The following is a 60948-nucleotide window of genomic DNA, read 5'->3' as shown; positions in this document are numbered from 1 at the left end:
AAACAAATTTTAAATACATATGTAATAAATTTTACACTCAAATGTTCAAGCAAGCTTATCAAAGCATTACTTAACTTAATAGTATCACCATCCTTCCATCAAAATTGATAATTACCTCTTGGTCTGTCTAAGGTTGCTAGCACTTAGACTTTTTGATTCATATAACAGCCACCAGTTAATTGACATGTATATGACTTCAGTGATAAGATGTAATTAAATTAAATAAATGTCTGCAAATGGTGCTTTCTTGTGTTGTTCACAGTGCTGCCTGGATTCCTTCACCAAATAAACGTTCAGCCTCCTTCAGCACCTTTTACTCCTTCAGTCACAGAAAAACCCAGAAGTTTACACATACAGGAGATGGCATTGTCCTTGTTTGTTTTTCACAGTAGGATTGGTGCAAAATCTTGCTTCCTAGTAAATCCATCATCTCTGTGATGAGCTATGAGTATAGAAGTAAGACTTTTCTCATGCTAGAAATCTTTTATAATATTGAACAGTATATAACTTTTTCTGAGTGTTCCTTGTGTGCTTCGCCTTGCTCCTCTACAGCACTCTTCTAACAAAGATTCATCTTTTTCTACTAATACTATCAGAATTTAAACATCTGTGTTTTCCAACACATTTTCTCATCTTTTGTACATGATAATGAGACACTGACCTACTCAGTTACAGAACTTGTCAGCAATTGATGAGGGAATTGAATTCAGAAGGTGAGACAGTAACCTTTTATTATGGGCTGGTAACTTTTTGCTGTTTCTATACTATAAAATGTGCCTCAAAGATGAAAATGGAAAATGCTGTTGGAAACAGCATTGGAATGAAAAGCATATCTCTGAAGACTGTTTCCAGTTAATGGGTGAGTTTGGCCTGAGGAAAGAGTAGCTTGCTTAATATTTCTCAGTACTTTCAAGCTGAGTTTTGCTTTTATTCTGCTTGTCTCTGGATTCCTATACATAGGAGATATAAAAGGGAGTTTAGCAATTCCCAGGGTAAGGGAGAGCTTTCTGAGCAATTTCCTCACCACTCATGTAGCTCTCCCCCGCCCCCTTCCCAAAAAATCAACTGTAAAAGACTTGCTAGTGCTGAAATGTTAAAAGCCTAACTGAATATTTTGGGCAAGGCTTTGCTGAATCCTGTGGGACCATAATTTCTTCTTTGGATTTCTGAAAATGGTATTGTATCATTAGGAAGTCCACCACAGACTTTTCTCAGCTTTGTGCAGAAGAGAGTTTCTGTGATACCCTCATTGTCTCCGACAAGACTAAGCAGCATTGTTCTTTTGGAATAAAGTCATGAAGTCATGTATAGCTTCAGCTGCCAAGTGCTTGCTCATGATGTCACAACAGGAGATTAGCTCACAGCAGTGTGTCGCAGCATGTCATATCATGGTAAGGTAAAATCCAGCTGCAATGATAAATGATTATTTACCTGACTGAGTAAGGTGCCTGATAGCATTCCTTTGCAAACAGTTATCCCCATTAACCATAGATGAATTAATCTCTGCATTAAACTCTGCAGTCTTTTTACTGCTCCTTTTGATTTCACTGATTATCATGTTTGCATGTGGTGTTAATGCATCAAGCTCTCCAGGCTTACTGAGAACCTCAAAACATTACAAACCATACGAAATCAGTTCTATTGGCTGACTTGCATTGAAAGTGAATGTGAAGAGTTGCCCCAGTGCAGAGGTGCAAGGATGATAATGTAGAGAAGGATGACAGCAACCCAGTTTGGCCTGAGCCAGTTAAAAGGTGGTTTTGGACTTTTCTGAAGCTTAGTGGAGGTGGCATTTGTTCTGTAAGCTCTATCAGGGCCATGCCAAGCTGTGTCCTGGCACTCTTCCCCATCATCCCTTGGCTTGCCAGGGACTGGCCCGACACTTACCAGCCTTCTGTTGGAGAACTGGATATCTTCCCAGCCCATTTTTCCTGCACCATGGGAGTAGTCTGCAGAGCACTTTGGCTGTTATCCCATTTGTTCCTCCTCCTCCTAATATATCCAAACTGTCAGACTCTCTTTCCAGTTCAGGGATTTTTTCTTACCCAGCATCAGTTTACTAATAGGTGAAGATACCTAAATACCTTTAGGTTAATTCTTCTGACTAGGATCAGGCAGGCCATTAAAAGTTAGAGGAAATTGGACATTCTGACATGGCAGAAAAGGCAAAACTAGTTTTTGCATGTTTTATAGGTAACACCAATTATGCTTTCTAGTGAGGTGAAGATGTAAACATTTGGTTTTGTATTCAGCTTCTCTGGCTTGTAAGAAGAAAGACAAATGACAGATATCAAAGATGTCATCCAGCTGTTTAGGTCTCAAAACCTTCCAGTTTGCTGTTTCATAACTTTAAACTGTGTGACTGACTTATATAGTTTTAAGATATATTTATGGGTTATACCAAATAGTTACAAACTTATATAAAATAATGACAAATCCATTATTACCAAATAATTACAGGACATTCTACTACCTAACATTACTTTGACATCACTTCTGTTATGATTATATATTGCCCAAAGGTTAGTTTTTGCAAATTATATGAAAAGTATACTCTGACTTCATTCCAGAACTGTGAAAGCATCTGATACTTTATGCTATGTTTACAGTCATGTTTGACATCAATTGTTTTCATAGTTTCAGGCTAGTTGATATTATTCAGAACTGTTCTGTCGAGGATATAGGCTATTATGCATGCATGTCAAATGCCTCCATTTCTTCTTCTCAGACGTGAAGTCTGATGGGGTTTGGTTTGTACATATTAATGAGCACTGCTTTGTAAACTCTAACATAACAAGCAAAAACCTGGAAGTAGACAACACTTTGTGTTTGGGAATTTTAAGCATATAGCTAGACATTCAAGAGGACTATAATGTTTCATATAATAGGTCATTATAGATATAAAATTCTGGAAGCTATTTGGAAGTTGGTTTCTAGGTCTACATTTAAGTGTACTATCTTTGTTTATGAATCAGTGAAAATAGAAGCCAAAAATGTCACTGATGTTCAAAATGATGGTCCTGCATATACTATCTTTGGTTCCTACTTGTAAACATTTCTATCTAATCTTAAGAAACCTCTAGAAGGAATAAATATTTTTCTTTATGAAGTATTTGGCAATAACCCCAACAATATAAGGCAGCATGACAAGCAGGCATCCCTGTATAGAAGGCTTGCATCCCAGTGCAAACCCTCAAGCAGGAGTCTTCAGAAGGGCAGAGGGCTGTCTTGAGTCCTGCAGTGGCACCCTAAAGAAGGGCAGGTAGGAATTGGCTGGTCGTATTACATGAATAAGCCCTCGCAAAATCTCTCACCACTGTTTTCCCGTGGAGAAGGTGGTTTTATGATACTTTGACAGAGGTGAGGTCTGGTGTGTTCACTGGTCTGCTGCAAGAGCAGTTTCTGCTTCTTCACCAGGAGTGATCTGAAGTAAAATGCATGCACATCATAGGACCCTGAGTTTTGTGAGGCTGAATATGGCTGAGACAATTAGTGCTGCTGCATTTTCTGTAAAAATAGTAGCTTCCAAAGCACCACGGCAGCATATAGTAATGTAATGAAGAAATACACAAAATAGTATTGGCTTCCAAACATTTCTAATGAAACATGATAATTGTTTTAATCTTTTAGACAGAATTATTATCTCTGTAAAGATACATTTATAAAGCTGAAAAACCACCCCTTATTTGGATTGCATGGGCTATGTGGTTCCACAGGACAACTGTCTCTGTTGACTCAGGAAAAGATCATAAAGAGCAAATGCCCTCAAATGCAGGCAGGAACATAGCTTGTAGATCGCATCCAATTTCTGACAAAACATTGGATTTTGCTATATCTTCAGGGGAGACCCCCATCCTCCCATGCCAGATAGAGCAGTTCCAAAAAGAAAGTTTATCAGCTACCACCATTCAGGCTGTGTGCTGGAGCTGTCACATCCAAAGAGAACTGGATGAAATGAACAAAGCTGCACAAGGAGTCATGCAGCTTATCAAGGCCATAGGATGTGGAAGGAATTGCCCTTTAAATTTTATGATTGCCTTGGGGATAAAGAGCCTATATTAGAATGGAATAAGAAAGCAGAACCTCTTGTCATAGAGCACTACATGTGTTGAGATAAAGGCTTCTTGACAGCAGGTGTAACCATTGAAAATGAGAGGCTGATGCAGTTAGGCATGAACCAAGTTCCTTTGTCATTCCTGAAGCAGTTGTCCTTAAAACAGATTTTTCTCTCACATCTTGCAAAGTCTTGATTCTTGCTAGTAGTTTGCTTACCCCTAAAATCTTCCAAGCCTTCACATCTAAACAGCAAGTCCAAAATGCTGCAAATAAAATTCGAGCTGGAAGGGGCATTCATGAAATCAGAGATCATCTTGATGAAATGGAAAGAAAAGCTGAGAAAATGGCAGAGCTGAGCCAGACCTTTGTTTACAATTATTAACTCAGAAAAAATGTGTTTGAAAATTATCGCATTCAAAGCTAGGTAGTGTCGCCAAAATGCAGGAAGTGATCACAGTGCCGCAGGACACTCTGAAATGAGACCTCACTGTAAAGTTAGGACTGAAAATAGGAAAACAACGATTCTAATGCAGAAGGCAATGCACCATCTATTAGAAATATTAATATGCATACTGTGCTGAAGAGCCTCTGCACCTTCAAAAGACCCGTGTCCCACTCCCGGTGAAGCACTGGGAGGTTTTTACACAGCAGTGTGGACCAGGCAGTTGCGTGGACTCTGCACTGTCAGAAAGCACAGGGTCTCAGCTCCATCTCAGGTCTGCATTCACATGGATGTGGTATAAATGGGAAGGAGGGCAGGGTAGTAAGGTGCCAAGGAAACCAAGGATTGAAACGACTCTTGTTCTGCAAAACCTTGCCCCTGTACTTGCAGAGCCTGATCACTGCTGAAACAACTACGTGGGTGCAAGTTGAAAGAGTTCAGTTCAGGCAGCCTCCTCAAGGGTTCTTATCAGCCCTTTCTGAGCCTGCTGTGCTGAGTGGCTGCCAGTTCCTTGGCTGACACAAAGACAAAAGCATGAGTCTTCATCCATGAGTTCGGAGCACTTCACGTTAGGCTGGTCTTCCAAACAGAGCTCACGCAGTGTATAACACGCATCATAGCCCAGAGGCGCCCGCCGCAGCAGGCGTATTCATTCCCTCTGAAGGGCTGGAGTCCTGGAACCAGCAGGGCCCTGCGCTGCCCGCGTCCTGCCACGGCGGGGAGCTGGGACAGCGGCCACGGCGCTGCGGAAAGGCACGGAGCGGGGCGAGGCACCACCGGCAGTCGGGAGGGGCGGGCGAAGAAGGAGGAGGAGGTGGTGGAGGAGGAAAGTGGCGACAGTGCTGGGGCACTGCGGTTGAGATGCGGGCAGTGGGATGTGGTGCAGCTCCTGTCGGAAAAGGGTGTGAGGAGGAGGAGGGATGAATTAGAGGGGAAAAGGGCAGTCAGGAAGAGACTGAGGTTTGCTTGGTGGGGCCGGTACGCAAGCCAAGGAACAGGAGGGTGTTTGGGAAGGAAGGAAGCTGGAGGAGAGCAGACAGATGTATGGACATGTGGGTGGTTGGCTCCAGACTGTTCCATCTGGCACATGGAAATGTCTGGTGCTGCAAAAAGTGCTGGTGAGCTGGCTAAAAGCAGCTCTGTTCTTGCCCAGTGAAGATGTGAGGAGAAGTGTCTGCTACTGGCCAGAACTGAGATCAGAAAGGACCTGAGAAGTGTCAGGGCAGAGATGGGATTACAAGAGTTCTGTCCTTTCCCACCCCATTTTTGCTCCAGAAACTGTCCCTCCCTCAACCTCCTAAGAGCAAGTGTTCATCAGCTGGCTTCCTGTGTTATGCCAAATGGTACAAGATGGATTCAATTATCCCATGGGAGCTCCAGGGAGCCTGGCTCCATCACAAGTCCTGGCGCTCTGAGTGGGCCCTCCCTGGATTCTGGCATATCACCTACAGGGACCAGGGAAGCTGAGATGGGTTTTGGAGGAAGAAACAGGTCTACCTGAGAAGTCTCTCTTGTTCCATAGTGCTGTCTTACCTCTTTTTTCTCCTTCCTGGAGCTGATAAACCTAGGGGTGCAACAAACTCTACTTTGGCCCTGGGTTTTGGAAACAAAGCCTCACAAGTTCTGGCTCAGAGATTCTCCCATCTATGTCCTTTCTCTTCACCATTTCTCTCACTTTAGTCCAGTTTTCCCACCCTCTAATTGCCAACCAGCACTGTCACCTTCCCCTAGAATCTGTGTTTTCCATGCTTGACTGCATGGTGCCTTCAGGTAACATGGCTTAGGACCGTCCATCTTAAGCTTGAGTTTTCAGTTGCTGCTAGTATTAACCATGTGGGCTCAAACTGGTGGATTTCTGCCTCTAGATAGATTTCTCTTTTTCTTCTTCTTGGCATTTTTTCTGCCTAGAGGCTGAGGCTCAGCTCCAGTGTTGCTTGTGCCCAGGCAGTACCTGGCTCATTGCAGCCTGGATTTGCAGCCTCCTATTAGTTACAAATTCCATGAAACCTGTGGAAAAGCAGAGACATTTTTTCAACAGAGAATAGTCACTCAAGTACTGCCACAAGCAGAGCTCTGCCCAAGAATTAATTTGCTATCTCAGAGTGGATGCACCTCATGCGTCATGGCCCATCTGGCAAAATGGAGTATTCATGCATACCTTCCTTTCCAAAATGTTGAAGTGCATGGCTGCATGAAGACTTGTGAACAGAAAATAACAGAAAAACAGAATTCCTTTTCTGCAATACACTCCCCCGGCTCTCTGGTAACTCTGGAAGCCAATGACCAGGCAGACCTGGTCCTTACCTCTTGTCACAGTCTAGGCAGTGGGTGGGGACAATGGTAATGCAACAATACTTCGTATTTCCCTCCAAGCAACTATCATGTAGTAGCAAAAAGCCTACTCCTATATGCAGACAATAAATTAACTCCATTGCCACAAGGCAGCATGTTAAAACCCTGTGAAAAACAAGTGTCTCTCATATTGTCTAACAGAGCAATGCCTGAATGCAATCTCAGGTTGTACCTACAATCAGTGGTGTCAATGGGCAAAGGTTGGGGTTTGCAGTCTTGAAGCAAAATGACGGATGATGTCTGAGGGTGCTGAGTCCTGTACAGGACCACAGACATGATGGAATATATAGGGTAATCTGCAGAGAGCATTTTAAAGGGGTAAGCTTGTTGCAGAATAATTTGTATCAGGCAGGATGCTTGTGTTTAGTCACCACTCAATTTTGTGGCAGACTGTGGTGCTGTCTGTCCCATCACTATAGCCAAATGACTGCTGCTGTCTTGAAGACGGCATAAAAAATGGAGCTTTCCTGTGTACCTCAAGAAGTTTGTGCTTGTGCCTGGTGTTGACCTAAAAGGGAAACTGAGAAATTACAGCAGCTGGTGTTGAAAGTACATTTCATTGAAGATGGTCTTTTGGGAGCACTCTTGTTTTTGCATGGCTTTCTGCATCTGAGATGAGGAAAGGTGCAGAAGAAGGCAGCTGCTCCTCTAGTCCTTCTGGGTTACCATGGCAGATCTGAGGAGCTAGGAAGGGCCCTTGCAGATTTCTTCTGTGTGGAACAGTAGTGGAAAAAGCAAACTCACTGAGTTGCTGCTGGTGGCCTGCCTGAGAGCTAGGGATGAGATAGGTTGCAAGGCCACAGAAGCATGAATAAGTTGATAGGACACTACAAGAATGTTACTTGCAGCAGCAATGTGACTTTGAACCACACTTGAATGGCAACTTTTTCATTACAGGAGGCAGAATAATCTGGTAATATTACAGCTGCCAGTTATCAATCCTCTGTGAGGACCATAGATAAGGCAAATCTGAATCACAAAACTTGTGACTGTACCAGAATCTGGGCCACTGCAAGAAGTGTACCTGGTGTTGCTGAAAAAAAACAGGCTTCCCATATAAAAGTCAGCAAGCAACTGACTAGCCAGCAAGAACTAATCAAAGCAGGAGGAGTTTTGGGTCTGGGGACAAGCTAAAAGAATTTTGCATGCCTCTGCCTTGAACTTGAGAAGTTCAGGAGAAAGCCCTCTCTTTGGAGTGATATGCCAAAGGAACTCTCATTTGAGAAGAAAACAGAGAGGATCCTGATATCCTTCAGCAGAGGAGTGTCAAGGGGATGGGAAAAGAGGAACCTCCATCCCTTTTGATTTTCAGCAATTTCTGGTGGTTTCTGAATGGAGCCTTGTATGAGGTGTCACTGGGGAGGACTGTCAGAGGTCTGACTACAGAGGAACTGGCTAAATAATCCTCACTCCCATTGCTAAACACAAGATCTTGGGGCAACATTCTCTGTTAAGCTGTGCCAATGGATAGTACTGTGCAAGCATTTCTGTGCTGCTGCCTGTGATGTTTTGTGTAAGAGACAAATTTAGAAATCAGCATAGTTTTCCCACTTACATCATCTTGCTGTTTTTTCTTTAGTCCCCCCCCCCCCCCCCCCCCCCCCCCATTTTTTAGCTCGAGAACAGCAAGTATAGCATGAAAAATGAATAAGCTAACTTAGGTCTGTGGGGAGTTATTGGGCCAACCAATACAGCTGGAGCAAACAGATAATCTTTAAGGCATCTGATTTATCTTTGGGACTGAATTGCAGTCTGCTTTTTTCCCCAGCTGTAATTAGCAGTATCATAAAAGGTATTTTTTGTCCTTAAAAGACTTTTGCATACTCCTAGACCACAGTGCTTATAGCCACCTAAATATTGCTACAAAGAGATCAGTCAGAGTTTAGGACCCAGAGCCCTGTTTAAGGCTTATGGGATGTGACAGCTGACTGAATCAATGAAGTGTGATTTACCAAGTGTCATAATGAGGGCATGATAAGGCTAGAAAGGTGCTGCCTTGCCTTGCAGACTCAACTCTCTGCTTCGATTTTTAACTGGAGTGTTTTAGTCCCTGACAAAAATGAGACCAATTTGCTTATGAAAACAGAAGATCAGATTTAAAGGAAAAGCCACGGTGGTGCCCATGCTTTGCCTAGTGCTCTTTGCTCTGTGTCTGAGCCACTCAGGTAGGTGTGATTTCTTCTTCTTCTTCTTCTTCCAAGCTGCACTGCAGGTGTTCAAGTTTTATTTTCTGCTGGCTGGTTAGCTGCTGCTTTCTGGGATACAATGAATGCTGGCTAACCTTGGTCATCCTTTAAACACTGTGTGAGTAGCAGAGGGTTATATCAGTTACTGCCTTTGTATTGCACCCAGAGTAATTTTGACTACTAGGTTTTAATAACTGGCAATGGGGAAATTTCTGGCTAGAAATTAACAAAAAATCCTAAGCTCGACTTTTGGCTGCTAAAGGGAATTAAGGGAGAATTTCTTTCAACAACAGAAAAACCGAAATTCTTCACGCAAACTGATTAAAGGCTAAGTGTCTTGTCTGTATGTATTGGAGTGTTTTGCATGTTTGTTTAGCAGTCTTTCTGCCCCAGAACTCCTGTTCTGCACCAGTGGGGAACTGCTACTTGGATAGATCACAGAGAGACACAGGAACCTGGGGAAGGGGGGAGATGGCAGACAGTGCTTGAGTACTTGAATGCATGTTAACCTGCCAGGGAGCTCCCCAGTTTTTGCCTCTCAGTGCATCATATGGTAGATCCAGGGATGTATCTGTCCTATGGCTGCTTTTCTGTCTTTCTCAAAGGCATTGCTACTTTATTCAATGTTTTCTTTATGGCTTTATCTAGCTTAACCACAAAGTGGGGCTTGGTCAAAGGAACTGTTAGGCTATTTCTGCACATGATATTTCTTATTTCTCATTAATAACTTCTGTTTTTAAACTGTCTTTGTACAAGTACTGGGGCTGTCTTGTAGACACAGCAATCCATCTGTCTGACTTTCTTCCTTGTGAGACTCCTCAAGTCTTTTTCACTTTTTTGTGGTTTTCTCAACAGATGAATTTCAACATATCCAGCCCCAAATCCAGCTTTACTACCTGTCTTCTATATCCATTTGAGGCATTAAGTACCTGAACTTTATGTGGGATATGGGCTGTGAAATGGCACCATTCTCTTTTGAGGGAGGTCATACACGCCCATGTACTCAAAGGGTGTGTGGCTGCATGTATCTGTGCAGGATGTCATACGCAAATAAAAACAGAGCAATGTATTCTGGCGTGAAGACAGAGCTGGTTTTAATTCTGCATATTTTGGGGTTATGGGTTTTTCTATTCAATGGGTTTTCTGTTAATTTTCCTGTTTTTAACAACCACACACCCCTATGAATCTCCTAAAGGGAAGGCGAAATGTCTAGGAGATGGAGCCTCTGCAAAGACTCTGAGGTTGTGGGTAGTGAGGGTAGGGAAATGTGCTCTTTCTCTTCCTTTGGCTGCAGAGGCAATACTCGTCTGCCATGTTTGGGCAGCCAATCTAGTTTCCTAGGAGAGACTGCAGACTCTGTGGTGGAGCTAGGGTCAGGTCTGGCCTTAGAATAAACCCTGGAACAAGCAGAAGGGACATTTGTGGCAATAGCAGCCCTCAAGGGCTTGTGACAAAGTGACAAGACAGAATGTAGCCACTGGACTGCTATAAACTATGCTGACAGCTTCATGGGCCATGCCTGGCTGTGGGATGGAGCATGTGGAAATGAGTCTGGCTCCCTCTGACCAGCTGGCCTCTACCTGCCCAGGGCTTGGCAACCCCACCACACCTGTATTACAGCTACAGAGGACGAACATAGCTTGTGCTAGAACATCTGGCAGTAAAGTTGTTATCCTGTGAGTGCAAGCACTAGGTTTCAGAGTTTATAGCTCCTCAAAGAGGAATGGTATCTTGCTGTGACTAGAAGTGGGGAATGACACTTGTGCTATCCTGAGATGATCCAGACAGCATTTGAAGAATGATTTTGTCCCATGGAAAGCTCTGTTATGAGAGCAGATTTTTGCTTTGGGCAGTTCTTCAGCTGTGTTGCTTGCTGCTAGGTCTAGTCTTGTCTGCAGCCTCAGACAGACCGTGGCCGAAGTGGAGAAGGCTGCACAGCCTGTTGTGCTCAGCAGATGGGCAGCAGCTGCTCGGGAAGAGGCCACGGGCAGAGATAGTGATCCATGGTCACATCCTTTCCTCCATGTAGAGGTAGAGCACAAGCCTCTGCCTCCAGTTTTCTCTCCGGAGGGGCTGCTGGGTTTGAATGTCTTTTTTCTCCTTGTGGCACAGGGACCCTGCAGGGGGCTGCCTTAACTCTGATTCCTGATGCACATGGTGTGTGAGCATATTGACTGTGCCCTCCAGGGCTCTCCCACTCTCAGGTCCTGGCACCATCCCGGGGCTATGACAGTCTGCCTGCAGACCCCTCCTGCACCTAATGCTTGGCAATCCAGGTACAGGTGTTCTGCTCACCCTGGGGCTGGCAGGGCACAAGCTTGGGTCCTGGTCAGTGTCCTCTGAGGTCCCTTTTGACTGCTGACACAGCAATATTGGCTGTGATCCCTGCTGTGTGGGGCCAGTCTTTTTTCCTCCATGGTGGCTTTGAAGAGAGGTAAAATCCTTCTCACCCTTGTTTGCTGTCTATGTGCACAAGGGAAGAGATGGAGGTCATGTCAGAAGCTCAACATCGTAGGGAGTGAGGCTGAAGTTTGGAAATGGATGGAGGGTCTGAACTGTTCTTACCCCTTCATGGTAGCAAGGGGAAGGAAGAGCATGGTGTCAGTGACTGTGGGAGTCACAAGTCATGCAGGTACAGACCATGATTGCTCTGTGCTTGCCTGGCAGATCTAGCCCTGACTGCATCATCCAGCTCCTACTGCTGTCAGGTGGGCTCTTTTTGCTTTGGCAAAAAGGCCTTAGAAAACATAAACCTAGTACAGAGTCATTACCACTCTGGTCTGATGATTTTTTTTTTTGTATGTGAGTTGGGCTTGGGTTATCTTGCCTTTCCATTCACTTGCTCTGGTTATGCTGAGAGTCTGTGCATCTGAATTCCTGCAGCATTTTCTGTACAAGACAAGACCTGCCCAGAGGTGAATTTTTCTCACATCACTGCTCTGCTTCACGTCATGGCATTCTCCAGGTCTGTTTTCTGGCAATGCCTCCACTCTGTGTTACTCTCTTCTAGATGTGAATGCCTTCAGTTCAGTTGCTGAAAATGAAGATGCGCTCCTCAAGCGCTTATTTGAAGGCTATCAGAAATGGGTCCGCCCTGTGGAAAACTCCAACGACACCATCCAAGTCCATTTTGGGTTAAAGATATCACAGCTTGTGGATGTGGTAAGTGTTGTGTTAGTAAAATACCACTTTTATAGATAGTTGTGCCTCCACCTGGGAGGATTGGTAATGTAATTAACTTTTGCCTCCTGACACAAGAAATGCACAGTGATGGTTGGGCAGCAAAACACTGAGCATGAAATGGTGGTGATATGACCTCCTTTCCATCGCCCCCCCCCCCCCCCTCCAAGCATGGACTGTAGGACTCATTTGTTTGGAAGGAAACCTGAGGGTCCTTTTTTCACTGCTGTTCTCAGGGAATTAAGGCCTAATTTCCATTAGGTTTTAATCAAACAACCCATGCCAGACAGTCCTTGATGTCTACATTGCAATTTAATGACAAGACAGCTACAGGAGAGGACTGACAAAGGGTAAGAGCGGGTTGGACATTTTTCACTCCAAGCAAGCTTGCAGTAAGGCCAAAGGTAGTTGAAGTCTTAACCCAGCTGGTCACTAAGATAAAACTCTGGAGGCAAAATAGATAATCCTGTGTTTTTGTCCATGTGGAAATTTTCCCTTCTCTTTCCACTGCAAGGCACAGTGGAATTTGCACAATGCCCAGAGGTACCTACACAACTGTGTTCTCCTTACACCCCCTAGCCTCTGGCAATGTCCCCTTCCTTGGCTGTGGAAGGAACAGTCTAATTTTGTGCTTTATTTACATATTTAGGACAATGCTTCAGCTTGTATCTTCCCAAACTCACTCCAGGCTCAGCAGTGGGGGGAGATGAGCCACCCTGTGAGCCCACAACCATGTGTGACCTGATACCAGGCTGAGCCCTGCTGCATTCTGAGTCTTTGGCATATGATTCCTGTGAAATGTCAGACCTCAGTTTTCCAACCTCAGGGGCACCCACCAATAGCAGGGATGGCACCTAGAAAGTCAGTCAATTTCCCTCAACAGTGACTGAAGAACCCAAGTCCATGGGGAAACAGGACCACAGGGATCTCCTCATCTTGGCACAGGGTTGGACTCAGGAGACATAGGGTCTGTTTCTCATGGCTGCTTTGGTATTGTAATCTTCTCTCCCTTGTGTCACTCTAGGATGAGAAGAATCAGCTGATGACAACCAACGTGTGGCTGAAACAGGTAAAATAGACCACATCAGACCTCCCTTTTCCCCACGTGGAGCTGCTGAGCTGAGTAGCTATCTCAGTCTGCTGCCCACCATGCCATCTATCCCATTTTATGATACTGAGTTGCCAGCTCCAAGATACCTAATCTGAATTTTTTACTTCACTCTTCTCACTTCAGCAGATGTATAGAGATAGAAAGGCAGGCAGGTAGGGTACCCTCTTCTGACCTGCACCCCAGCTGTGTGCTCAAGCCAGCTGTATTTCAGGGAAAGGACACAGCTGGTACTGCAGTGGCTATCCCTGGGATGTTGTATGTGCCCTGAGGGACTATTCTGTCTCAGCCTTAGAGGTCATACAGGTACTGTTTCCCTTACCTGAGCCAGGAGTGGTGCCTTGGATAGATTTCTTCATTCCTCAGCATAGGTAAAGAGAAAGCAGAGGCCAGTATGTTATACACACACACACCACAGACTGTTTCCCATTAAAAGCTGCAGCAAATTAATCAGATCTCTATATCATAATTGCTTCTGGAACTGACAGTGATTGATACAAATGCGGGAAAGGTGCAAGTTGAACTGTTAGGTCTCCTTTCTTCTTCTTCACTCCTGAAGAACACTGTTTTTTGTTTAGGTTACGTTGCACCAGTTTAATGACCTTGTGACAATTATTTTAAGTCTCTCAGCCTTGTGAGTATCTGTAAAGATGTCAACTGATCCCAGGCAGAGGGCATAAAAAAGCAAACCGTACTTGAAATCATGCCATGGGGAAAGGTTTTTGGGGGTCACTGGGCTGGTGGATGAGAAATGTGATTCAATTTTTGTATCAGTCTGGGTCCTATACTGCTGCAGTGAGTGTGAGATTCTGGCTGGAGCAAGACCCCTAAAACCCACATGGATATTGTGTGTAAAGATAATCACTCCCTTGAAGAAGGGAAAAGCTCAGACTTCCCCTCACTGTGGGGAAGACAGGATTCTCCCCTTTTGCTGAAGAAATTTCTCTCTGATCCAAATACAGCTGCTGGGAGCCTGCCCTGAATTATCTGCAGTATTACAATTTCCCCATCTTCAGCTGGAATTGTAGAGCCCCTTTTGTGCACAAGGCCATATATTGGCTCCCTTACTTTGCGAATCCACTTGGGCAGACAGCAGAGCCATTCTGTAAAAGGCCCTCATCTGCCCTCATCTGTCCTCTCTCTATTGCAACCCTCTCTCATTGCAGGCTGTAGCACCCACCTTCACCTGCAGGTCCAAGTCCTGTGCATTGTAGACACACTGATTTCTCTGCAAGCCTTTGGAATCCTCAGATTTTAACCAGGGCAGCTCCTCAGGGAAACTCAGGACTCTGGTTTCCCAGAGCTGGGCTCTCTGGAGTTGTTATACCGCTTCTCCATCTGATGGGCTGAGAACATCAAGACCCAAGGTAGTGCAAAGAAAATGAGGCACAGGCTGCGATTTTCATATGAATAAGTGCCCTCAGGCTGAGCACTAAATACGTGGGCCTGACTCATGTGTCCTGCTGTGGAAATCATACGCTCATGTAGGCCCAGCTCCCTCAGCTTTTCCTTGTAAGAGAGATGCTCTGGCCCCCTCATCGTGTTTGTTACCCTCTGCTGGACCTGCTCTGGGAGCTCCATGTCTTTTTTTGTCCTGAGGAGCCCAGAACTGCACACAGCACTTCAGATGTGCCTCACCAGGGCTGAGTAGAGGGACAGGATCACCTCCCTTGACCTGCTGGCAATGCTTTTCCTAATGCACCCCATGATCCCACTGGCCTTCTTGGCCCACAGGACATACTGCTGGCTCATGGACAACTTGTTGTCCACCAGGACCCCCGGGTCCTTCTCCACAGAGCTGCTTTCCAGCAGGTCACCTCCAGCCTGTGGTGGTGCCTGGGGTTGTTCCTCCCGAGGTGCAGGAGCCTGCACTGGCCTCTGTTGAATTTCAGTTGTTTCTTCTCCCATCCCTTCAGCCTGTTGAGGTCCTTCTGAAGGGCAGCACATCCCTCTGGGGTATTAGCCACTTCGAACTTTGTGTCATCAGGGAACTTGCTGAGGAGGCATCTGCCTGTTTATCCAAGTCACTAAATAAGTTGAATAAGTTAAAAAACACTGGGCCCAGTGTGGAACCCTGGGAGACACCACCAATGACAGGCTTCCAACCAGACCCTGTGGCACTGATTACAAACTCTTTGGGATCTGCCGTTCTGCCAGGTCTTGATCCACCTCACTGTCCACTCATCCAGTCCAAATGTCCTACGAGGATATTGTGAGAGAGACAGTGTTGAAAGCCTTGCTGTAGTCAAGGTAGACAATATCCAGTGCTCTCCCCTTGTCCATCCAGGGAGTTGTTTCATCATAGAAGGCAATCAGGTTGGTCAAGCATGATTTACTTTTAGTGAATTCATGCTGATTGCTCCTGATCACATCATAATTTCTCAGAAAGAGTCTTACTTTTCTTGGATAAGGAAAGCTTGAACACAAGCATTTACTTTTTTTTGGTAACTTCAAATATCCTGATGCTCAAGATAGTGGGACTTGATACACAAGCAGGCTGACACACAAGGTTCAGAGGAGCCTTTAGTCATTGCTGAGAAGGTGTCTGGATTCAGGCAAGCTGTGGGGTCTACTAGCAAAAGTCAAGAATCTGGGTCCAATGTTTTTTATTCTATTAGCAGTGGGTTAAACTCTTCAGTGGGAGCACAGAAATGGGAATCTGGCAGAACTGGAGGAAGGTGAGAGTGATTTCAATGTCTTGAGCAACTTGGAAGAAAGGGGGAAGAGAGTAAACAGCCTTATGCATCTGCTGCTACAGTTTGTGTCAGCATAGCCCACAGGGAGATTCCTGTTTTAAACTGCTCATCTTTGAAGTCTGCACACAACCTATTTTCTGCTCTAGTAAGAAGACACAACCATTTGCCTTGCAGACACGAAAGAGCACTTTAGCTGGGAGAGAAATCAATGCAGGACTGGGGGAAAGCAAAGAGTATTGCAGATGGAGCAAATAACCCCGCTCCAATTCAACTCCAGAGGGATGATTCTGTCTCCAGGTGGCTCACAGGGTAGTTGCTGCTCTTGTGTTAATGGAAGCTACAAGATGACTCTATTGGTTGCTGCTCAGCCCCGACTGTCCCCTTGCATGGTGTATGTTTCCAGCTTAAGCCCTGCAATTGTACCTACTACAGGAAGTGTCTAGGACTTCGGTGAGACTGTGACCACTTAAAAGCCTAGGCTGCTGGAGACATCTGTTAGATACCCATCCTCAGAGAAAAGTTAATGCTAAAAATGGTGTTCTCTGTCTTGGATGCTGAGGCTATGAGCAGAAATGGCCCCTCTTCTCTTTCCACACCTGAACAATAATAAATGTCTCAACATATAGCTGTGAAAAGCATGTGGAATCAAAGAAACAAAAAGGGAACAACATGGGGAATTAATAGACAATCTTGCTTTTTTTGGTTCATCCTTAAGTCATGGAGGAAATTGCCCAGTGAAGGGTGAAACCTCCACATCCCTGGAGATCTCTTAGTGCTGCAGCTTAATGGAAACTGGTTCATCTTCCACTTCTTGGTATTGACCACAGTCTACAGCTCTTGCATCATGTTGCTGCTATTTCTGTGGACGAATGAATAGCCTCATCAATAATGAACAAGGATCAGAGAGCTGATTTTCCATTGCTTTTCTGTGGAAATCTCCAGGTTGTTGGATACACTTTGTTAGGATCTCCCTATCTGAAAATCTAAAAAAAAGGGAGAAAAATTATTCTACAGTTCAGCATGATGAAAATGGAGAGGGCTCATCCTGCTTTTGTCACCAAATACTTTACAATAGCGTAATATTATTTCTCCTGCAATAGTCTGCAGGTCTTTCTGGTGAAAGACCAATTTCTTTTCTTTTTGCAAGGACGGTGCACAGATATTAGGTGTTGTATTCCAGTCACTGAAAAAAGACAGGTATCCACTGAAAAGTGAATTAAAGCCACCTCTACTCACTTGATTGCTAGTACCTACACCTCCTAGGGTCCATGGGATCTTCCATGGGGTCAATGTCAGCCAAAACCAGCTTGGGCTGCTTCTCAGAGAGAAGAAAAGCTGCTGCACTAAAGAGAAGTGGCTCCTTCCTTCTAGACTACTCTCAGGTGGGCTGGACAAGGTGGTGAGTGAAGTGAGAGTCAAGTGCTCTCCAGGAGTGCTGGCCTTAGGGTTGCCAGCCTAGGGATGGGTTGTTGGGTCTCACCTGTGTCTGGAGGGGCAGTGCTTGTGGGGATTAACACCTCCCAGCCATTCCTGTCTGGCACCCTCTCTGCAGCTGAGCAGCCTTATACTAGGCTCTGCCTGCTGTGCAGTGCATGCAGTTGTTGAGGCACATGCAGGGGTGAGGAAAGATGCTACTGCATATGAGTGGACAGAGGACTCTGCTGTTCTGTTACAGGAATGGATCGACCACAAGCTCTCCTGGAATCCAGATGAATATGGTGGCATCACAGCTATCCGAGTCCCCTCTGAGTCTCTGTGGCTTCCCGACATTGTTTTGTTCAAAAAGTGAGTAGCATGGCTCCTTGCTCTGGGCTTAGGCCAGAGCTTGGGCAAGGCATGTCAGCTGCCGGGAGGCTTGTGTGTGCTGTCAGAAGGCTGCTTCTTTAGGCAGTGTGAATGTTTTGCACCTTGTGCTCCAGGTGAGGGATACAGAAGGCAGAACTGATATGGGGTAGGACTGGGGCAAACATAGTCCTGACCTTGGTACTGTTTCTTCCTGTCCAACTCCCAGTGCTGACGGACGTTTTGAGGGATCCCTGATGACCAAAGCCATAGTGAAGTACAATGGAGTGGTGACCTGGACACCACCAGCCAGTTATAAGAGCTCCTGCACAATGGATGTGACCTTCTTCCCCTTCGACAGGCAGAACTGCTCCATGAAGTTTGGGTCGTGGACATATGATGGCAATATGGTGGACTTGATTTTAGTGGATGAAAATGTAGATAGGAAAGACTTCTTTGATAACGGGGAGTGGGAGATCTTGAATGCCAAAGGTATGAAAGGCAACAGGAAGGATGGGCTGTACTCTTACCCATTTGTCACTTACTCCTTTGTGTTGAGGCGCCTTCCATTGTTTTACACTCTTTTCTTAATAATTCCTTGCCTGGGATTGTCTTTTCTAACTGTCCTGGTATTTTACCTACCTTCAGATGAAGGAGAAAAGCTTTCATTGTCGACGTCAGTTCTAGTCTCCCTCACTGTTTTTCTTTTAGTGATTGAGGAAATAATCCCTTCTTCTTCCAAAGTCATCCCTCTTATTGGTGAGTATCTGCTCTTCATCATGATTTTTGTGACCCTCTCTATCATCGTGACTGTGTTTGTTATCAATGTCCACCACCGATCCTCAGCAACTTACCATCCCATGGCTCCCTGGGTTAAAAGGCTCTTTCTCCAGAAGTTGCCTCGTCTGCTCTGCATGAAGGGCCACATAGATCGCTACTCATTCTCAGAGGCTGAAGAAAAGGGAACCGCCTTGAAATCAAAATTTCTGGGGAAGCATAAATACAAGCAAGGAAAAGATGGAGAAAAAGTTGTTATTGCCTTTCTGGAAAAGGCAGCTGACTCCATTCGGTACATTTCCAGGCATGTTAAAAAGGAGCATTTCATCAGACAGGTAGGTGGAGGGAGGGCAAGGAGGGAATCACACTTTCCTTGACAGCAATTGCTTCCAAACTCTTTCCTTTTCTGCATGCTTTTCCCCTTGTCTCTCCCTCCTGCTCTCCTCTGAGACGTATTCTTCCTCAGACCTTGATAAATAATATGTTTTTTGAGACAACACATAACTTTGAGTCAAGTGTATTTTTCTGTGAGAGTCCCTGCTCTTCACAGATGCAAGACTCCAGGAGCCTGTCCTGGAGGAATTAATGGTTTGGGATTATTTGAATAACCTTGTCCTGTGTAAGTTTGGGATACACATGAATCTGGAAGCCTCTAAACTGTCAGATGCTCAAAAAATGTAACTTTCACACTTAGAGGCAAGCTCTATGGCATTTGCTATATGCCAGTCCTGGCCTCCCAGCACATACTGTGCACTGCATAGCTGCTTTGTTTAGAGTGAAGATCTTCTAGATTTTCACTAGCACCTATTTAAATTAGCTCTCAACTTCTATGCTTCACCTCTCAATGAACTTCCTGGCTTTTAAAATGGCAAATTACTGTGTTTGCAAACAATGCATCTCATGCAAGGGTAGGACAGCAGAGCAATGCAGCTAGCAGCATTTGGAAAATCTTCTGTTAGCAACCTCCCAGCAAGAGTTAGGGCTTTGTTCAAACTGTGCTGAGAGGTCTAAAGCAGAAAGAAGAGCAGTAAATCAAACACATATCATACTGTCCATGACTGAAACCTGTTTGAAGGTGAAATAATTTTTGTAAAAACGTCCCTTGAATCACCTTAATAAATAGGACAATTGTGTGTGCATAGTTGTGCCAACACTCACAATTTAAAACTCCCCTCCTGAGTGTACCCAATCTGAGTCAACAAATCACTTAAGCAAACACAAGTAAATCAAAATGCTTGTAGTGGAATCAATGGCTGTATCCAAGAGCCTCATCCTGGCACTTAGAGGAAAATGCGGGTCTATAAAAATAAATCCAGTTCATTGTAAAGCTGTCTTCAGGGCTAAGTCCGTAAATTTTCATATATACACTTAACTAAAAGCTTTTGCACAGGCTGAAGAAGTCTCATCACCATGTGCACAGAACTGTGGAATTGTTTTGGGGGTTCGAGCGATTTGCAGTTTTGAGTGCTGAAAAGGTGATCTCTGTTAGTTTTAGGCTACCACATACTATACATGTTTAATTTTAAAGCCAGATTTGGGGAGCTGAAATATATGTAACAGTATCAACACAGTACCAGGCTTGTTACTATTCATGTTTATCCTCCCTCTGTCCTTCCCAGGTTGTACAAGACTGGAAATTTGTAGCTCAAGTCCTGGATCGGATCTTCCTGTGGTTATTTCTGATGGTGTCAGTTACAGGTTCAGTTCTCATCTTTACCCCTGCATTACGAATGTGGCTGAACAATACTTTGTAGAAAACAGTCCCACAGTGACATACAACAAGTACAGTGCCAAGGGATGGACGGTAGTGCCTTGGAGCTTGGTCTCTGCTGTACAAGAGGAAGAAGCAGCAAGAATGAGGGAAGTTGATGGGAACAGTGGGCATTTATTAGTGCTTTCAATCATCATAATAACTCTACCAGTTACAGATTTTGCTGAAATCAGAGAAGAGCTTGGTGCACAGCCAAGGCCTAAGTGAACTGGGGTTGCACAACTAGGTTATAATTATTTTATTGTTAGCTTGGTTGTATTACTATAAAAGCCAAGATTATTAGTTGAAATTGGAAATAGGTCTTGCACAATCATTATTGTGCAGATAATACCAGTTAAAATGCTACATTGTAAAAGAAGTTACAGTACGAACATAAATCTCTACTCAGTTTATCTGTGCTTCCAGATAAAACCATTAAGTGTCTACAGGTTGCCGTATGCATGTGTCAGAACTGGCAATTGCATGGGCATTTGTGTCAGAGGAAGTATAAATTCTTCTTAGATGGGCTGCTCAAAACCTTGACTTTCTAGCTGCACCTTGCTGCAGGATGAGCTCAACATGGGCAGAACCTACCACTGCCCACATGCTACCAGCCTTTATGGCATGGGCACTTCATCTCTCACCTCAGCCACCAGGAAGCTACAAGGTATTGCCCACTTTTCAATATTATTTGCAATTTTGCTTGCTGCTCTGTAACGTACCAGAAGGCTGACAAAGTGAGGATTTTTCCCCATGTTCCACATTTAGAAACTATGATTCCTTCACCTGCTTGTTCACAAGGAAGATCACATAAGCGAAGGTGGTTATGCTACTCCATAAGGCAACGGTGATATTCCTGAAGTGATCATGTGGAGGGAAGATGCAGACATCTCTTTTGGCACATGAAATTTGTGACTGTTGCAGAAGCGGCCTGTCTCTTGAGACCTATGGGGTGGGCTGGTCACCAGAAAGATACATTTTTGGATGCTGGCTTGTCCATGTTTCCTAGGCAATTCAGAATTTAGTTACTTTGATTCATTTATTGTGGGACCCTTTTGCATGATTAGAAACAGCTCTTAAAAGTCTTAAATAAGTGAGATGTGACAGAAAACACCCAGGTGAAACTCTTTAACACAGGAATGAAGCTTTCACCACTTTTTCTGGGGCAGTGTTTACCAACATGGTGTGCTTTAGAAAATCCCATTCAGAACTTGCAAGTATTTTCAAGGTTAGCAAGGGATTTTGAAAGCAAATTTTTGACAATCTAAATACGTGTTAAAGTTTTGCCTAGCCTTGAAACTGTTTCCTTGGAGATGAAGGTTAGAAAGTCTTAAATATATAGAGGTGTTCTTGTGCTTGGATTGTGCACACACACCAGACCTCCATGAGTTAATGTAATCCCATCAAGTTGTATCAATGCAGAAACTTCTGTTCACTTGTGCAATTATTATTAATAAAGATGTATTCAGTAAATGATTCCTGGGGTGTCCATACACTGGCTTTGCTGTTGATTTGTTGTCAACAATGCTATACTATAGCCTTTTAAAACTTCTGTCTCAAATCTATTCAAACAGAGGGGCTGAGTTGTTCTTGGAAAGTCCCCATTACTTTTTAGCTCTGTATGTGAGTTTGAACAAGAAGCATTCAGATGTGGTTATTATATTGCTGGAATAAGCCCATTTAGTGTAGCATATTCAGAGAGATGTCTTAGCATAAGACACTGGCATAAAACTCATACACATTGACCATTCTATCAGTTGCTCCTCCCTTCTTGCATAAAGTGCTTTTGTTCTCCTAGACAGTGCAGTGAAATGTCTGTGGGAAAAGAGCAAGGAAGCTCTTCTTTCCAGTATTTCCAGACTCTTGAGCTCCCTGTGAGCACTGCTTCCAGGAGGCTGCCTTTTAGCCATGACAGATGACAACCTCCTCCCCTGGGCAACAGCCTCAGGTGTCCATCTGACAGGTGGTCATGTCTCCACCATGCAACACTTCAGTTGCCCACTTGCAGGCAACACACGGCTCTGTCTCACATGTCTCTGTCTGATGCCAAGCTGCTTTTTCTGGCTTATGCTGGTGAAGATCAGCAGAGCTCATGTGTTGGACATGTATGAAAATTGCACAGGGATGGCTTCTGGCCTTAAGTCTTCCTAGCTTTGCATCTGATACTACTACACTTGTAGTCTCACTGCAATGTAGTCTCCTTGTGCTGCCTGATCCTGAGCTTCTCTAAATCTCTTTGCTGCTGGCCCAAAAAAGCATTCAGCATATTCCCCACAAAGGTCTGCCTCTAAAAACACAACTAGGGAGGACATTTGGGCAGACAGTCCTCCAATGGGGCCTTCCCTCTCTTCCACCTGCTCTGCCTGTGGATGACAACATTGCAAACCGCAAATCTTTCCAAAAAGCAGAAACCCTCTGCCTTAATACTGTCTCAACCTGTGCTGCCTCAGGCACTGGTTTGGGCACTGGTTTGCCAACACATTGGCATTGCTTGGCAAGACCACATGTATCACCCACTCACCAAAAGATAAATATAAAAAAACCTCTTCTGGGCCTTTTAGTGGAGGGAAACTGGAAGAGTGGTCTCCCTTGGGAAGAGAATGTAAAGAGATGTTGAGCTGTTGAATTGCTTCTGTGCTTTTAAAATTAATTCATAGATGCCATCACTCCCAAGGAGAGGAGAATTCTTGCTGTCAGTGGTACACTCATCACTGAGACATATTAATAAGGGGTGTTGCTGATGTGACTTTGGAGCTGATGGGGTGAGAATAGACCTTTCCTCTGGCTGTGCACAATGTGTGACTGAAGTCAACCTCTGGAATGGCACTAGCTCTAGTTGTAACTTTTCTTGTTCTTTTATTTAGAAGGTCCCCCAACCTTCAACAAGTGTTGGGGCAAGGAAAAATGTCATTTTTGTGTGGGCTCTTCCATGCCTGCTTGCAGGGGCACCCCTACTGCAGCCTTCTTCAGGGTGACATGCTGATATGATTCTTGTATCCCCCATCTTCCCTCTCTCTAGTAAGTCAAGTACTTTCAGAAAGCTGGCAGCAGTACATTAGGCTCCCAGTATTGAATGTGCCAAACACATCACAAAAGATGGTTCCAAAAGTTACTGAGTTGGAGAAAGGAAGGGTAAACAGTACACTAAAAGGAAACAGAAGATGACTTTTTAAATCAGGGATTTTGCTGAAGTCAGATTATTTACTGTAGGGTTGTAGCTGCCATGCTTAAGACACCAATGCAATGCATCTTCAGCTACAGTATTTTCATGGTTTGGATGGTCATAGAGTGTAACAGTGAATGCTGGCAGTCAGATGTCTTTTCTGTAGAAATGAAGTTTTTAGGCTCAGAATTGAGCTCTTGTCCTCAAATTTCCTTTCTTTTCCCTCACATTCTTTCTGATTAAGGAGCCAGTATAGTAAATGTCATTTAGTAGCACCTACAAACACATTTTACAACAGGAGATCTGAAAAAAACCCAAACCACAAATTCTTCAAGAAGGTGTATCTCAGGAGTGACATTTAATTGACAGGCTGACAAAATAAAACATGCTTTTACATACATCTGTCTGTTAGTCACTACATAATTGAACAACATTCAGGGGGATTACAGAAAATAATAGTTTTCTCCTACAGTCTGGATGGATTAAGAAAATTATATGACTGGGTGGATTAAGACAGTTATATTCTTGTCATTCCACCTTTATCTCTAACATATACACTAATACATTCCTATTCTCTTGATTATGAAACATCAAAAAGGAGTAAAAGGCCAGTCAGTGACCTCAGAAACAGGGAGTCTTACTTTCCAGGTAAGATGTTTGGAGCAGAGACTGATACATGGCAGACACTGAATACACTGCATTGACACTGTACAGTTAAATTTAGAGGTTCTCATAAGAGAGAAGGGCTTTGTATTCTTGGAGCTATTTGGTTTAATTGTAGCAGTGCCTTTTAAAGAAGAACCTTTCAGCACAAAACTTACAGGAATATAAACAAATGAGGGACTCTAGGGGCAAACCATCAACATTTTATAGAAACCACATCAGGAACACATCTGCTAAGGGTTTCAGGAGGAAGTACAATAGGATTGAGAGCTGGTTACAGAGCAGCAACCTCAGCCCCAAAGGACATGGCCCTACAGTTACAGGTTTGCCCACACAGCACAGACGCATGAGGAGCCATGTAACAGAACAGCACTGCACAGCTGTTTGAAACAAGGTGCTCAGCTTCACATTGGATTCATGGTATCCAGCCTTCTGCTGGGATATGCACAATCTAGGTTGGTCTTGCATTTTAAAAACACAAAACATCAGATCAATCCAGTGCTGTCAAACCAATTCTGTCTATGACAAGTAGCTACTCAGGGACAAACTCTTCTCTGTTAGGTTTATGTCTGAGCCTGAGCAAGCAAGAGTTTTCAGAGCAGAACCTGTGGACTAGGACCACTGTTTACCTAATGAGATATGTGGCTTGGAAATCCTACCGAAGCTCATCAAGGTCTTGGTACTCATTATCAGGAAGCAAAGGGGACTTCAGTCACATGGAAACGTAAATGGCAGATCAAACTAATTTTAAAAGATTTTAGAAACACATAGTTTTCAAATGTGTGTCTCACATGGTAACCATATTCTCATGTTAAGTCTGTCTGTCTTAAAATATGATTAAAATGTGTAAGATCTGTCTGATTTCAAACATAAGTGTAAACACATACTTTCTTGTTCTGGGACCCTCTGTAGCTGGATGTTGACGAGGTGGTGAGCAGAGGGGTTATGTTAGAGGAGAGAAATAGAAGGTAAATTTCTGAACCAAAAATGAAACAAGAGCAGAAGTGGATAAAAAGCAGTGGATAGAGTTATGTCTCTGCTATTAGTGGCTGGATAAAGAGCCCTACAGTCCCAAACACACAAAGGATTATAAATACCCAGAGAAATACTCTGTCTATCACCATAGCTACGTATTTCCAATCATCTTCCACCTGCAAAAGAATAAAAAAGAGAAGAATAAATTACATGTAATGTTACATACAATTGTGAATTGACATTATGCAGTAGAAATGCCCCTTGTGCTTGTGAATGTGAGGAAGAACACACATGCAAGTCAGGAATGTTGCCTGTCATGCTTACAGTTGCTGCAGTTTTCAAGTCTCTTCAGAGGGGTATGATTTTCTAATGGTATTTTACCACTTTTGGCTGAGAACATAAAACACTGTCCTAGTCTGCTAAGTTGTTCTAAATATTTTTGTCTGAGGGTAGTCCATCCATGGTTGTGGCTCTGATATAAACAAATAGGACCTGAGCATGTAGTGGGTACAGAGTGGGGTGGTTTAACAGCAGGCATAGCCACCACAGCTGCACATCTCTAAACTCTGTTGAAGGATATATCCTGAGAGCCCACAAGATGCAGTTTGCTATTCTGGTTTGATTTGAAACACTGTCTTGCCAATCAAGCCCCACTGATTTCAGGAAACTGGACACATGGATACACGGACTATGGCAATGCAAGGGTTCCAACTGAGCAAACTGCAGTGTCATGTGCAAAGCAGGACAGAGTGGATTTTGTATGGCTGAGAGACAGACTTTAGAACCATATTCAATGAAGTTGCTGTCCTTTGAACTGTACTGGACAAGAAACACAGCATCAGTAGAACATTCAAGCATTTAAACTAGTGACTAGTTAAGAGCTCTCTGCTGAGGGATCTTCCACTTGTTTTCCAAATTTTACTATATTTTCCTCCAAGAAAATACTGGGTTTAGGATTTAGATTGTGTTGAGGGTGAGGAATACAGCGGCAGGTATTAGGGAGTTGTCGTGGGTTTTGTAAAGAACATGTTATTCTATTTCATCTGGGTAGAGCAGAATTGCTTATCTTTGCCCAAATAGGTCAGCGTCACTTATCAGATGGTGGAGTGCTACTTATCTCTCTTCATTGTTTCACTACTTCCATGGGAATGTCTTCTGCTAATGAACCATTAAGAGTTCATCAATGACATTACACATTACAGTGCACTACTGTAAGCTGCTCCACACAGGGAGGAGGAGCCAAACCATCTTAACCTAGATAAAAAGGAGCCACAGTGCCACTAGGGATCCAGTTTTTCCACCGGATCCCTGGAGGAAGACCAGACCCATCTCACCCTTACTGGACCCTTTTTCTTCAACGGGACCATCTCTACTCCAACAGAACCACATCTGCCACTCCAGGAGGGCTTACTTTGGACTGCTTCCAACACCCTGACCAACAAGGTGTCAGGTTGTATTTCTGACACTGTCAGGGTTTTCTAGGATTTCTTGTTTATTTGTTTGCTTGCTTATTCTTCTGTACTACAACATCTGTATTTTTATATCCCTAGTAAAGAACTGCTATACCTATTCCCAAAATCTTTGCCTGACAGCCTTTTAATTGCAAATTTATGATAATTTGGAAAAGGGGGGAGGGGCTTACATTTCAAGGGAGCCTCCAACCCTCCCTGGCAGATACCTGTCTATCTAAACCAAGACAGGAGTATAAGTAAAATTTATGTAGGGTAAGTTTGAAGTTGTAAACTATAATAATGCCAATTCAGCCCAGGTGAGAAACAGATAAATAAGGTAAGACTTTTCAAGTTTTTATTTAGTTTAATCCTATCCAATTTATAGGACTAGTGAGAGGATAGTTGTAATATTCATTAGTGTTGGGTTGAGTGATAGGTATGTTATGAAAAAGAGGGTGGCCATGATAGTTACATAAGCATGGATAGAAACAGGCTGGTAGTCAGGGAAGAACCTTGGAGGACTTCTGAAAATCAGAAATGGAAACTGCACTTTGCATGAAAGAATATGCAGGAAGAACTCCAACAGCTGTAAATGTTTCTACAATTTTAAAGGGTTTTTATTTATATAGGACTCGTACATAACACCACCCATATTGCTTTGTACATCTGGCTGAAGAAGCCAGAAGCAGCCTCCCAGAATCATTTTTCTCAGTGCTTGCCTGAGAACAAATGCCAAGTTTTTTTCCCTGAAAAGGGGATTTTTGTAAATGAAAAATCATGCTTCCCATCTCTGGTATGTTCTGAAAGGTAAGATACAAAGCTGCTCATGAACACACTGGACTAAGAATAAAATTTCACGTGGCAGAAGAGATTTGCAAAATGCAAATCAACAAAACTAGCAAAGGAGGACTTCTCCTGAGTTGTATAATCAAGACAGCAAGTTATTTGGATGACTGCATGCAAAACTTGTTTTTGGGAGAGCATCAGAGAAAGCAGCTGAATCAGTACATGCATATGTTTTATGCAGCTGGTGTGATAATGAAAGCAAGGCAGAAATGTTTGGATTAAGCAAAGCACTAAGGCCACAGGTACTAAGCAGGGCTCAACTCAATCCCCATCCTCCTCTATGGTGATAGATTCCTGTCTTTTGCTCTAGGCTGGCATGTAGTGCATGTTCACTCTGTCACTTCAGCCACTAGCTTAACTCTACTCCTTTATTCAGAGATTTATAGATTTTGCTTTCAGATGAAACTTTTTCTGCAGGGCATAAAGAAAGGGGGGGAATAAAGGTGATCTTTAGGTTTCACAGAAGTTGTATGAATTTCAACAAAATATTCTGATAGAAAGTAGGCATATCAACATTTCTCTTATAAAGTTTTTGTGATTCTAAATAGAAATACAGCAGTATTTAGCTTTGAAATGGATTTTACCATCATAGAGCATTTAAAAAACTTCAAAACTAAAAGCAAAAATTCCATGACAGACCAAAGATATATGTTTCATTAGGTTCTAAACACTTCTAAAAATATCTTGAAGTGTCAGAGAATTTCTGTTTTTGTGATTTCTTGGCGTCAGAAAATTCTCTTGCAGCTTCTTTTAGTTGCCTGTGTTTACACATGAGCATGTGGCCCCAGAATCCTTTAAATTCCAATATGCACCATTTTCTAAGACAGTAATCCCAAATAGGAAAAAAGAAAATTATTTCACACAAGCAAACCCATTAGATGGTCTTCTTCCCCAGCAACTTGTCTTACTGCTTCTGTATCTTTAGCATTTCCTTCTTAGACCTTGTCCAGCCTTGATGGACTCCTTTGACCTTCAGGACTCACTCCAAAGGGACTCTGGAAATCAATTTCTTAAACAGGCCAAAGTCTAGCTGCCGGAGATACAGCTCTGCTGGCACCCCTCATAACTTTACCCCAAATCGAAAACTCTGTCATTCTGTGGTCTTTGTGTCCAGGGCCTCCAACTGTCACATCTCCCACTAGTCCCTCTCTGTTCATGGTGAGTCCAGTGGGGCACCTTCCCTGGTTGACTTGCTTCCTGTGTCAGGAAATTATCTTCCACACACTCCAGGAACCTCCTAGATTGATTCTTCTCTGCTGTGTTTTCTGTGCTGCTTATCTGTAGGTTCCTGGCATGAAATTTTTCCTCATGAAAAAGGGCTGGTGAGCATGATACTCCTTCCAGCCTCCTGTAGAATACATCATCTGCCTGTTCATTCTGCCTAGGTGGTCTGTAACAGACTTCTACCAGGACATGTGTCCTGCTGACCTAGCCCCTGATCTTTACACACAGGTACTCCATCTTGCCATTGCCACTGATTTCAACACAATCAAACAAGCCCCAGTGGGATGGTTCCCCCCCTTACCTCTTTGGTTTCATTTTGAGACCTCATGTTCTCTGCAATGAACTGGACGTTGCTAATGACATCCTTCACCTCTGGGGAGTACTCCATGTGCTCTGCCATACATTTCAGTGACTGATGGCTCAGCTGTCTTTTGGGGGTAGGGAGTTCAGTTGCCTTATCACAGTGACTGCACCATTGCTTCTTGGGCAATTTGGTGTCTCTGTGTTTGCTGTGCTTTGACTTGCCCAACTTACTGTCTGATGCTTTCTTGTTTTTTCTGGAGGTGTTTTTTTTCTTCTGTTCTAGTGGCCTCTGCATCAACAGGACTTTGGGGAGAAGGCTAAGAAAAATGGTCTGTACCCATCTGGGCATTGTGTGTGTTGTCGGAGTCCTGTAATGTATATTCAGGACAAACACCGTGATGACAATTGACAGAGTCACAAATATCATTGTGAAGAGTAAATATTCACCAACTAGGGGAATTACTAAAGAAGTGGATGGGATTGTTTCTGTGATCACCAGTAAAAATACAGTCAAAGAAAGAAGCACAGAGATGCAAAGAGTAACTTTCTCACCACAGTCAGATGGTAGGTAGAAAACTAACACAGTCAGGAATGAGATGAAAAGACAGGGAATTATCAGATTTATGGTGTAGAACATCGGCAATCTTCGAATATAAAATGAATATGTTATGTCTGTGTAGATCTCTTCACAGCAGTTATATTTGATATCATGTTTGTAGCCAGAAGCATCAACTATTTCCCATTCACTGTTTTCCCAAAAGTCATTCATATCTACTTTAGATCCAATGATCAGAAGATCAATTTTGGCTTTGTCATAGGTCCATGAGCCAAATTTGAGTGAACAGTTCTGATGATCAAATGGGAAAAAGGTAATATCCATGGGACAGGAGCTTTTAAAAATAGCTGGTGGGGTCCAGGTGATCATTCCATCATAGCGAAGGAGGGCTTTGGTCTTGCCTTCAACTTGAAAATCTCCCACAGCACTGGAAAGACAAATGAGCCAAGAAAAAAAAATTACCATGAAAGTAAAATGTAATGGGTGTTTTCATAGGTGCTGCAAGGGGATATTTTTGAAAGAAGAATTCAAATGAATCAATAAAATGGGTAAAATGAATCATCATACTTATTATACAAGACAATGTCTGGTTTCCAAATTTTATCTGCAGGTACCCGAACAAATTCAATGCCATCATATTGTTTGGGATCCCATTGCAGTTTGTAGTCATTCCAAATCTGGAAGAAGAATGAACAAGGATTATAAAACCTTAAATTACCAACAAATATCTGTTTCTCAGATTGTCCTATAAAATGACAGACTATGATAAAGTGTAGCATGTGGAGAAGGGGACAATGGTCCAAAAGACAGCAAGGCCATGACCTGGAAAAACACTGGACATGTGTGAATACTGCTCCCATGGATTGCTGCTCTCTTCTCTGTGATGGGATGGGATGCCAATTGCTGTGAACTGTTAGCATGCTGAGATCCCTCCTCTCTCTTGCAAGAGCCTTCTTACCTCCCATTGCTGAGAGAAAACAGGGCCTTGCTGCAGCACCCCACAGGTGAGAGGAGGACAGCACCAGAGGAGACCATCACCTCCATGTTTCCCCCCTGCACATGAACAGGCAGCTGCTGCCAGAAGACAGTATTGGTTCCACAGGACTACTGAAATACCAGGTAAGGGCAGCGAGGGATGCACAGCAGCTCTCCTGCTTTGCTGTCTATTGCCCTATCATAGGGCCATGCTCCATGGTCTCTCACCTATTGTAAGTACAATATCTTTTACAGAAAACTTTGCATGGACAACAATCACTGTCTGAAAAAAAAATGGTGCAAGTTAGATATATTTTCTTAGCAGTTTAGGTCCTCTAAGGATCCTTATCTATGTAAAAACACTAAAACTATCAGGAATAATGAAGGCATGTTCCATTTTCTAGTAAGTATTTTGGTGGGGATGACCTAGGACTGCAGAGCTGCATATTGAATCACTCTTTAAGGAGTACATCCTGATAGATTTTTCAGAAGAAAATCAATCATCATGAAGTTGGTGAAGAATATATCCCACAGGAACAAAAGAAGATGTAACTTCTAGATAAAAAGAATTAAGAAATTAATTTTTCAATTGTGGAGCTTCTCCTTATTCTTTTAAAAAATCCTTGTTACAAAACAAAAACTTATTATATAGATGTAATTTACAAGTAACACACATTTCATCATTTCAATGCAAAATGCATGAGAAATGCAACACAGACACTTACATGTCTTAGCCACAAATTTGTTTCCATAATCTGATTGACTTCATCCTATAAAGAAACACAAGCACAAAGAGTTATAGTATCCTGAGATAGTCAAAAACTTAGCTCATAAAACTTTAAAAGAGAATTTGACACTAACTGATAGCAGATTTCTTCTAGCATCTTTCAAGCGGTTTACACATTGTACACTGTTGTGTGCAAGCCTACTGAAAAATTAGTAAAACTTCACTGAAAGATAATGTTTTATAAATATCAGATATAAAGAAAGCTGCACTGCTTTGCCAGGCATTTGAGTATTGGTAGAGCACACAACATAGAGTTGCTCTGACCTGTACCAGAGGAATAAGGTTCTTCTTGTGGCTGTGCATTTTGTTGGATTCAGTGTTTAAAAAACTCTGATTACACAGAGCTGGTCGAGATTCAAGGAAAATGAATCCAGAATTGGTCAACATTCAAGGAAAATGGTGTCTGTATCACAGTGTTTTGAATTTCTATGCAAACCTCTAGAGCAGATGCACTTGACCAGCACTGAACTACGTAATTGTTACACAGAGACCTGCTTTTTACAGTCACTTATTGCAATTGCTGATCAGTCATGAATCAGAAATCAAACAGAAATCAAATCATGATGCTTTGCTTCTTCCACATTGCCTCTGTCCTGCCCAGCATGCTTGCCCCACATCTATTTACATTCCAAAACTTGCAACATTCATCCCCACCTCCATGCTTTAAAGCATCACTCTTCCACATGCCCCACTTTTCCCTTACATCATTTTGAAACAAATAGATTGAAAAAAGAATGCAAAAAAGGAGAAGATTTTTTTTCCCCTCAGGACTACTGGGAAAATTCCACAGGCCCACAGCAGAACTGGTCATGTGCTACACACAACACGGATGCATCAGGTGTGTGAAGAGTGGGCATTCAGTACTTCTGCCCTGGACTCTGATGTCTGCTACCTGAAGCAGAGGGGTTTGATGCTACAGAGTAAGGAAATGAATCTGAGTCATTCAAAACATTTGTTCAAACAACTGGAACAACTCATCTGACTGAAAGAACTGCAAAGATCTCAGCATGTGCACTTAGATACACATGAAATGAAAGCTAGGAGAGTTGTGGGTGTGTGCAGCCTTCACAATTACATCTCCTGCTTCAGCAATTTCCATGTGTTTACAACCTCCCCAAAGCTCACCCATATTCTGCAGTGAGTCTTACCACATTTGTAAGCTGTGTAATGGCCAGTTCAAAATACACAGTGACAGGATCAGACACATTTTCCACTGGCCTAATGAACTGATTGTACTGGGAGAAGAGTTTGTGAAATAACTGTTCCTCTGATTCACAGGCTGTGGTATCTGCATTGGTAAAGATAAAGAACAGGGGTAAGAAAAAGGGGTTTGTTCAAAGCCACCAGATCACAGAGAGGAGATGTTGCCAGTATGCTGTCAGTTGCAAGCATCCTCCTGCAGAATGTTGGCTGCTCCTTATTTCCTCAAATAGTAAGGTAATGGCTTCAGTGGTTGTATCTTCTAAGCTGGATTTAGCCTATCAGCCTCCATTTGGCCCACCCTGGTGTCACACCAAAGTAGAATAAGGTGGTGTGAAATATAAGAAGTCAAAATGTGACGGATTTAATCTTTGTGAGTCTTTCTGGTAAAACAGGAAGTTTATGAAAAGCATAGATACTTAGAAATTAAAAGGTTGAGGCTGCAACTACTGTATCAAAATCTCTATCAGGTGATTAGGTGACTATAATGATGTCTCCTAATCTTAAACATTATGACTGCATTTTATCCTTACTATTGATTTTTCCACTCTTTAGATAGCACAGTTTTTGTTTGCAGAAAGTCCATTTATTAAGTTCTATGAACAAGAAAAAAGTGGAAATGTTAACATTTCTTACAGAATAGCATGCATCTGTGTGATACAGAACTGTTCTTTGGGAACCAGCAGATCACAGCTGTAACCTCTCATTATTGAAGAACAGACTAGATGACTTAGAAAAAACAAAGTATGTGACAGGCACTGAGTTGACTCACTGCAGAGTTAAGAACAATGTTCCTAACCTGTTACACATAGTCCAAACCTGAAACAGTTATTTTCAAAGTGTTAAAGGCTATACACTTTGATTTCAAAAGGAAAATATTAAATTTTATTGGCTCTGGCAACATCAGCTCAGAAGAACAATTTTATTGAATAACTTTGCTGTTACAATACATTGTTGTAATTCAGCACCTAAAGTAAAAATATTTCATAAGGTCAATATTTATAATTTCCTTCTCATGTTGTGCACAGCTGTGTTATCAAAACTATATGATGATCCCAAAGATATTACCGATACTGAGGAAAAATTTGTTTTCAGACTCATTGTCATAAGTTTTTTGCATTAGTCCCAGACTACACTAGAACACATCAGACAAGCAACCACGATAAGCCCTTATGATTGCAAATATTAAGCATAGAAGGGGTTTGTGCCAGGCAGCATGGTCTCTGGCACAGCATAGCACATAAATTTGCAACTTATTTTTTCCTTCAGTGAACACAAGGGCCTATAGATGTGCAGATGTCCTGCAGGGACACGCTGGTCTCAGTATGCTGAACTTTCATGATTAGACTGTCCTTCCCCTGTTCTTGAAAAAGAGATTTCACCTCTAAGGTGATAAAAAGCATACTGAAATTGCAGGGGATTATCATAACTGCAAGAAGAAATGTTGGTAACTGGTCACTTACATGTATGGAAAGAAAACTCTAGTAAAAATTTGAAAACTTGATGTTTTGTTTCATCCTTTCAGCATCATTCAGAGAAGACACATGAATGTCTATAAAGTTTGGATGCTTTTATATCATGTATTGTTCCATTCAAAAAAAGAACTAAAAATTTCCTTTCCAGATTTCATCATCACCACCCATAGCACTGTGATTAGAAGTGCACTACTATGAGAGCATGAAGTCTCATGACTGAAGTAAATGCATCTAAAATAATGTTTCATTTGAAATTTTCCCACTGGCTTCTTAATAGACACATGCTTTAAAATAAAGTAACAAAGCAAGACAAGTATTTAGGTCTTATCTCATGGTGCTGCTTTAAGACAATTTTTTTTGCTTTGCTAAAATAAGCACTATATTTAATACACATCTTGGCCACCTGCAGAAGCAAGACGTTCAAAACAAATGTGTCCTAAAAGCAAAAAATCCTGCAAAACTCAGTGAGAGTTGTGAACAGAGATGACTGCACTATATTTAAAACAGAGATCATAAACAATATGGGAACAACAATAGATCAAGTTCTCACTTCTGAAAGTGTGAGTACTGACCATGCACATATGTAGCTGGCATTATTTAAGCACTTGCAAATTCAAGCACCAAATGAAATTACTAGGACCCCTAGTTAATTCCTATTGTTTTCTAGAAATAGTTCTTCCATTAGTTATCAAACAAAAATGAAGAGTTTTACATTAGAAAACTAGAATTGTTTTAGCTCTTTTCAAATACTGTTGAAATGTTACAGGTTTCAGGTTAGAAATAGTTGGAGGAAGATTTACATTGAATTTATTCAAGAAAACAGAAGCAGAGACAGTAACTAAAAAATATTCTAGAACCTGGTATCAAAGAGAGCCTACCTTTAATCCAGGATGTGAACACGAATGCCCACACACAGAAAGCAGAGTAACACCAACATAGCTGCATCTCAGGATGCATGGCTAGCAGCAGAATAGAGCTTCCTTCTGAGAACAGAGGTTTGGGGGAAGAAACAAGAGGCAAGAAGACATGAAACCCTCCTGATGGTAAGTAGGCAGTAGAAGGACGGATTTCTGGTTTGCATCTGCAGCAAACTCTGCAGCCTGCTGAGCAGAGCAAAGCCTTGCAGAGTTGCTTTCACTGCCACTATGCAAGAAGACCTTATGCCGTGCGGAGCGAACAGAGTCAGGCAGCATCCTATCAGGTGACTTCACATTTCCAGTCACCCGCACCCCTGCCTCAGGGAATGTGTAAGAGTGCAAGAGAGAGAGGGAAGGCAAGACACATGAGGACAGCCATCATGGAGAAGGGGGAGCATTCACTCAGCACTTCACCCTAGGGTTAAGAACTCTTATCATGCTAAAGCAGCTGCTTTATCTATTGCCCGGTGATCACCTGAGTGAGTCCGTCAGAATACAAAGAGGTGAAACAGCTTCTGTTTCTTAGCTGAGGACTGATTCTTCAGGTGATAAAAATGGAAGTTATATGGTTTTGACAGTCTACCAGAAGCCATACAAACCTTGAAATAAGCACAGTATCGAGTCACAGAATTGCATGACAGTATTCTCAGTGAATAAATCCAAGGCAAGTAGACTTATTATTGCCATCTGACAGGAGCAACTAAGCATGCTAAGTTCTTTCCTGACAGTCAAGTCAGCTTACAACATCAATTCTACTGTTTTTCCCTTGTGCGTACAGTCTCCTGTGCCAGTATGCTAGTGTGGAAATGGAGAAACAGAATAAAGAAAAACCACCAGGTACTGTTACAGGCCAAGTTCTCCGCAACAAGAGTGTTATTCTTAATCACAGAAGTTAAAAAAAACCTGATCTCATGATCCTTTAGAGGTTGATGCATGTTCCCTCCTCAGGTGTTCAGTACACGTGTCCTTGCAACAGGAATGCCTGAAAAGAATCTGTAGGAAAAGGATCTGAGAAACTGAGGGTCCTGTTTAGCTGCAGCGGGGTGGAAGGTTACTTAGTGCCATCCAGCTGCCCAGAAAGCAGCTCAGATAGGAAATCTCCTTTATGTGTGCTCAATCCAGCATGACCAAGTCCAAGTGACTGGATGAATGATTTGATCAAAACAGAAATGCTGCTGCATTTTCAGGCACTTACATTGTTGGGTAAGTGTAGAGAGAAGAAAAAAAAAAAGCCAGAAAATGAAAAAAGGATGCCTTTCATACTACAAAATACAGAAGCAAAGTGGCAGTGCAGAGTAAGAAAGTAATTCATCATTTATAGAAACTGTTAAAGTATTGTTATAAATGATCAGAGTCAATTTCCAAAATCAAAGATTTATTTAACAAATTTGAAAAGCAATTTCGGAAAACGCCACGATAAAGCAGGACAACACCGATCAAATGTTGGGTGGACAATCCGGGAGCAGCAAAGGGTGCTTCTCCGGAGTACTGCCCACAAATTCGGGGTCTCAGGGTAGGTGTTTTATACCATTTTTCTACCCTGAGGCATAAACAAGACGGTAACAAAAAACCCAAAGAACATGACTTCATGTACATAACACAATCATTGAAATGTCTGGTATCCGCAAGGTATATTTGAAAGAGCTTCCTGAGAAATTGAAAAGACATAGGAATGAAAAGTCTCCAAATCTTCTTTCAGAAGGTTTCTGCCGCCCTCCGCCCAGATTGGAATCGGATCTCCTGATGAACTGTGAAGATGTGGTCAGCCCGTGATTAATGGGCTGTTTCCTGATTATCTCTCTGGCAGATGTCGAGGTAACACCTTTGGACTAAGAAAAGACTGTGGTATGTAAAGAGATGCCCTGGGATTGTTTCCAGGAATTCAGGGGTTTTTTTACATTCTACTGCAAAGTTTAATACACACAATTTTAATCCACGAATTTAATACCATGTATCTGTTACAGTATGGATAGAAAGGAAGAGGACTGTCTGGAAGAAAAAGGCTTAGGAATGAGTCGACTGCATAAAGAAGATCCCTGAAGAGGACCAAGTTGCCCATGACAAGTTTTGAGGGATGAAAAGTAAAGTGGGGACTGACAGGGGTCAGAACATGAATTCTTAGGCTCCAGGCGGTGCCTTCAAGTCTGTGGGAAAGCCAAGGACAAAATTCTCCCAGTCTGGCCTGGGAAATTGTGAGGAGGAACCCAAAATAATCCCTGTAAACAATTCCTGTAGATAGCCTCCTCCTAGCACCTAGTGTTTTGCTAACTTGTTTACTGGTAGAGATGTTTACAAAAAAGTGGTGCCCTAAAGGACCAATCCTATTGATTGTACTGGAACACTGTATTAAAAAAAAAAAAAATCTGTCTTTCAATAAACTTTGCTATAAGCCCTCTGAAGAAATCAAAGTTCTACGTGTTGTTACATAAGCGGTCCTGAATTGTAACAATAAACCTCGAGGAATACAGGCATCAGCCTTATCCCAGGGCTCACCAGAGAGAGGAAGGCTTCTATAGAGAGAAGAGAAAGCAAAAGAAACAAACCCATGAGTGTTTGGAATTCTGGGAGTAATTTTGCCCTCTCAAAAGCAGCAGTCTAAGTGTAGACCACAAAGCATGATTATGAGGCATCTCTAAGCTATAGTTAGATATAAATTCTCCTTGCAAATAATTTTAGAATGAAAATGTGGGTTCCAGCATGGTGATTTGTCTTACAAATTTCCATTTTGCCAACATTTTCCTAGGAAAAAAGTAAAAACCACAAAAAAAATCTGCTTTATGCCATATTTTCCCTGAGCAGAAATGTTTTTTGGAATGGTGTTAACAGTCCAGGTCCAAAAACTTGCAGTTTCCTCACCTAACCAAATGAAGTTCATACTTTCTTCTTGAACTGATATGCCTGTGGTGCACTGTGGCTAACAGAATTACCCAGCCATGTGGCATCACAGAACACCTGTGGCTGGTTGCTGTCATGGCATATGCCCTCCTGCTAAAATCCAGTGCTTCTAGAAGGATGACATATGGTAAGATAGTCAGATAAAATTTGAAAACAAATTCACCCCAACCTAAAATGTTTTGACATTTTCAAAATTTTTGTTCTTTCCAAAAATGTACCAGACCGGGGAATCAGGTGAGAGAAGTTAACAGATCTGCACATGCACACCTGCAGACTGAAATATCTTCAGAAGTGAGGGTAATGAGTGTGCTTGCCCTCCAGAGAGAAGGAGAGCAGTGCAAGGACATCTGGCAAAGATGATCCTTACTGCCACACTTGAGGGAAAGAACTGCTCTGTTACGGGGAGTAAGGGACTGGGGAAGCAGGCTGAATTTGGAGGCAATACCAGTCATTCAGTGAACACATGGCAGGAGGGATTGTGCCGCTGAGACCATGCTGGAGTGGGTGCTGCCTTTGGAAAAGGCTGAAGAGGAAGGCAAAGTTGAAACGAGCAGCCGATGAGGCATCCAAATGGAGAATGCAGGGAGACCAGCTGAGGTACAGCCTCAGCACAAGGATGCCAGCTGGAAGCAGAGCAAAAAGTTGTGAATCATTGCTGCTTGGGAAGGTACTTAATTTAATCTAATACGAACTGGCCAAAAGAGGCATCAAAATTCCAGGCTCAAACAGAAAGCATATATTTGACAGGCTTTAATTTTTCTTTCACTAAGTGTGGAAGAAAAGGCTGATATACTTTTACCCTCCAAGCATATATTCACTTAGAAAAAGATCTCTGGTTTCTTTTCTTCTGGTAAGGTGGTTCAGGAAAAAGAGAGCAAGCAGCTTGCAGGGATGCACAAGATCTGCCCACCAAAAAGGTTTCTAGCACATAGATGCACTTCACAGCTGGAGCTTGATGTTGTAAAAGCTGCACGGTATTGACAGTGAAAAAAACCAACAACAAGAGGATCCATTTGGAGGGTTGCCTATGTACCCAGGAGCTGAAGGTATGCACCCTGGCGCTATTTGCAATCCTAATGACAGATCCATTTCGAGTCAGGCTCGGGTTTGAATGGCTGATTTCTTCCTCTTGAGTCAAGCGGTCCTTTGTTGGAGAGCTGTATCTGAGTTGTTTGTGGGATTTGACAATGCAATGGATTAACCGGCAGTGGGACAGTTACAAACAGCTCTGTGACAAACACCTCTTCCATCATGAGATACTTATGTCCTGATCATCTGCTGAGAAGCCTCTGCATTCGGTGGAGCAGTTCACAGTCTGTCAACTCTGCTAACTACCACTAGCCAAGTGAGTTTGCACTAGGGGCACTTTCCACCCTTTGCTGCACTGGAAGCACTGGGGGGATCTGAACCACTTCTCACTAGTTTCTTGCTCAGGGCTACCTATACATTTGCTTGTGCTGCCTGCCCTGAAATGGCTCAGTGGGACCTCAGCAGCATTTAACTTTATGTCTACTCTGCTACTTACTGCTTTTGCAAGCAGACAGCTATTAGGGAATCAACCAACTAATCTCGAGCTTGGTCCTCTTTACATATTCACACACATCGCTTCCTTGGGCATGGGACACCTACTGCAAGCAAAAAGAGATGCCAGCAGAAGGAAACTGTAATGGAATAGTGAAAGAATTAGTCAAAGTCCTGCCATTTGACTGACAGTTCTATAGTCAGCCTTGGATATCTTTAACATTAGCTAAATTAAGGTAAACGGGAAACTTGCTAAAACTCACAGAGAGGAGATTTCTGAGAATAGGAGATACTTAAATTGAGCAGGCAAATGAAGGACAATCTCTAAAGGATGGAACAGGAAGGTCCCTAGGTTCTGAGTGATGAAGGAGTAGTTTAGCTTGAAAAGTTTATATGGACTAGTGTTTTTTCCATGTCTGCACTGCATAGGCAATTCATCAGCATGTGAACACTGATATTTTACCTTAAAATGCTCTGTTCTGATTCAAAGCATTTGTACACCATAACCTTCCAGATCTTTCAAGACAGTTAACCGTAGAAATAAAGCAGACTTTTCAACCATTCACGGCTTTACAGACATTAGGCAGGGAGGCAGAGGCCACCTGTGACAACTCTCTGAAGGAAGTGCTTGATCTCAGCAAGCACTGGGCTCAAAGCAGACATTTTTCACACAAGTAGTTGGGCAAAAGGGTCACAAAGACTTACACTTCTGCAGGCCAAACCAGAATTCTATTCTTTTGTGTTGTCAGAGTAACCCTTCACTAACAAGTGTGCATCTATTACTAAGGCAGAGAAAATCATTACTCTCTGTGTTCTCCTATCTGAGACCATCACCCAGATGCTTTTTCAGGTGTTTTTCTTGGTTACTCCTGCTTTGTTTCTGAACTATATTCTCACAGCCCTATCCCTTCTTCCCCACTTCAATAGGCAAATTATTTTCTGATGGGGTCTTGGTCTGTGTTCCACCTCTCACCTCTCTCAGATGTGAAAATTTCCTACAGCTTCATAGAAGCAATACTGACAGCAGCTGTACCTGCCTAATTTGTGCCAACTGCAGTCCTAATATGTGCCAGCTGCAGTCCCATAGAAGTAAAAGATTGCTGCTAGTCTGTGTTAGCCCTGAGTGCTGTTGGGATACACTGTTTTGTTTCAGCTTCTGGTATTACTACAATAAATCAGGCTAATAAAGCATTTATCAGAAGAATATTAGGAATCCAGCTTTCACTGTCTTGTTGGAAGTCATCAACTGTCACAGAAGCCCTTCCAGGACACTATCCTTTGCTAAAAAGTTAGTACAGTCCAGCTTGCCAAGTGTAACACCCTGAGCAGTACGTCCACACTCCCTGCAGCAAAGCCTGGATCTCACCCATGTTTAAGTCCTGGTCTTTGGTCTCTCTCATGCTCTGGGACCTCTTACACCAACAATGTCTGCTCTCTGATCCACCAGACACTGACCCGTGGCTTCCAGTTTGCAGGAGATGTGAAGCATGAGTGAAGACGGAAATTCAATGGCTACTGTATGCAGAATAATCTGCTCATGCTTCAGGCAGGGTTTTCTATATTAAAGCTTTTTTTTTGTCAGATTCTAAATGATGTGTGGGAAGAGGCCTTGAAGCTTGCATTGATTAAGGCACTTCCACAAACTGAGCACAGGATTTCTTCAGTTCAGGTAGCTTGCCATGTTCTTTCTCAATTTTTCTTTTGTATTAAAGAGATTGAGCCACAGCACCTCTATGAGTCTGCCCTTCCTGCCCCAGCTATGAAGTGGGTAGTCAGCAAGTCAGGCAGTCGACACACACTGGGCAGCCAAGCACAAGAAGGGGGATGCCTACGGGTGCCTATGATCCTTTCTGCTAAGCAGATTCAGTAACCAGAGTACAACACAAAGGTCCATATTTTATAAGCTAAAGCATCACTGGGCAACATCCCCAAAGTACCTTCCATTGTACTAACAGCATCACTTATTTTTACCTTCACTGACCTTCAGCTTGGACCAAATCTTTTTGTAACTTGATGGAGATTACAGACTGATAAAACCTGATCCACTTCAAGGAAATAAACTTCAAACCAATCACCTCTGTTCAGCTTGTTTAGAATTCTCTGCTAAAGCAACAGTTCATGGGAGTAGGTTTTGAATATGTAATATATATGTTCCTACACTTCCGTAACATAAATACCTTTCTTTGCTGCAGGCATACTTTGACACTGTAGGGAGGGTGCATTGGATATTTCTGTACCCTCTTTTGAGCTCCTTGCCATAGATGCCATTTCTCCTCAATCCCAAAATAGGAATCACAAAATACTTTGCAACAACTCTAAAGTGCAAGACCAGAGAGAGTCCAGCAGAAATCTCTAGCTTTATGCATGCAGTTGCAATAGCAGAAATAACATGAAGACCACACAAGTTTGAATAGGATCTTGTGGAAGCCACCAAATTCTATACTGACATATGCATTACCTCCAGGGATGCTAGTTTAGCCAACATTTTATTTCTAAGAAATTTAGCAATTCTTAAGTAGGGAAACAAGTCAAGCAGAAGTGTAAATGGGAATGCTTAAAGGGATGCTATGACATAACATCCTGAAAATGTCGGATTCAGTGACTATGGGGGAGGTCTCCTCATGTCCTTTCCCTGTAGTGGGATAATGGATATAGCAGCAATGTTGTTAGAGAAAATACAATAAAAATGAGTGAGAAGAATGGGAAGGGTAGGGGTCTTTAACAAAAGGTACAGGGCCAGACTGAGTTAGCAAACGATGGGAATATGACTGCAGTAAAGAGTTCCAGACTGAACATCTGAAATTGCCCAGTCGAGAAGGGATTAAGATGCAAATACTCAGTTTTAGCTGAGCATTTGCATCTTAATTACAAGCTCATGAAATAATAGACCATTGGAAAGAGAAGGTGTCTGGAGTTCAATGCAAGATGTATTCTATTTCCCATCTGTTGAAATCAGCTGGGGAGGTGTTTCTGTCCTCATGGCTCCAGGGGGAGGGAGTGGGTTAATGCTAATGGGCTGTGTAAAACCAGGTGGGCAGTGTTCTTTATCTCTTCCATGACCCATCCTCCCTTCAGGCAATATCTGCTGTTAACGGGCCATTGAGTCTCATTGCATGACTGATAAAATTACATCATCCCATTGTGAGATGTTCCGCACAGGAGGAGGAGCCAAACATTCCTACCTGGATAAAACCTGAGAGTCAGAGCACCAGGACAGCCTGTTTGCCACTGGATTCCCAGAGGAAGACCGGACCCATCTTGCCACCACTGGACCCTTTCTACAGGATCATCTCTACTCCAAGAGAACTATATCTGTCACTCCAGGAGGACTTATTTTGGACTACGACCAACACCCAGACCAACATGGTGTCAGGTCCTATTCTGACTCTGGCAGTGATTCTAGGATTTTTTTGTTTGTCTGTGGGGTTTTATATTTTTAATATTCCTAGTAAAGAACTGTTATTCCTATTCCCGTATCTTTGCCTCAGAGCCCCTTAATTTCAAAATGATAATGATGTGGAGGGAGGGGGTCTACATTCTCTATTACAAGGGATGCTCCAGCTTTCCCTGGCAGACACTTGTCTTTCCAAACCAAGACAGCAAGGAACTCAAGCAACATGTGAACAAAGCACACCCAAGAGTGCTCTTGTTGATCCAACAATTCATGGTTGTTGTCATATGCTGGCTGAATAACTACTCTGAGGCTATGTTCTAGTGGATTGAGATTTAACCTTAACAATATTTTAGGAAATTTGTGTGTGTGTTCCAAAGAAATAATAAAATCCATGGAAAACTTGGTGGTGGGGGGAAGGAAAAAAAAGCAGGGGGGAAGAGTCTTTAAACTTGATTAATGTGAAAAAAAGCCCTAACAACTGAAAAAGAAGAACTACAGTTGTCATCAGGGAAATGGGTTGGTCAATAAGCTTGAGGAGTGATGGAGCATTATTTTTTGTGTATGCATTTTTTCCCTCCAAACTTGCAGTATCTCAACAACTGTGACCATTCCTCTTGCTCAGTTTTAGATCCCTAAGGTGTACAAAGCAGCATGTGTAGAAGCTAGGCAGGAGTTATGTATATGGATGGTCATGAGTGAACTAACAAATATGTGCTGACTAACCATATGACTTCGTTCAAATGAGATATATAGTCTGTCTGTTGTTTCTTCTGATGGGACAAATCTCATTTGAGTTGTTCCCTTAATACAGATTTTGATTCACAACAGATTTACAGAAAGCTAATTTTCTTTAAAACTCATTAAAAATTGACCTTTGGAAGGGTCAGTTTATAGACAGAAAAATATCTGATGGAAAAATATTGTTTGAGCAGGAAGCAGTGGTGAGATAAAGAACAGTTCTATCCTTGCTTCAATCATTAGCCACATATATAGAAAACAAAATCATCAATGAGAAATAGTTAAATACAGTACCTGTCCTAATTTTTATCCAAAATCTGGGTAGCAAGAACACCAGCTTGAAGATGAAGGATGAATCTTCTCAAATAAGGTTTATATCCCGGAATATTTGGGCCCCAACATATACAAGTGCAGCAGAAATAACAAATGTTTGACTGCATGGTGATAGACACTGCATCCATTTATATAATTACATGTCAGATTCTACCTGGGATTAAAACCTCAGAAACACACCATGTCTATCTAGACCAGGCAACCTGACATTCCTCCATCACTAATCTTCTGTCAGAAGACAGAACTTAAGAGAAGCTAAGTAAGGGGAATGGTTTTGTCAGGTTGGATAATGAAGTAAACCCATCTACCTTGCCGATGCTGGAGGAAAGCCTTATCAATGTGCTGGTAATCTGAAAGTTGAACTCACAGCAGGCACCCTGTCTGATTTTAAAAAAAATTCTATTTGAGAGAACTTGTAAATATATGAGATAAATAACCCATGTCTGTAGAAATTCTGTCATTTACTTCTCAGATTTCCACTGTAATGAAACGAATCAATGTTCATTTGAAAACATCTGTGCTACGTTGGCCTGAAATCAGAAACACTTTCCCAGGTGATTAAAAAGTTGAAGGATGCAGCTTATACACATATCAAAAAAAGGTTGCAAGCTTTGTTTGAAAGTTCTCAAGACTTCAGCCCTTACTCCTAATTTTGGAACATTGAAGTGATCTACTAATATTTCTCTTAAAAATTCTTCATGTCCAACTCCAACATTTCCCAGGATACTACAATATTTTATGGACTCTGCAAGGATGTTTGCACGTAGCAAAAAGGGCATTATGCTCAAGACATACTCAAAATTTTGTGTGGGAACTTGCCTTGTGAAATGCAAACAAATGGAAAAAAATCTGAACCAGGGCTGGAAGATTAGCAATCTTGTTCTTTTCAGATTCTGTGAGATGCTTTTATCCCTAGTGTCTTGTAGATTTTGAAAAAACAGTCTTGTCTGGGATTATCTGTGCTTGGTTTCATGAATAGTGTTGATACCTTGCAATGGTGAGAATGTTACTCTTAATAATTTAGCTTATTCCCTTTTTGCTCCTAAAGACCTGTCTTGGTTTGAAAAGACAGGTGTCTGCTAGGGAAGACAGGAGCTTCCTTTAGAATGGAGAATGTAAACCCCCTCCCTTCGCACCATTATAATTTTGAAATTAAGGGGCTCTGAGGCAAAGATATGGGAATAGGAATAACAGTTCTTTACTAGGAAAATCAAAAGAAAAATGCAGTAGTACAAAAAAAACACTGATAGGGTCAGAATACAACCTGATACCTTGCTGGTCAGGGATTTGGTAGCAGTCCAATTAAATCGTGGCTGCAGTATTCCTGGAGTGACAGATGTGGTTCTGTTGCAGCAATCATCCTGTAGAAGGGTGTAGTTTTCGTCTGAAGGTCCAGTGGTGGTGTAGATGTGTCTAACCTTCCTCTGGGAATCCAGTGGAAACAGTCTTCTCTGGTGCTCTGACTCTCAGGTTTTATCCAGGTAGGAATGCTTGGCTCCTCCCCCATGTGGAGCATCTCACAGTGGGATGATGTAATTTTATCAGTCATGCAGTGAGACTCAATGGCCCGTTAACAGCAGATATTGCCTGGAGGGAGGATGGGTCATGGAAGAGATAAAGAACACTGACCCACCTGGTTTTACACAGATGGTAATAGAATACATACTTTTGGTCACATCTTGCATTGCAACCTAAGACAAGACCATATCTCAACTGTGGAATAAGAAAAGTAATATTAAAAATGTTTGTGTCCGAGAGAATAGTATTTCCCTCACTGCCTGTTTTCCCAACCCATCACTAAAGGTTTCTGAACTTCCTTAATGCCAGTGGGAAGTGTGAATGCAGTAATAAAATGCATGGGCAGCCAAATTTCAGTGTCAAAAAAGTTCCAGTGTCGAAAAAATTTTCTTTGCAAGAGCTCTGCACAAACACACTGACAGGCAGACAATGTTCAGAGGTGTTAATTTCTAAACTGGCACGAGAGGCAAGGCAAGGAGGAAAAGGAGGAGCTCAGTGGTCACATGAACAACTGGAACAGCCATGGCACTGAGCAATCAGAGACATCAACAAAAACTGAACATGAAAATGTGTGCTTCAATGCACTAATCACTAAGATATACTGTCTGGACAATCAGACATATCCATGATCATAATTTCATCTGAAAATAAACCTCTTTTTCTGTTTTTCATCAGATTTCACTGGAAACTGGTCAGGAGGAACCCTTTTGGCAAAAATTATAGACACAACTTCTTGAAAAATTTTAGAGCAAAATTAACAATAGAAACATGCAGGAACTTAGTCACTCAGACCTCAATAATCCTGTAAAGATTCCATGTGGAGCTGAGAAATTGTGTAAGTATTTTTCTTTAGACTCCGTGAAAACCAGTCAAAGCACAAAGATTTAAAGCAGCCCTGATGTCAGATCCTTAACATGCAGTAAAGCACATTAAGTGTGCTTGGACTTCCCACCAGCTGAGACTTTTGTCAGAATTCTTCACAGAGGACATTTTTCCCCTCCAGAAGGAACCGGTGCAAGTCTCTGAAGAATTTTGATCTCTTTGAAAGAGAAAATTGTTATCTCAGTGCTAAAAATAAATCTGCACTGTGCCACAGGACTTGTACTCAGATTGTGCTGACATGCCTTAGTAGTGCTGTTTTAAATACCCCAAAGCTATTTACCTGGGCCATTCCTACAGTTTATCAAAAAATCATGCAGATTCTCACAAGAAATTTTAATTTTTTAGGCAAATCGCGAAAAATGAACTAAAGGAGTATTTGGCCAAACCTAAACTTCCCTAACAGAGCTCCTGGTGAGGGGAAGCATGCTATGACTGCAGTGACATACAACACTCTTAGAAGTTCAAGCAGCCAAGTGACATCTCCCATGAAATCTCATCATGACATATCTCCTCTGCAAAATATTTCAACTGCCAGTTGATTTATATGAGGGACGGGGAGGGGACTTTTTTATCCTTAGAAAATGGTGCCATCCTTCTATAAGCAGAACCACTCAGACAAAAAACTATTTCCCTAGCAGAGAATATTTTTAAACCTTTAAAAAAATAATTTCTGAACCCCTTAATTTTTTACTGAATTGATGGCCCTCAAATGAAGTGTGCTGAGAAAAAGACTGCTGTGGGACTGACAGAATTTAAATCAGCAGCATCATAAAGCCTGAAGACACTGCAGTGTAAGTGACCAAAGCTCCAGAGGTCTTGAAACATGAATGTTTAACCTTTTGGGGCTGGCTTAAGTTTGCATCTGGAAGGAGAGCACTTCAAGTCTGCCGAAGGAGAGTAGCGGTCCATTCCAGTTTAAATGGATAATGAATTAAGATCCAAATCTTCTGGTAGTTCAGGAAGAAAAAAGTAATGCCTCATCCTCTGCTATGTGAAGAGCAATCCTGCTAAGAGAACAGTCATTTTGTAACTGAAGACACAAATTGGAAGCATTTAGATTAACAAGAACTAAGTGGCAGGATCCTGCTTCTGGTAGGTCAGTGGACTTGTACATCTCTCCTTATGGATAACTTTGTATTAGTGAAGGAGGCAGGAGGCAATCAGCAAAGTTGACTGACTCTTCTTTATATAGCAAAGTTTTAATTTTGTTAAATACTGTCTGACAGCTACAGAGTTCAGTACACTTCATTTAATACATGGCTTTGTGAACCTCATGTGTTCTGACATTTCTAGGACAGGCTGAGCCATCAATACCTCTTGTGCCTCTGGCCAAAAAGTGCATAAGAAAGCCTGATGTCATTATGATCAGAAACCATCTTTTCTTTTGTGCTTTGTCTGAAAAAGCTTTTGGAAGGAATATCAGCAACTTCATAAAGGGCATTGTGACTGAGAGAGGGAGGAAATGGAAAAATTAACCTAAAACATGATCTGCTCTAGTAACAGAAGGATTGCCACTCGCTATTATCCTGAAAGACAGTGTCTAAAGGGGAAAGGCTTCAGGTTTTGTACACAGCCTTAGGGTTAGACCAGGAGTGTTTGGTGATCTGTTGCCAATGCCGCAGTCTTTGTGATGAAATTTGAGGTTTTGGCAGAGCTGAGATATTCCTGCCTTTGCTTCAGGCAGAAGTAGATAATCTGATTAATGGGGACTCATTCCATTTAGCTCTAGCTATACGGAAATGAGGCATCCACTTCAAGGCTTTCTCTGCTATCAGTAGAAAAAGATTTGCTGCTGCAGAGACTTCAGACAGAGACATCTCAGACAGAGACATCTCAGAGCCTGTTCTGCAGGGACAAGCTAACTCTGCCTTCTGGGTGGTTTAGGTTGGGCTACCTAGATCCCATCCTTTTTCCTCCTATTGTTTCATTTGGCACAACAAGATAATGAAGTTTTGCATCTCAGATCTTCTCTAGGCTCTGAGACTGGCACAGAATCCATTCGCTATGTGCTTGTACCACCCAACACCCTCTAAAATTTGAAACATAGGCAGTAACAAGGAAGACGTCCAGATAGATAATAATCAGGGTAGACTTACATGAATAATGAGAATAATTTGCTTGTTTTTATGGACAAAAATGGGCCACAGAAGTGAGGGAAAAAATGACAACTCTTTTGCAGGCCTCCAGAGGCTGTGCAGCAGGTCCTATGTCAACTTTGTATGATAGATGCCTTCAGGCACTGTACCAGTAATATTGTACATCTATGGTATTCGAGGTCATGACTCATCTATATTAGTATCTGATGAAGCAGAAATTGGTGCAAAACGTATGATAACAATTACCAATAGAGTTGAGCAGCTAAGTTCTGTAACTATTGTGATTTGTTTTGTCAGAGCATCCATTAATCCATTATTAAAAGTATCTTGAATCATCCTGCATTACCTGCTTAAGGAGGGATGTAAATATGAAGACATAATTGAAGCCAGAGCATGTGTTGAGATGGAATGTGCATAAAAGGAATGTGCATAAAAATTTAAACTGTCAGTCATTTATATTACAGAAGATGCAGCAGTTTTGAATCAAAGATGGAGAAGGTAAATATAAATTGGCAGGACACCCCTTGGATTCAGGGTGCAAATTCAGTTAAAATGTCCCAGGGCCACAAAGGCGAACATTACGAACATTACGGGGAAGACGTGATGAAGTTGAAAAACTGACAAACAGTGTCAACTGGGCATCACAGCATGTTGATGCCATGTCAAACATCAGCACCAAAACAAGCAAGAGTGTGTCAGTGACTGTCTGACACATTTACATTGCCAATGGGCTGCAGCTTGACAAGGAAGTGCAAAGGGTGAAATGCCCTGAGTAGACCCATGAGAAGCGAGCAGCAATGACAGCTAACATCTGCTGGAACTAAAGAGTTGCTGGCTCAGCCAACAGCATGCCCTTGTTTAGAGATGGCTAGAAGCCTTGCAATTCAGAAAAGGTCAAAGTTTGCAAGAAGACAAAAAGTTAAATGAAACACATTTTTTTGCAAAGAGAACCTAATTTTTCTTGGTCACCTCTGTGGCCAGGTGAAATTTTTCAGGTAAAATAATTTGTGTTTAAATTCTAATTTGGGGGGGGGTTTGAAGTCAGATCTCTTGAAAAGAACATAGTTAGTCTTAGGAAGGGAAAATTATTAAAATTCAAAGCCAGTCTGATAAACACCTCTAAATTTTACTGCCTTGGTAGACTGTACCCACAGAATATTTTGTTACTTCTTACATAATTAGCTATCAGAGATATTTCTCAATTCTATTTTGTTTCTCTTGTTACTATAGTTTGTTTCATCCTTCCACCTTCAACCAAAAAAATCCAACAACTGTGAAAAAATTTTTATCTGTATGGTTGAAGTTTGCAAAATACAAGCCAAAGAAGAGGATCTGGTCTGAAAAACAGATGGTAGTCAGATGGAAATCTGGGAGCAGCAAAATAAGCCCCATGTAAAAAAATGAAGACACCATGTAGACAAATAATGTAGGATGTCATCACTCTGAGGAGACCTATTTGCAGACAGTAACCACCGATTGACAAGAAATTGAGAGTTGACTCTTGGTAAGAGGAATATCTACCTGTGTGTTTGTGTCTGTGCATACACATACATGTTTACTAATCATGTTGATAGACAGGAAAGGATAAGTGCAAGGACTACTTGAAATGGATGCACTGTGTTAATGTCATTCCTCCAATAGTGCTGTTCTGTCCAGATAAGGGTAGACCACAGAATGTAATGGTACAGATGCATATATCCATAAAATCCCAAATGAGTGTGCAATGCTCATATCTGCTGAGCTGTTAAATGTGCTTTGGGCTCTGGAGGAAAGAAGTTATGCTCCTGTTCAATGAGTTTACCAGTCCATTTTCAGAAGGAGGTAAAACTGGGAATTTTAACTGTGTGGAAGAATTCACATTTCTGTGTGGGAAGCAGCAACAAACCCCTGAAGCTGAATGACCTTGTGCTCTCTTAATATGTTGTGTGATCTTCAAAACCAGCCCACTTTAACATGCATTATTTTAAGAGTTATTTTCCCTGAAAGAGTATTCAGTTAACTTCAGCACACCCACTCCTCCATGTACAAATAAGAAAACTTTACATGAGAAGATTTCCCATTAATTATCTACCCAAAAATATAACCTACACCTTCTCGTTGAATGGAAACCTGTGGGCAAGCACAGCAACAGTCTTTCAAGCCACGCAACAAGTCCACCTCACTTCAGCTTGTATGTGCCCACATTATTTCAGTCTCCATCACACTAAGCATGGCCATCATGCTGAAAACCCTGGGGTTTTCACATGACAGTACTGTGTGCTTCAGCAGACTCCTGCCACTACAAAAAGGCTCTAGGGAGCACTGCATAAAATGGTGAAGCAGCAGGCAAGAAGCTGTTGCTCTGGGACTGGACATTGCTCCTGTAGAAGAATGGGCTTCATGGGAAAGCTGCATGAAATGCTGGCCATGAATATTCTGCACTATCATTTGGAATGGCAATGAAATGGGAATGTTATCACAAACTGTCACCATTTATTACTGGCTCGTGTTCAACTGTGACCACAGGTAATTCTATCAATATACAAGGTCTGTTATGAGTCTAAGACAGGTAGCGCAGAGGAGGATATATGCCAAAGAATTATATGCAAGTACCTAAAGGATATGCACAGCCATATCACAGACAGCTTGAGATTGTCCAGTTCTGGGGGGCTTAGGGCATAGATTTGTCCTGGTCTTGCAAGGCAATGTACCTGCAGAGCTGCCCAACAGATCAAGTTGTTCATAACTCTTCCTTTCTCCCTTCTGGTGCCTTATCAGATGATGCTCAAATACTGGGAGAGCACAGAAAGGCTTTTACCAGCCCTTCACAGTGCACTGCCAAGTGCATGCTAAGACAGCAGAGGTATCTGTCATGCCCTTTACAGCTTCAGAGAACTGACAGTGCTACTTCTTGATGGAGAGCACTGTGTAAAACCTATGAAACAAAAATATTGCAAGTCCTGCACTGCTGAGGTATCTCTAAAGCACAACTCCTCTTCTAATGCACTAACATTAAACCTTTGCGAAACAACTAAAACAACTTAATAAATTATTAGGCAAAGTATTTCCAGTGACTTTTCTGAACTTTAATCCTTCAGTTTCTATCACTTAGTGGCCTGTTCCTCTGCTTGGTTCTGCAGTTCATGACTAAAAAGAAAGGCTGGAAAGCTACAGGGAAGATACTGATGGACAGCTCTGCAAATTGTTCCAGTTGAACTATAAAACTGTCAAACCAATGATACATGTGAGTTGTGACGGCCCTCTGCCTCCCAGAAATAAAGTGAATCCTTAATTGAAGACTTTAGTTAGGAATTAAACATTAATTAGGGCTTATATGAGATAGACATAAAAGTTACTAGAGACAAACCACAGGTTTGCTGTAGCAATGGTAGAATGAAAGAGCACTTATTTTTGAACTTTGGTTGACCGGACATAAGCAATAAAGCTGAGAAGGCAGAGGAAAACATCTTTATTCCTTGTTTTGAAAGGGGTAGTGGCCCAATGCCTTTAGTTTTCTCTACTTGCTTCACAAGTACAGTACAGTGAGAGTATGTTCTCAGTTACTGACATGGCTCATAACTGCAAAACCTTCTAATGGGTTGACTCACAAGCTCATGTGATAGCTATGTTAGGGAAGACTAACATAGAAATTATGGCTATACTTGGTGTCAAAGCAGCAAACAGCTTTGTAAAAGAGAGATATTTTTAACTGAGTACATCTGGGTTGACTTGTTTAGACAAAAGTGTCAATGAAAGCTTTCCAGACGACTCACAGAGTAGCCATTCTGATTTTTCTAGAGGACTCTTTGATTTGTTAATATTTTTGCCTCTGCCTCTCCACAGCCCACACAAAACATCAGTTACAATCCATGTCCTGTGGAACAAACAAGTGAGGATATGTACATCCTGTGCCTTTCCATTTTGGGAGCAGACTTCCAAACACGTTTATTAATTGTTGACTGGCATCTAACCTGAACCTAAAGTTCCAATAATGAGTCATCCTTTGTACTAGCAAAAGCAGCATCACAGATTTCCAAAAGTTGCTTTACCAAATAGAGAGGATTTTAATTCTAATTCACAGAAACAATAATAATAATTTAAAAAGGTCTCTTGAATTCTGTTTACAGAGCATTATGGCAAATGGTAAGTTAAATGATCAATTTAAACCAGATACATAAATAAGAAATATTCTCACCTGGATCAGCTGCAAAATTAAAGCTGGCATGCATGGCTTGTATCATTTGGGAGTACCTGGAAACTGTAACTGTAGATACCCAGCTACCAGTGGCTGATCACAACCTCCACTTGTTTAGTACCATGAAGTGTAATTCAGTGCTGAGAAAGGTCCACTGATTAACAATGTTCTTTGCTGGGTAGCTCAGGGCACTACCGCTGTCATAGAATTTGAAAGGTTCCCTTCTGGTCTTCAGCTATGCCCAATCATGTAGAAGAAAGGTGCTGACAGAGGATAAAAGGTATATTCTCTGACACATAAGATATCAGAGAATTGCTGACAGCGTGATCTTCTCCTACAACTATACTCTAGATCTTTGAGAAGCCATGGTGGTCAGGAAAGGTGCCTGAGGACTGGAAGACAGAAAATGTCAGTCCAGTCTCCATAAAGAGCAAGAAGGACCCAGGGAACTACTGGCCAGTAGCCTCACCTCAGACCCTGGAAAGGTAGGTGATGGAGCACCTCATTCTGAAATGAGGCCATCTCTATCCACATGGATGACATGAAGGTGGTCAGGAGTAGTCAGCCTGGATTCATTAAAGGGAAATCATGCTTGACCAACCTGACTGCCTTCAACAATGAAACAAAGACCTGGATGAACGAGGGAAGAGCAGTTGATGTTGTCTACCTTGACTTCTTTTCAAATGAGCTTGGCAGAGCAAGCTGTAGAAGTCAACTTCCCATGATCTGTCCACCCTGTGTACCAATGCCAATTCTAGGAGCAAAGACATTACCAAAAACTATTGGGGTTTGAGGGATAAATCTCCTCTTTCCTCCATACTCAGCCTCCCTTCTTCAAAGCAAGAGGTGGAACATGCTCTGGCCATAGGTAAATATATGCAAACCCTCATTCCACCAAGGGACCTAAAGGAGTTGTAAGAGAAATGACTCTCCTGTAAGAAAGATGCCACACAAATTCTCTTCCCTGTAAGAGAAATGCCACACAAATACATGGTAATTTTTACCCTGAGGAGCTGATGCAGCCAAAGAGGGAACTGAGGGAACTGATTCTAAAAATCTTTATTAGAAGGATGCAAGGCATTGTATCATCCTCAGCTAACCAACACAGTGCTGCCACTTCTACCTGACTCCAGTCATAACAGATGTGACTGCCATTAACATCAATGCCATTCTCTCTGTTAGGTCTACAACACTCTTCATACATTCTAAAATATATTTTGCTATTGGCAAAAGGGAATACAGATTATATGTGGAGCTCAGAATTTACTGTTAGTCTAATTAGAGCCTCCACAGTCTAACTAAAATACAGGAGGTTCAGTTATGGTAAAATCAACACTCTGAAAATAAGAGGGAAACCTAGACATATTAAATTCCTACTGTCTATCCCTTTTCCCTGTCCTTAAGTTTAGCTTGTCATTGTCCTCCTGCTAAGACTCAGGGAGGACACAAGCTGTCCCCAAGCAGGAAGTGGGTATCACACTGAGTCCTTGGCATGACATTTTCTTCATCAAATGTAGGCTCTTGGTCATTGTAGTCTGGTTGCCTGAGCCCCATTTGGGGCTATTCTGGATGTTTTGTTAATAGGTTTTATTTTGCTTTGAGTAGTTCCCATCTAAACATTGACACTCAGCCATAGTGTTCCTCTTTGCTCAGAAAAAGTGGAGCAAATACAGAACTTTCCAACTGGCAATAAAATCTTTCAGATTTATTTCTCTCCCAAGTTAGGTGCAGATGCAATATACACTAACCTCAGCCCCAAAGTCCCAATCCTCCTGAAGTGAAGGAACTGGTACTTAACCCAGTATAGGAAGAACACTGCATCTTTACAGTAGCCCTTTCAATCAATGAGAACTAAATATTGTCATTGTTTGCAACACAACCTTCCCCTTTCAGCCCAGGAGCCCCATTTTGGAGAGGCCTCCACCGCTACCCTAGTAATCTTGCACGAGTGTTGATCTCAGCACTGCCAACATATGGCCACAGACCTTTCTTTGATCTAGACTGATTCATAGATTGACTTCCCAGTTTGGCCCCAGAATTGTCCTGTCACGATACTTGCCTGGTCCAATTTAATGATCTGGACTCTGGGCTGAACACATTTGTCACTCAGCACCTGCCTTGCTTGTCAGTTCAGAAGCAGTGGATGGGGCTGCTGATGAGGATTCCAGGTTCCTTGGGGATAAACTGGCCCTTGCTGAGGCCTGTCACATTTTACCCTGGATGCTATTCACTGAGCTAAGCTTAAAAAATTTAGGAAGCAGTCACAAAACTATCAAACAGCCCTGACCACAGCTAAAATAGTCTTGAGTCAAGACAATCCCTGAGACAACACACTGTCAGGTTGATGTGAAGCCCCCAGTCTAACAGTCAAAATGACAGAATTAGATGTACCAGGTTACGTACATCTGATGACAAAAGTAGTTGTACACTGCTGAACTACAGCAAAACAATCCCCTTGAGTCATGTTCAATCATGGTGGAATGGAAGGTGACATCTGGGTGACAAGGTCTATGTCCCTGGAAAAATGAGAGACCATTTAACAAATAACCCTAGGCTACATGCACTGGATGAAAAACACTGAGATATCACAAATGTAGGGAGATGTCAAGCCATGAAACAATTCTGAACTTGTCAGAATTGTATCTAGACCAAAAGCGGGAGTTGGAAGAAAAATTATGGCATCACACCAGGAAAGAAGCAGAAACTAAAAAATCTGAAGCCCTTGGGAGGAAACAGTACATCCCACCTTACAGCAGAGTAATGCACCCTGTTCTCTCCTATAAAATTGATCAACTCTCAATAATCCATGCAACTCTAGCATGCTATGTCCCAGGCACCTTCAAACTTTCAAGCTCCCTCAGGAGTAGACCCATGTTTCTGCATCATGTACTTCTGTCTGGGGCTGATCACTGCAAGAAAAGCAAGTCCAGCACAGGGAATCATAACCAGGGAGCAGGTATTATGTCTGTCTGCAACCTGCACAACCTGTGGCAGAAATTTAGTGCTAGAGTGCATGTCTTGAGGCAACATAGTACTGTCCCACTGAGGGGAAAAGCAACAGATAGCTGCAGGTCACATCCAGCTTGACTACTCATCCCAAAGGCTGGAAATAAATTGAGGAAGAAGGAAATCTTGGGGCTCACAAGGCCCACCAGATCATGGGCAAAAGCTGCAATGCTGTCATAAGCTGAGCTTTGAAAACAAGCTGTCCATAAGAAAAGCAGAACTAAGAACCATGCTGTGCTGCTGATAAGATTCCCAATGTAAGATACGTATGTCTGATACCTTTAGTATGTTGCAGAGATATTATGAACGCAGTGGCAGTTGGGTGAGATGGGTGTATAGAACTGCTAGACTCCTGCAAGAAAGAGGATCACTTCGGAGTTAGATTTTACAAGGCTGACCATGCTATGGAAGCCATGAAAATGCATGAGTTGGAGCACAATTTCATACTATGCCTTCCCCAGCCTACCAGCAGGCAGCTCAGTCAGGGCCAGTCTCATTATCTCCCACCTCTGTCCCTGTGCTTCTTCTGTTGTGGACTACCAGGCTACACAGTGTCATGTCTCTGCAGCTTACCTGTGCACAAGAAAACAAACTGATTCAGAAAAGGAGATGTTTTTCAGGAAGTCAGCTGGATGAATTATCCTCCTTTCAGCTTCCTTGGTGCTGTTCCCTGACACATGGGAAACAGCAGCAACAGGCAAGCAGTGGCAGGGAAGAAGAACAGGACAGAAGTCTTGGTTAGACTGGATTAGATGTAACATGAAATTGGAGACTATTCAGCCAAGCCTATCTGCCTAAAGACCAGCTGCTACCATGTGAGAAAGTGAAGTCATCCAAGACGCAAAAGCTGTCATAAACGTTGGAAGGCCTCGCGAGTAGTTAGTTATTTACAACAGTAGTTATTACAAAAATATCCAGATAACTCCAGATGATTTTCTAGGCTACAAATTTCATATGCTACAGCAAAAGTCTTGTTCCTGCCATTTGGCATGAGATGGCTGTGTGACAAAGCCATCTTGGCATTTCCAGGGACGCTCTTTGAAGCCAAGTTTGTAATTCAATTAAGTACTAAATTAGCTGGAGACATCTAAACAGAAAAGCGCACACCCACATTCACAACTCACACAGACACACACATATAAACCCCCTCAGCACATACACCCAGATTTCCTGTGCATTGTGCAGGTACCTCTTCACAAAGAAAGAAAATGCAGCAGGAAGTTACCAGCTCCCTGACATGTCTGAAGGAGCCTGGAATGTCTATGTTCTCAGAACATCTGCAGGGATGCCTTAAACACTCTTTCCCAGAGGAATGACTCAGATCAGGAGTAACAGGTTTTTCATCTCTTATCTGCCCAGTTTGAGACACTGGAGGATTTTAAGATGGCCAGACAGCTGGGAAGGGTCAGCCTCAATATCCTGGAAAGGGCCAGTGAACAATGCTGCCTTCCATTCCCTATGCCTGTATGTTTCCTCAGAAATGCCTCAGTAGAGGAAGAGCTCTCACTCAGTCCTTGAATGGAAGTAGGAGGAGGCTACAGTAAATTCCCCTGTGTACTTCAGGTGGGAGTGTAAGCTGTGGGAAACCTCCCTTCTAAAATGCTACATAGAAAAATGTCACCCTGATTCTTCAAGCCTTCTGATGATTGTTTACATACTTATAGTGGAATCTCTCACGCATGTACAAAAACAAGAAAGATTGTTTTCATTCCAGTCTGTGATGGACTGCTGAATCGACCATTGTGGTCAGAGAGGTGGTTCCTCTCATCTTCCAGTCCTTGATCAAATCCCAAATCCTATTTAAACCCCAAATCATAATAAACTTTCTCTTTCTCTGTTCATCTCTCAACCTGAGTGAGTGTGGTTCTTTCGTGTCCGTAACAGTGACAGAAAAACTTCCCAGCCCTTGTATGACCAGCAAGCCGAAGGAAAAAAGCGAACATCCCCTTGACCAAGGTTTTTATCATGGCTCTGCCTGATCACCTCTAGAACCATGATCATAGAAACCTAAGCATTTGGTTTAGCTCTGAATCAGACTTTTAAACCTGGCAAACTGCATGTTGGAGGTAATCTGAGGTAATCTTGGCATTTGCGCTGCTCCTGGAAGAAGAGGATTGGGAGGACTGCAGACAACTGAGTTTCACCAGGCTGTAGCCTGGCATCTGACCTGCAAATGCTGCCAGAACATGTTGATCCAATCAACTACCTTGACTGGGAAAACGCAAGCCATATGCTCCCAGCTGCTCTCCCTGCAGCAGCCCTCAGATGTTTTAGAAGCAGAGGTTGTACTGGGCTCCTTCACGGGGTGTAGATAACTGATGGATTTTGTTTCTCTGGCAGGAGGCACCAAAGCAGCTGTGGTAAGCAGAAAAGATTTCCTGCAAGCAATTGCAGCACTTCAGAAGTACCTTAAAAAATCTTGTTAGGTGCTTTGTTAGACATGGAAGAGAAACCTGTGGCTGATAGAGCCTTTTGTTGAGTCTCTCCTCTAGCAGGGGTTTTGACTTCCCTTCTGTCTCCTAAGTTCAGGCCTGGTGTGGCTGTGCGCTACATGTAGCATTTGCCCATGCCTTGGGATAAGTTGTAGAAAGCAAGGCCAAGGTTCTGTTTAGCCCCTACCCCAATCTCTGAGAAGTACACTCCTGGAAATGCTCTGGAGGTCATGTTCTTGTCAGACTCCCAGGGAAGAGACTTTCCTGGAGCTCTGAGAGAGACAATTCTCTAAAATGACAACAGAACACCATTTTACATCTATGGCTCTGTGGTGTTTCAGGACTTTCGACAACATGCCTGAGGACAGTCAAAGTTCCCTGGCTAAAAAGAGCATAGTATTGGTTGCCAAGGAAATCAGCTGAACGCAACAGTTCTGTTTTAGCAGTCTCTGAGGAAAAGTCAGCTTGGCCTCCAAGGCTCAAGCCTTCCTGATGTCAGTAGGAATGGTCGCAACAGAACCTATGGGGTTAAGGGGAATTCTCCCTGGAAAACAACTTTTTGCTGAAATTTGTGGTCAAGTCTTTGACTGGGGACTGAGCTGTTGGTTCCTCTCCAAGGTGTAAGAAATAAAATACAAAGTTTCTAAACTCAGTTAAAGAATTCTACTGGAAAGTGCCTTCTCTCAGTTAAAATACGGCTTACCTTGTTATCTTGTACCTATTGAAATGTCTCTTTTGTTAAATACGGTTTACCCCATCCCTGCCTTCTCTCGGTTAAAGGCTACTTGTCTCATTATCTAGTACCTATTGAAAGGTCTGCTTTGTTAAATACTGTTTACCCTATACCCATTGTTATTGTAATGCTTTCCCTGTTAAATGCCACTTACCTCAAAATCCCTTCCTTTAGAATTGTACTCTTCCCCGTCGAGTACCCATCCCTGCCCTGTCTCCTGCCGAGCCCTGCCGCTTCCCGCATGGCAACCGATGACACCACCTGGCATGTGCATTGTTCATCGGGAGCGGCGGCAGCCCCCGCCCTGCTGCCTCCCGAGCCCTGCCCCTTGCCGAGCCCTGCCGCTTCCTCCCCTGCCGCTTCTCGCATGGCCACCAATGACACCACCTGGTATGTAAATGAAGAAGACTCCCATGGACCTCAGCGCCCAGAAGGAGCAGAAAAAAACCCTAAAAACAATGAGCCAACATGAAACCAAGGGCTAAGAAAAACCACTTTGGGTCGGCAGAACCATAGAGAACCTTACACCAATCAGAACTGAATCCCATCTCGTCACCATAACTTCAACAGCACTCGACCAGACAAACGTCCCTAGACGACGAGCCCAACCGCATCTTTGCAGAAACTTTTGCGAGGACGGGAATTCCAGCTCTGTTCTGTTGCAACGCTGAGCGCTGTCTCATCTGTTTCGTTCAGCGCGAGCGGTTGGTGCAAATCCTTGAACCCCTGACTAGAGCTGATTTTAAAGAGCCGATCTTAATAAAGGCATTAGAAAGGAGCTGGTCTCCTTGCCAATTCTTATCCCAAGGGATAGTTTCTGTGTCCATCACAGCTAGCTGCTGGAAGTGCTGGCATCTTGTGCTGGCCCCACAATGACCCTTTCCCAAAGACAGAGAGGCGGAGGGTTGGTGTTAATAAGCAAAAAATCACAGTATGGTGTTTGGCTGTCAGGTTTCATCTCCTCCATTCTATCCCTCTGAAGAGAAAGCAACAAAAAAGCCAACTTAAGTGGGTGCAAGGTCCACCTCTCACGGGTCATCCTTTCCAAGTGGCGAAATGCCGTCAGCCCTCACTGAAGCCCAGGTAGCAGCACTCAACCAAAGGCAGCTTTTGTCCCAGCTCAGGGTGCAGCTAGCAACATAGAACTGGATTTCCTGCCTGGAAGGCTTGACAAGACTCCTGAAGGCAAACGAGGTAAACGAGAATGATCGTGAAGACAAGTCACACCCCATGGAAAACCAACTCCTCTGGTTTACATGGTAACAAAGAAGCATTAAGAGAATCAAGCTCTGAGCTGTGTGTGATAAAGAACATCTAAAGCTCTTCACAGAATCCTGGAATCACACAAAGAGACCTTGAAGATCATCTAGTCCCAACATCCCCCTGCAAAGGGCAGGGATAAATCCCACTAGACCGGGTTGCTCAAGACCTTGTCCAGCCTGGCTTTGCTGGGGGCAAAGGGGGCATCGAAAACCATCGACAACCTCCCTGCGGAACCTGTTCCAGCATCTCACCACCTCCACAGTAAAGAGTTTCTTTCCAATAACAAAGCTACTCTTCTCCTCTTTCAATTTGTATCCGTTGTTCTCTAGCCCCGACTTTCTTAGCCTGTCTTTACAGGGGAAGCTCTTCAGTCCCCTTATAAACTTCACGGCCCTTTTCTGGACTTGCTCCAACAAGTCCACGTCCTTCCTGTAGTGGATCCCAGAGCCGGATGCAGGACTCCAGGTGGGGTCTCACGAGAGGGGAGCAGAGCGGCAGAATCCCCTCCCTCGCTCTCCTGCTCACCCTACTTTGCAGGCAGCCCAGGATGCGGCTGCCTTTCTGGGCTGAGAGCGCACGCTCCTCTTCGAAATGTTGAGATCAATAAATTGGTTTACACGTAGCCAGCGGACACAGCTCCCACCCTGCCCCTACGCTTTTCCGGGGAAGGAGGGCGGTTCCGCTCCCGGCACCGCGGCCTTCCCGGGCCTGGCACGGGGAGCGCGGGCGTGGCGGTGCGCACAGCCCCCGTGTGGGGCGCGGGAGAGACGGCACCGCCGCCGGGAGAGTCCCGGCAACCGGCGGCGCCGGGACAGCGTCCACAGCGCTGCGAGTCGTGAGCAGCGCGGTGGGCAGGAGGCCCCCGGCCGCGGGGCTACGGGAGTCGGGGGCTCTCGGACCCTGGGCGTGCCCTGGCACCTCGGCAGCGGACGGCGGTGGGGCCCCGCTCACCGGCCCCGCGGCCCTCGCGGCGCCATGGGGCCGCTGCTGTGGCTGCTGCTGGTGCCGCTGGGCGCGGGCTCCGCGGCGTACGAGGTGTACGTAGATGCCCGGCGAGCCGAGCGGCCCCTGCAGCACTTCTGGAGGAGCACTGGCTTCT

At 42.9% G+C, this 60948-nt stretch overlaps 3 protein-coding genes across 4 annotated transcripts in view; 2 read left to right on the top strand and 1 right to left on the bottom strand.

Moving 5' to 3' along the window:
* Positions 1-8972: 8972 nt before the first annotated feature.
* On the top strand, positions 8973-21726 carry CHRNB3 (cholinergic receptor nicotinic beta 3 subunit). The gene is made up of 6 exons (XM_066181581.1): positions 8973-9015; positions 12047-12198; positions 13241-13285; positions 17696-17805; positions 18032-18914; positions 20199-21726. Exons 1-6 carry the CDS (start codon positions 8973-8975, stop codon positions 20331-20333), a joined length of 1368 nt encoding a protein of 455 aa, XP_066037678.1. The 3' UTR covers positions 20334-21726.
* Positions 21727-24885: 3159 nt separating this feature from the next.
* On the bottom strand, positions 24886-34919 carry CHRNA6 (cholinergic receptor nicotinic alpha 6 subunit). The gene is made up of 6 exons (XM_066181580.1): positions 34826-34919; positions 32421-32560; positions 31211-31255; positions 30078-30187; positions 28953-29937; positions 24886-25306 (listed from the first exon to the last, which is right to left on the bottom strand). The coding sequence occupies exons 1-6, from the start codon at positions 34902-34904 to the stop codon at positions 25184-25186; spliced, it is 1482 nt and encodes a 493-aa protein (XP_066037677.1). The 5' UTR covers positions 34905-34919; the 3' UTR covers positions 24886-25183.
* A 25632-nt stretch (positions 34920-60551) lies between these two features.
* Positions 60552-60948, top strand: part of IDUA (alpha-L-iduronidase) — a 52547-nt gene continuing 52150 nt past the window's right edge. The window contains exon 1 of one of the 2 annotated variants that reach the window (XM_066181579.1): positions 60552-60948. This exon is cut by the window's right edge and continues 1 nt beyond it. In XM_066181579.1, the coding sequence (XP_066037676.1) occupies positions 60825-60948 (124 nt within the window). In that variant the 5' untranslated portion in view covers positions 60552-60824. The other variant, XM_066181578.1, reaches the window with a different exon arrangement.

The sequence above is a fragment of the Chamaea fasciata genome, unplaced genomic scaffold (assembly GCF_029207755.1).
Source record: "Chamaea fasciata isolate MVZ Bird 193981 ecotype frontalis unplaced genomic scaffold, bChaFas1.0.hap1 SCAF_4, whole genome shotgun sequence".
Lineage (NCBI taxonomy): Eukaryota > Metazoa > Chordata > Aves > Passeriformes > Sylviidae > Chamaea > Chamaea fasciata.
Note: the sequence above shows the minus strand (reverse complement) of the source record. Positions and strands in the feature narration are given on the sequence as shown.

Excerpts from the sequence above, each read along its gene's own strand:
- CHRNB3 (XM_066181581.1), top strand. The coding sequence starts at position 8,973 with ATGCTTTGCCTAGTGCTCTTTGCTCTGTGTCTGAGCCACTCAG. Across the intron at positions 12,199-13,240 it reads TATCACAGCTTGTGGATGTG|GATGAGAAGAATCAGCTGAT; the intron begins GTAAGTGTTGTG and ends GTGTCACTCTAG. Across the intron at positions 13,286-17,695 it reads CCAACGTGTGGCTGAAACAG|GAATGGATCGACCACAAGCT; the intron begins GTAAAATAGACC and ends GTTCTGTTACAG.
- CHRNA6 (XM_066181580.1), bottom strand. The coding sequence starts at position 34,904 with ATGCATCCTGAGATGCAGCTATGTTGGTGTTACTCTGCTTTCTGTGTG. Across the intron at positions 31,256-32,420 it reads TTACACAGCTTACAAATGTG|GATGAAGTCAATCAGATTAT; the intron begins GTAAGACTCACT and ends GTTTCTTTATAG. Across the intron at positions 30,188-31,210 it reads CAAATTTGTGGCTAAGACAT|ATTTGGAATGACTACAAACT; the intron begins GTAAGTGTCTGT and ends TTCTTCTTCCAG.